This window comes from Nycticebus coucang, chromosome Y (genome assembly GCF_027406575.1).
Source record: "Nycticebus coucang isolate mNycCou1 chromosome Y, mNycCou1.pri, whole genome shotgun sequence".
NCBI classification, from domain to species: Eukaryota; Metazoa; Chordata; class Mammalia; order Primates; family Lorisidae; genus Nycticebus; species Nycticebus coucang.
Window position 1 is genome coordinate 34,084,628 of NC_069805.1, and position 72,089 is coordinate 34,156,716.

A 72,089-nucleotide genomic window follows, 5' to 3' on the forward strand; every position below is an offset into this window, starting at 1 on the left:
TTACAGATGAGGAAAAACAAGATCAGAGGCGTTAAGTGCTATAGCCTATTCTCAGGCCTTCTATCCCCAAATTTGGGTTCTCCATAGCCCATGTTCCTCATTTCTCATGATGCTTACCTACTCCTCTGACCTTTAACCACTACCACAGAAACTTTTAATTCTGGACAGGAACCCAGCTACACGATGGTACACTTGTTTTTCATGCAGTTAGAAGCTTTGGATGGTTCCACAAGTAAAGCTGGGAATTATAGACATGAAACGAAAGCAAAGTGGGCATCTGACAAAAGTTGCTTTTTCCTTTCTGCATTTTAGGAAGTCAAGTAATGTTTATCTAAAATTGTTGTTACTCCTTAGATTCATTGAACATGCCACATAAGCATGTAATCTGGAAATTAAAAACCTCTTAACCTCCATCCCAGATCCCAGCCCAAATTGAGGAAAGAACCAGAATCTACCTAGTGTTTTTTCTGTGCAGAACCTCCTATTATCCAGGCTAGGATACATGAGAGCAGGGGCCGAGAAGAGGAACTGGTGGGGAGATGACAAGGCCATGTCCAGATAAGGATGTCTTAGCAATAGGATTGGGGCCTCCACATTAGCATCTCTTCTCTTGGTCCCCTTAGGGAACTGTCTTTCATCAGAGTCATCTACAAGCATGCCCCCTCTGCATCTGAGGCAGGACAGTCTGGGCTGCAGAAGGGCTGGTTCAGCCAGGAGCAGGGAGCAAGGGTCTCCCATCTTGGGCATTTACTGAGTGCTGGGAAAGTGGATTTGAGGGACCAGTGGAATAACCCCAAGTAGAGTAACTGTATGTCACATTATGGAATGTTCTGAGTAGGTAGCCACTTTTCCCAAAGATATTTTTCTCCTTTTATTATTCCATTGTATAGGTTTAAACTGGGGTTTCTTTTTTTCCTCTCTAAGTGGCACTCTTCTGTTTGCTGACTCCTAATTTCTTTGACTGGGTTATATGGCTGTGGATTGGCAAAAAGCTATGCCATCAGCCTTCCATCGTCAAAAGCAGTCTCTTCTTTTTTGACAGTTGAAGAAGCAAGTGTAGGAAATGCGGAGGGAGCGCTCATGAAGGTATTACAGGCTCGGAAGAAGCACACGAGCACCGAGCTGACCATTGAGCCAGAGGTATCCGCAAATAAAAATGGCGTCAGCTTGTCAGGCTTCACGAGTGACCAGATGGACTTCAATGATGAAAGCGATGTCATTAGTGCACTTAATTACATATTGCCTTATTTCTCAGAGGGAAATCTAGAAGATGTAGAATCAACATTATTACCATTCATTAAACTGCTTTTCTCAAATGTGCAGGAAGGAGAGAAGCCCCTAAGTCATATGAAAAACAATACAAAGGCTCAGCCTCTTGAATCTGGACCCAGCAATTCAGCTTACAAAAATAAACTGAGGAAGCTCTATTTCCTGGAAAATTTGTTAGATGCAGAAATTCAAGAAAAAATCGATGAGGTTAAAAAGAAAGAAAAAACTGCCATGCTTATGCAGTCTGGCCTTTTAGGTCCCAAACTTAAACGCCAAATCTTTCCCAAAAAAGTGGCAACTGCTGAATCACAGGAAAATAGCCTGACAGAGAGTGAGAGTGGAGACAGGGGGCTGAAGAAAGTGACGCTATTCCTCAAAGGGCCCAAGCGCCTACGGAGAAAGCTCTTACAGGAGGCAAGAATCAAGAGGAAACAGGGTACCTGGCCGACAGCGAAGAAAGTGGCCGAAGAAAGAACGCTTGGGAAACCAATCCCGAGTGAAATGACACAGTTTGACGTGGTGCAGAGGCCTCGGAAGTTTGTGGGAAGCTCCTTCCACACCGAGCCTTCCTTCACGCAGACGCACAAGGCTGCGGTCTCTTCTTTCTTCAAACAGTATATTGGCATGCCTTCTACTTCTGCCACCTCAAAATCCCTACCTGAGGTTAAAAAACAATCAAAAGACATGAGCGACACCATTTTTGTTTTAGAAGATGCAAATGCTAGAGTTAAAAGTATGGAAGCTGGTAAACCAATTGTACATTCTAGAAGAAAATACCGCTTTCATAAACCTCATTCCCATGTGGCCCACAGAACACCTGCGGCCAAACTAAGTCAAAAGTTTAGAAAAGAAACAGTGTTCCATGGACAGATGCCTGTAAAGCGGCCTCCATTCTCTGCAGTAAGGAGCCTTATAAATTCCCCGTCACATGGGGTTTTTCCACCTTCAGAAGAGCTGAGTCCTCAGGAGAATCCTTTTCCAGAATCATTTGCTCCTTCAGAATCTGTTACAGAAATCACTACTGTATCCCCTCTAGGAAATGGTATTGAAGAAAACAGTTTTATGGAAAACACTGCTATACCTGAAGAAACTATCTCTGAAAGTACAAATGATAAGAATCCTTCCACTATAGATTCCACTGGGACTGCGTTCTTAATACCGACTGTTAAACAAATCAATGAAACTCTGTGGGAATACCACAACACGGGCACTGACTTACCCAACATGGAAAAAAGCTTCACTTACCCATTGCTCGCGTCCCCGGGTGATCAATTTGAAATGCAGCTAAACCAGCAGCTCCGATCCCTCATCCCCAACAACGACGTGAGAAGGCTCATTTCTCACGTTATCCGGACTTTGAAAATGGACTGCTCTGAGACCCATGTGCAACTGGCCTGTGCCAAGCTCATCTCTAGAACAGGTCTCCTGATGAAGCTTCTGAGTGAGCAGCAAGAAGTAAAAGTATCCAAGGCAGAATGGGATACGGATCAGTGGAAGAGTGAGAACTACATCAAGGAGAGCACAGAAGCCCAGGCTGAACAGAAAGAGCAGGAGTCAAGTGAGGTAAGGATGACTACGGGAACATGAGACCTGGACTTTTCCATCAGTTCAGGGGTGTCCAGCCTACAGCCTGTGGGCCGCATGATGATTCTGTGAGGACTTTTTTTTCACTTATATGTGGTGTCAGATATCATGAAAAGTATGCACAGACACCCCCTCCTTTTTTTTTTTTTTTTTTTTTTTTTGCTAATCAGCTTTCATTAGTATTTGTGTATTTACTCTGTGGCCTAAGACAACTCTTATTCTTCCCATGTGTGGCAGAGGAAAAAAAGGTTGGATACCCTTGGTTTAGAATATACCATGAAAGCATCCATGCAGCAAGGCCCAGGTAGACAAGTCCATATTTTATCTTGGCCATGTAATTTTGGCCATGACAGTGATCTCCCACTTTGCTCATTTAGAGAATGAAGCAGACAGAACACTCAAGATAAAGAAGATGTAGAACAAAATACTCAATAGTAAGATTATGTAACACATTAGATTTGCTTTGTTCTTTAAGAACCTATAAGCTACTTAATTGGGAGGGTGGAGTTTTGAATAGTTAGATCTCATTCTTTCCATCTCTTTGGTGGTTTTTTAATTATTCTTTCCCTTTTTTAGCTCACTAAAGGAGTTCCAGGATATGGCTATAACAACAAACTCATCTTGGCGATATCTGTGACTGTAATAGTGATGATTTTGATTATAATTTTCTGTCTTATTGAGGTAAGGACAATCATTCAGGTTTCCAGAATAACATCCTTGCTAATAGATTCAGTACTCATGAACTGAAAATCAAAGCCACTATCCCACCTACTATTACTTGACATTCCTCTTCAGTCACTACGACTAAGGTATGCATTGTTCTTTACTGTAATATATACCAAGGATTTTTTTAAAGTAACCCCTCTCCCAGGAGATCGCTATAGAACTGAAACCAAGATAACAAACCACTAGATTATTTGGAGAAATTAAGTTTAAGAAAGCCAAAGTTGAAGTGATAGGAAAGTTTTTCCAACCCAAAACTGTCAATAATTTTATGTACTCACCAATCACTCTCATTCTACCACTGATTTCTTTCCTTGTTGCTGAAATGACAAGAGATGTATTATCTCCACCCTCACGGAGCTGTCATTACCCTGGGGAGAAAGGACACAGCAAGAGATAGAGGTGTCATCTTATAGATTCATTAGATTCAGGTAGCATCCTCCTTCTCCACTGTGCAAGGCATTGTCTACACAGGTTCAGTTAAAGCACCTCAGCTAAACCTTGCACCTGGCTATTCCAAAGTGTGTCACATTTACAGTGGCCTGTTCCTGGCGCTTGCCTGTGTTTACCTTTAGTTCAATAGGCCATTTCATAATGGCCTATTACTTTACCCAACATGTAGGTGCTAGCATATTAAAAGAATGGTTTAATAAGCTGACAATCATGATTTTACCCCACCATCCAACCTAATTTACCTTATTTGATTTACTTTTTCTATTGTGGCAACCCTCTGTTCTAGCCAAAGCAGCCCACACCATATCCCAGTCACATCATGCGTATCCCTGCTTTCATCTGTGCCTTTACCCATCCAGAATTCTCTTACTAAACTCTGCCCATGGAAATCCTGTGACTCTGTTCAAATTCAAGTTCGTCTTTCTTTCTGATGCCTTCTCTGAATACTCCAGCCTGCCTGGGCCTAGTCTCTCTGTGAGGTTTGTCACCATTTCTTGGAGGATATGGTGAAGCATTTTCCCTCCCCTGAGAACTTAAAAATGTGGCAAACCATTTTCTTAAAGATGCTATCCAAGAAAGAACCCCAAGATCAGGACAGAATGAAGCAGAGGAGAGCTGTGTGGACCAAGTGGCTCCTGGTCTATCAGATGGGAGCAGAACCTGGCTGATATACGGATTAAGTGGCCCTTATCTGGATGCTCAGGATCAGAAGTGTTTCAGATATCAGATTTTTTTTCAAATTTTGGAATATTTGTATTATACTTAACCAGCTGAGCATCCCTAATCTGAACATCTAAAATCCAAAATGCTCCAGTGAGCATTTCCTTTGAGTGTCATGGTGGTGATCAGAAAGTTTCAGATCTTGGAGCATTTTGGATTTCAGGTTTTCAGATTAGGGATAATCAACCTGTTAATACAGGGACTTTGGCATCCTTGGATTTGGGTATGCTAGGCTGAGGGGAGTGGATCCTGGAATGAGTTGCCTGCAGATACCAAGGAAAGAGCCAAAGAACCATTAAACAGGATAGAATTTCTGTCTTCAGACCAGGTGCGATGGCTCATGCTTATAATCCTAAGGATTATAAGGGAGGATTATAATTGCTTGAGCTCAGGAGTTGGAGACCAGCCTGAGTGAAAGCGAGATCTCGTCTCTACTAAAAGAAAAATTAGCCAGGAGTCATGGTGTGCACCTCAAGTTCCAGGTATTCTAGAGCAATGATTTTCAACACGTGTGTCATGGCAGGATCTTAGGTATGCCGTGAAAAACTTTTTTTTTTTTTTTTTATTGTTGGGGATTCATTGAGGGTACAATAAGCCAGGTTACACTGATTGCAATTGTTAGGTAAAGTCCCTCTTGCAATCATGTCTTGCCCCCATAAAGTGTGACACATACCAAGGCCCCACCCACCTCCCTCCTTCCCTCTTTCTGTTCCCCCCCCATAACCATAATTGTCATTAATTGTCCTCATATCAAAATTGAGTACATAGGATTCATGCTTCTCCATTCTTGTGATGCTTTACTAAGAATAATATCTTCCATGTCCATCCAGGTTAATACGAAGGATGTAAAGTCTCCATTTTTTTTAATGGCTGAATAGTATTCCATGGTATACATATACCACAGCTTGTTAATCCATTCCTGGGTTGGTGGGCATTTAGGCTGTTTCCACATTTTGGCGACTGTAAATTGAGCTGCAATAAACAGTCTAGTACAAGTGTCCTTATGATAAAAGGATTTCTTTCCTTCTGGGTAGATGCCCAGTAATGGGATTGCAGGATCAAATGGGAGGTCTAGCTTGAGTGCTTTGAGGATTCTCCATACTTCCTTCCAGAAAGGTTGTACTAGTTTGCAGTCCCACCAGCAGTGTAAAAGTGTTCCCTTCTCTCCACATCCACGCCAGCATCTGCAGTTTTGAGATTTTGTGATGTGGGCCATTCTCACTGGGGTTAGATGATATCTCAGGGTTGTTTTGATTTGCATTTCTCTAATATATAGAGATGATGAACATTTTTTCATGTGTTTGTTAGCCATTCGTCTGTCGTCTTTAGAGAAAGTTCTATTCATGTCTCTTGCCCATTGATATAAGGGATTGTTGGCTTTTTTCATGTGGATTAATTTGAGTTCTCTATAGATCCTAGTTATCAAGCTTTTGTCTGATTGAAAATATTCAAATATCCTTTCCCATTGTGTAGGTTGTCTCTTTGCTTTGGTTATTGTCTCCTTAGCTGTACAGAAGCTTTTCAGTTTAATGAAGTCCCATTTGTTTATTTTTGTTGTTGTTGCAATTGCCATGGCAGTCTTCTTCATGAAGTCTTTCCCCAGGCCAATATCTTCCAGTGTTTTTCCTATGCTTTCTTGGAGGGTTTTTATTGTTTCATGCCTTAAGTTTAAGTCCTTTATCCATCTTGAATCAATTTTTGTGAGTGGGGAAAGGTGTGGGTCCAGTTTCAGTCTTTTACATGTAGACATCCAGTTCTCCCAACACCATTTATTGAATAGGGAGTCTTTCCCCCAAGGTATGTTCTTGTTTGGTTTATCAAAGATTAGGTGGTTGTAAGATGTTAGTTTCATTTCTTGGTTTTCCATTCGATTCCAAGTGTCTATGTCTCTGTTTTTGTGCCAGTACCATGCTGTCTTGAGCACTATGGCTTTGTAGTACAGACTAAAATCTGGTATGCTGATGCCCCCAGCTTTATTTTTGTTACAGAGAACTGCCTTAGCTATACGGGGTTTTTTCCAGTTCCATACAAAACGCAGAATCACTTTTTCCAAATCTTGAAAGTATGATGTTGGTATTTTGATAGGAATGGCATTGAATAGGTAGATTGCTTTGGGAAGTATGGACATTTTAACAATGTTGATTCTTCCCATCCATGAGCATGGTATGTTCTTCCATTTGTTAATATCCTCTGCTATTTCCTTTCTGAGGATTTCATAGTTTTCTTTATACAGGTCCTTCACCTCCTTCGTTAGGTATATTCCTAGGTATTTGATTTTCTTTGAGACTATGGTGAAGGGAGTTGTGTCCTTAATTAGCTTCTCATCTTGACTGTTATTGGTGTACACAAAGGCTACTGACTTGTGGACATTGATTTTATATCCTGAAACATTACTGTATTTTTTGATGACTTCTAGGAGTCTTGTGGTTGAGTCTTTGGGGTTCTCTAAGTATAAGACCATGTCGTCAGCAAAGAGGGAGAGTTTGACCTCCTCTGCTCCCATTTGGATTCCCTTTATTTCCTTGTCTTGCCTAATTGTATTGGCTAGAACTTCCAGCACTATGTTGAATAGTAAAGGTGACAGAGGACAACCTTGTCTGGTTCCAGTTCTAAGAGGAAAAGCTTTGAGTTTTACTCCATTCAGTAAAATATTGGCTGTGGGTTTGTCATAGATAGCTTCAATCAGTTTTAGAAATGTGCCACCTATGCCTATACTCTTCAGAGTTCTAATTACAAAAGGATGCTGGATTTTATCAAATGCTTTTTCTGCATCTATTGAGAGGATCATGTGATCTTTATTTTTGCCTCTGTTAATATGGTGGATAACGTTTATAGACTTGCGTATGTTAAACCAGCCTTGCATCCCTGGGATGAAGCCTACTTGATCATGATGAATGACTTTTTTGATGATAAGCTGTAATCTATTGGCTAGGATTTTGTTGAGAATTTTTGCATCTATGTTCATGAGTGAGATTGGTCTGAAATTCTCCTTTTTGTTTGGGTCTTTTCCTGGTTTTGGTATCAGGGTGATGTTTGCTTCATAGAATGTGTTGGGGAAGATTCCTTCTTCCTCAATTTTTTGGAATAATTTCTGCAGCACAGGAATAAGCTCTTCCTTGAAGGTTTGATAGAATTCTGGAGTGAAGCCATCTGGACCAGGGCATTTTTTGGTTGGAAGCTTTTTTATTGTTTCTTTGATCTCAGTGCTTGAAATTGGTCTGTTCAGGAGCTCTATTTCTTCCTGGCTGAGTCTAGGGAGAGGGTGTGATTCCAAATATTGATCCATTTCTTTCACATTGTCAAATTTCTGGGCATAGAGTTTCTGGTAGTATTCAGAGATGATCTCTTGTATCTCTGTGGGATCAGTTGTTATTTCCCCTTTATCATTTCTGATTGAGGTTACTAGAGATTTTACTTTTCTATTCCTCGTTAGTCTGGCCAATGGTTTATCTATTTTATTTATTTTTTCAAAAAACCAACTCCTTGTTTCATTAATTTTCTGAATGATTCTTTTGTTTTCAATTTCATTGATCTCTGATTTGATTTTGGATATTTCTTTTCTTCTACTGAGTTTAGGCTTAGATTGTTCTTCTTTTTCCAATTCCATAAGATCTCTTGTGAGATTGTTGATGTGCTCTCTTTCAGTTTTTCGAATGTAGGCATCTAAAGCGATGAATTTTCCTCTCAAAACTGCTTTTGCAGTATCCCACAGGTTTTGGTAGCTTGTGTCTTCATTGTTGTTATGCTCAAGGAAGTTAATGATTTCCTGTTTTATTTCTTCCTGCACCCATCTGTTATTCAACAGAAGATTGTATAGTTTCCATGCCTTTGGGTGGGGTCGAGCATTTTTGTTAGAGTTGAGTTCCACCTTTAGTGCCTTATGGTCTGAGAAGATACAAGGTAAAATTTCAATTCTTTTGATTCTGTTAATATTTGTTTTGTGTCCCAGGATATGATTAATTTTGGAGAATGTTCCATGGGGTGATGAGAAGAATGTATATTCTTTATCTTTGGGGTGGAGTGTTCTATATGCGTCTATCAAGCACAGTTGTTCTAGAGTCTCATTTAAGTCTCTTATATCCTTGTTTAATTTCTGTTTAGAGGATCTGTCCAGCTCTGTAAGAGGAGTGTTAAAGTCCCCTGTTATGATGGTATTATCAGATATCATATTGCTCAGACTGAGTAAGGTCTGCTTCAAGAATCTGGGAGCATTTAAATTGGGTGCATAAATATTTAGAATTGAAATGTCTTCTTGTTGTATTTTTCCCTTGACCAATATAAAGTGATCATCTTTGTCTTTTTTGACTTTAGTTGCTTTAAATCCACATGTATCTGAAAATAAGATTGCAACTCCTCTTTTCTTCTGAATTCCATTTGCCTGAAAAATTGTCTTCCAACCCTTGACTCGGAGCTTTAATTTGTCTTTTGAAGCCAGGTGTGTTTCTTGCAGACAGCAAATGGATGGCTTGTGTTTTTTAATCCAGTCAACCAATCTATGTCTCTTCAGTGGGGAATTCAAGCCATTAACATTTATTGAGATAATTGACAAGTGTGGTAGTATTCTATTCGTCTTATTTTGTGAGAGTCCATTGCTTAGTTTTATCTTTTGCATCAGTGTGGAGGTTAGGTTCTGTCCTTTAATTTCTGAGTTCTTACTTTGCTGCTGATCCATTGTGGTGGTCAGTGTGCAGAACAGGTTGAAGTATTTCCTGTAGAGCTGGTCTTGTTGTGGTGAATTTCCTCAATGTTTGTATATCCGTAAATGATTTGATTTCTCCGTCAACTTTGAAGCTTAGCTTAGCAGGGTACAGAATTCTGGGCTGAAAATTGTTCTGTTTAAGTAGATTAAAGGTAGATGACCATTGTCTTCTTGCTTGGAAAGTTTCATTAGAGAAGTCTGCGGTCAATCTGATGGATTTGCCCCTGTAGGTCAACTGGCGCTTACTCCTGGCAGCTTGCAGAATCTTTTCTTTGGTCTTGACTTTGGACAGGTTCATCACAATGTGTCTTGGAGAAGCTCGGTTAGAGTTGAGGCGACCTGGGGTCCGATATCCCTCTGAAAGCAGTGTGTCAGAATCTTTGGTGATATTTGGGAAATTTTCTTTTATAATATTCTCTAGTATGGCTTCCATTCCTCTGGGGCATTCTTCTTCCCCTTCTGGAATTCCTATAACTCGTATGTTGGAACGCTTCATAAAGTCCCATAATTCTGACAGTGAACGTTCTGCTTTCTCTCTCTTCTTTTCTGCCTCTTTTACTATCTGAGTTATCTCAAAAACTTTGTCTTCTACCTCTGAAATTCTTTCTTCTGCATGGTCTAACCTGTTGCTGATACTTTCCATTGCATCTTTAAGTTCCCTGATTGACTGTTTCATTTCCTTCAGCTCTGCTATATCCTTTTTATATTCTTCATATCGTTCATCTCTTATTTGATTCTGTTTTTGAATTTCCTTTTGGTTATTTTCCACTTTATTAACAGTTTCCTTCATTGTTTCCATCATTTCCTTCATTGTTTTCAACATGTGTATTCTAAATTCCCTTTCTGTCATTCCTAACATTTCTGTATAGGTGGAATCCTCTGCAGTAGCTACCTCATGGTCCCTTGGCGGGGTAGTTCTGGACTGGTTCTTCATGTTGCCTGGAGTTTTCTGCTGATTCTTCCTCATGGGTGATTTCTTTTATCTGTTTACTTGCCCTAATTTTCCTTTCAATTCCTCTTGCTCTTTAAGTTCTTGTGCCTGTGGACTAAGGGTTACAGGACCAGAAGGGTGAGAAGGTTTAAGAGCAAAAAAGCGATGAAAGAAATGAGGACCGAGTGATAAGAAAGAAAAAAAATGAAAAAAAAGAAAAATAGAGAAAGGAGAGTGGTTGGGTGAAAGGAATATTGACAAAAAGAAGAGAGGCACAGAGAGAGGGAGACAGAGCAATATAGGTGTACAGTAGGGTACTTTGATACAACCTTAAAAAAAAAAAAAACACCTTCTGGGGGTGCCAAGTGGGGTGGTTCCCTTGAGGTCAGCAGCTCTTTGCTAACCTGATCAGACACAGTACCCCACCTCCACCAAGTAGAGAGGAAAGACAAAAATGCTATAAATCAAAACAAAACAAGCAAACAGAAAACTTTACGGGATAAAATTGGCTGGAAAAACCAAATAATAGTGGTAGAAACACTAACAAAAATGAAGTTCTGATTATTGAAATAGGCAGCAATGGGAAATTATAATTAAACTAGAAAAATTGAGAAAGAAAAAGGATCCGTATGGAAAAGGTTGAACTTAAAAAACAAAACAACAATCTAGAACGTCAAAATAAACAAAAAAAACAACCAAACCAAAAAAAAAAAACCAAACAAACAAACAAAAAAAAACACACACGCAACCAAAAACAAAGCAGTATGTATATGGAATTGAATATTGTCTGGGCAACACGTGGTCTTCTGGGGTATGAGATGTTAATCACAGTTCTGATACTACTGGAGGCTGCTAGTTTCTCGAACCCCAGCAGGTAGACACCCTAAATCTCTCTTCAGCCCACTTAAAAGGCACTTTGAACTTGTTCACTTACTGAGCAGAAGCTTTCTCAGGGAAGTGCTTGTTGCTGGAATCACTGCTGAAGTGGCTATCCACTTACCCTGTGTGTCAAAACTGGTCTCCCTCTGCCCCCGAGGGTTAGGCTGCAAGGCGGCTCAGACCCCGCCCTTAGGCTACTTGGTCGCTGGGTTACCAGCTCCCACCCAATTCCAGCTCTGCGACCCTGAGGGTGGAGCTTGCCAGGGCAGATCGCTCACAATGTCTGCCTGTGACCCAGAGCCAAACTCTATTAGCTCCGTCTGGCTCAGCGGCTCAGACTGGGGCCCTAGACAAAGGCCAAAGTTCTCCGCACTCCCGCTCAGGCTCTCCCCAAGGCAGTTCAGCTGAGTGCCAAGTCCAAAGACACCAAAACAGTTCACAGGTAAGGCCTTTCTGGTTTGCAGTCTCGCTGCTACTGAACTTACAGTTGCGGGCGGGTTTAGGCGGATTGAACACACGCGACCACTTGCCGGTTTTCCACTGTTTTAGTCCTCCTCTTGGGGTCCAGAAGTCTCTCGCTGACTCCCTGTATCCTCTCAGGGGTGATGATAGGCAGATCCCACCAGCCAGAGATGCCTGGAGTCCTATATCCCCAGACTCACGGTGCCCAGATGCAAGGAAGCTGTTACTCGGCTGCCATCTTGCTCCACCCTCCCGCCGTGAAAAACTTTTTAAAGGGCGTTATTAAATTATGTTCAAAAGAAGCTCAAAGCACAGTAAGTATATTCTCTTTTTACTCTTTTATTTGATCAACATAATTTAAGTGTGCTGCCAAAGTTTAACTGTAGGTTCGAGTGTGCTGTGAAAAGGTTGAAAAACACTGCTCTAGAGGCTAAGACAAGAGGATCGGTTGAGCCCAGGAATTTGATGTTGCAATGAGCTATAGTGATGGCACTGTACTCTAGCCAGGGCAACGGAGTGAGACTGTCTCAGAAAAATGATTTATGTCTTCAGAAAATATATCTTTTAGCCAGACATGGTGGTGCATACCTGTAGCTCCAGCTACTAGGAACTAGTAGCTGAGGCAGGAGATGCTGCCTTGAGCATCTGAGATGCTGAGGCAGGAGGCTTACTTGAGCCCAAGAATTTGAGGCTACAGTGAGCTATGATCATACCAGTATACTCTACCCCAGGTGACAGAGTGAAACCCTATCTCTAATAAAAAATTATAGATAGCTGGCTCGGCACCTGTAGCTCAAGTGACTAGGGCACCAGCCACATACAGGAGAGCTGGGGGGTGGGGGTGGGGGTGGCTGGGAGGGGGTTCGAATCCAGCCCAGGCTCGCCAAGCAACAATGACAACTATAACCAAAAAATAGCCAAGCATTGTGGTGGGCACCTGTAGTCCCAGCTACTTGGGAGGCTGAGGCAAGAGTTTGAGGTTGCCACAAAACTTAAGCCGAAGAGTTTGAGGATGCTGTGAGCTGTGACACCACAGTACTCTACCCAGGTGACACCTTTTGTTTTGTCTCAAAAAAAAAAAAAGGAAAGGAAAGATAGATAAATAGAAGTTATCTCACTGGGTAGGTAAGACTTGAAAGGAATGAATAAAGATTTGGAGATACTGGTCATTATGATGGATAATCATGATTGTTTTCTTCCAAAACAGATTTATTCTCATAGAAGAGCAGCAAGGACAGATGTAGAATCAGGCTCAGTCCCAAGGAGGTAAATACTGGTCTGGCGATTTAAATTAGAATTTTAGAACTAGAGAACTTAGAACTCATCTCTTTCAATCCTTTCGTTTTATAGTGAGGAAACTGCCAGAGGCAGGAAGAATACTTACCTGCCTTAGTGCTTTGCCTGGATCCAGCAAAATTAGCTCCCCAGACAAAGCTGAGTTGGACAGGAGTGGCAAGGACGAATCTGCTGCCACCAGTCCTTCAAGGGAAGGCAGGGGCGGGGGTTGTAGTTGTGCCTGTTCCTTCCGGTGGCGGGCATCGGGCCAGGCCAGAGGCCTTTTTGGAGGCTCTGGGGAAGGGGCAAGGGAGCTAGTCTCCTTCAAGGCTCCTTCAAGAATATATGAATCCTTCCTCTAGAGTGGCAGGAAAACCTACCTTCTCATTCTACTTGCTTTGGGGTCTCCATTCTCTATTTATCCAAACGTCAGAGAATTTTAACTAGAAGAGACCTTAAATAATACTTTGTCTCTTCCTTTTATAATAAGAAAACGGAGACAGAGAAAAGGAAATTACCTTGCTCCATGGTCCCAGTGCTAGTGTCAGAAAGAGGGTGGTCTCTTTCCAGCTGGGGACTTCTCCATTGATTATTCTCTACTTGGGCTGTGAGTCACATTTTATATCACAATTCAATACGCACATGCTGTGTAGACATGAGTAGATGTGGAAACAGTCTGATTTTTTGTCTATTCTGCTCATATTCAAAAAGGATATTTTGTCCTTTAAACTGATTTTACAACTACTGCAGTATGAAATAGCCTGCAGTATGAAAATAATTTTTCTAGCTGGACCCAGGCATTTGCTTGACGGGACTCGCCTGATAGGATAAAGCTTCTAGGAGAATAGAAGCACTTTATCCTTCACCCACCAGCAAAGGCTATCTGTGGTACTAGGTTTGAAAGGGACTGATGTAAAATGCTTCTGGAGAGTGAAGTACTTCTGGCCTGTGTGTTTGTACACTTTGTTCACTGTACAAGGGAACTTGGCCAATGGGGTAAGTGGGGCTGAAAATCTTCCCTGTACCTCCCACCAAGCCTTGCGCAAAGGTCCCCCCAGTGACATTACGGGGCCCTCTTAAACAGACATGGAGAGCTTCTGGAAGTCTCTCCATGAAATGATTTTCAGGATTCCAGGTCCATAATGATGTTGCCCACTGTGATTATGGACCGAACCACAGATTTAGTCCCAATAAAACGAGAGGTGTACATCGTGGGAGACTTGGGAAATGGCAGGAATCACTAATTGTCTCGTGTGTGTGTTTTTTCCCAAGGGGCTTTTTTGACTTTCTGCATAGGAGATGCTCATCGCAGAGTGAAAGCCAGGTAAATTTGAGGAAGATTCAGTGCTGTGGCCAGAGAAAACAGGAGAAATGCAGAATTAATACCTGCCTTTCTCTTTTCTAGGAGGGCTTTTTCTGGTTAAGGTGTCCACTTTGGCTTAGGGATATGTACAGACCTCTCAATGCCACACGCAAGAAAAACATGGCCCAGAAGCTTCACGACAAGGAGTCTTCTGATGAGGAAGAGATTTACAAGAGGGATGCAGGGTAAATGACTGGGAACAATTTAAAATCTCATCTACAATGGCCGGGCATGGTGGCTCACGCCTGTAATCCTAGCCCTCTGGGAAGTTGAGGCAGCACGATTGCTTGAGCTCAGAGTTCAAAGCCATCCTGAGCTCTACTAAAAATAGAAAAATTAACCGAGTGTTGTGGCAGGTGCCTGTAGTCCAAGCTATTTGGGAGGCTGAGGCAGAAGAATCATTTGGACCCCATAGTTTGAGGTTACTATGAGCTGCTCACAACATCTAGCCAGGCCAGACTCCATCTCAACAAAAAATCTTATCTAAAATGAGGGGATAATGAGAAGTTTAATTGCTCCTATTTTTTCTATTTTTTATTTTTATTAAACCATAGCTGTGTACATTAGTATGATCGTGGGGCACCATACACTTGGTTCATAGATCGTTTGACACATTTTCATCACATTAGTTAACATAGCTTTTGTAGCATTTTCTTAGTTATTTTGCTAAGACCTTTACATTCCACATTTACTAGGATTCACATATACCCTTGTAAGATGCACCGCAGGTGTAATCCCATTAATGCCCCTCCCTCCCCTCCCTTTCCCTTTCACATGAAAGCTATAACCCAGTTAATTGCTCCTTTTAAGAGTAAAAGCCTTGCCATTGTCTTCCTATTCCAGGGAGCGCATATCAACAGCAACACCTGTGGATTCGGCTGCTGAAGGTGGTGAGGAAAGTGAGACCGCGCCAGAAGGGGAGGACGAAGAGTGATCCAGCCTGCCTAAGGCCGCCTGCAAACTGTACTTTCTAATGTTGGCATCTCGGCATTGCTTGTAAGATACTTATTATTCACACACAAAAAATGTATACAGTCTATTGTCAATTCCAGCCAGCTGGTAAGAAACTTAAATGTTAATAGTTAAATATTTATACACGCAAAACAAGGGCCAGAGTAAAGAAAAGCAGGACTGAAGCCAGAGACTGTCAAGCTGGCCAACACCTCCACAAGCGGCATTGTGGGCAGAGGACGCACGGGGGCTCCCCCACCTCATTTCCCAGTCTAGCCAGTCTCCGGGAAGCTGAAAATACATCATCCTGGAGAGAGGGAGCCAATTTCTAAATCAAATACAGTTGTTCTAGGGCTCTCTCCCCTTGTCCATTAAGAACCAGTCCTTTACAACATACTTGACCTCTTGCCCTGAGGGGACCTTCCACCTGCTGCCACCTCTCAGAGGGTGGGTGGGGTTGCCAGAAATGTTTGGATCACTAAGCCGACCTGCACTGTTGCATCAAGTCCTCTGTTTTCTCCCATGCTCCCAAATTCATGCGTGAATGTGTGTCCTTTACCCTTTAAATCTGGTGGAAAATTCAAAAATTTTTTTTTGTTGGTTTTTTCTTTTTAAAAATCTCAACCCTTGGATAGCTACTAGGCCAATTCACTGTCCCTCAGATGGTTGGAGGGCCAGACTATAGTTTAAAAAAAAAAAAAAAAACTTAACAAATTCCTATGCACACTGCACATACCTTATTTTGAAGTACAAAAACAAAACGGGGACAAATACAATCACACCGCTTCTTGTGGCCCGCGGGCCGCAATTTGAGGACGCCTGGTCTAGGGAGATAGAGAAGTAGAACCCATGCTTGCCAGTGAAGAGTCAACAATGACAATAATACTGGGGATGATGGCTGCTACGGTTTATTAGGCACCAGCTTGGGCCAGCATAATACGAAGCTCTTTAGTTACACTGTTAAGTCACAAGGACCAAAACGCCACATGCCAGCTCAAACTCTGCAAGGGCGTGGGGTGTTATGAGTGTTGGACATAAACAGGAAGCTAACAGTAAACCAACACTAGAGATCTTGTACTGTTGGGCCTCCCAGACTCTGGGCCAGGATTCCAGGCAAATCCAGGTTCCTATTTTGTCACAATTACATTATTTCCAATTGGGTACACAAAGTGAGACTTACGTAAAACACTATCTCAACTTTGTACAATACTTGTTAACCTCAAATGCTACCGCTACCGTACTGTACTTCTATTTTTTGTTTTAGAGATACAGTCTCACTTCGTCACCCTTGGTAGAGTACCATGGCATCACAGCTCACAGCAACCTCCAGGTCTTGGGCTTAGGCGATTCTCTGGCCTCAGCCTGCCGAGTAGCTGGGACTATAGGCAACCGCCACAATGCCCGGCTGTTTTTTGCAGTTTGGCTGGGGCCGGGTTCAAACCCTCCACCCTCGGTATATGGGGCTGGCGCACCCCCTACTGTACTTCTAAATTAAAACTCCCCAAAGTGAGATTCTACTTTGCCCAGCTCTTCAGTGAGACCTGAGAGGTAGAGAGAGGGGGACACAAGGCCAACAGCTACTAAATGAATGAAAATCCTCACTGATTCCTATGAAAACTGTCAGAGAAATGAGAAATTTTATAACAGATGAAGAAATGAGGCAATATATGATTAGAGCAAAAATAATACGGAAAAGAAATGTAGCGGTTCGGAAGAAAGAAGGTTACATGGCCTAGGGAAAATCCTTGAAGAAAATGGAATTTTGCTGGAGGATCCGTCTTTAGGTAGTTCACTCACTCACACACTGTAGGTAGTTCACTCACTCACACACTGGTGAGTTCTCGGAGGCTTCAGTTCCTCCAACGGGCCTGTGCACACGCTATTTGATTGAAGGTTCTCATGACTTGATGGTGGGCCTCCTCCAGAGTGAGTGGTCTAAGAGACAGAGACAGAGCCAGGCAGAAGTTAACCTTTTCATGACCTAGCCTCAGAAGACCTCTGCCACATAACATGAATAGAGGTCAGTCCCTAAATGCGGCCCACATTCAAGGGGAGGGAATTTAGACTTCACCTTTCGGAGAAAGAAGAATCAAAGAGCTTGTGGACTATATTAAAACTACTTGCATATACAAAAAAGCAAAAAAAAAAAAAAAAAGAATGGAAGAGAAAGTATCCAATGTACTCAGCCCTACTATGAAACTAATTTATGGCTTTCACATGAAAGCTATAACCCAGTTATAACCTAAGAATGGGTGAAAGGGAGGGGAGGGAGGGGGAGGTGGGTGGAGGGAGGATGACTGGTGGGATTACACCTGCGGTGCATCTTACAAGGGTATATGTGAAATTTAGTAAATGTAGAATGAAATTGTCTTAACACAATAACTAAGAAAATGCCAGGAAGGCTATGGTAATCAGTGTGATGAAAATGTGTCAAATGGTGTATAAAACCAGTGTATGGTGCCCCATGATCGCAATAATGTACACAACTATGATTTAATAAAAAAAAAAATAGAGTAGATGGATGTGGCTGTTTGACAAGCATGGAGGCAGCTTCTTCTGCCCCACTCTCCTTCATGGACCAAGGAAGGAAGAGAAGAGCAGCGAGAACAAGTCTTTGGCTCTCCAGGTAAAGGTATATGAAAGCAATAAGAAATAATCAATCTCCAAAGATGAAATAGTAAAATACATGCTACATAGGATTAAAGAATGGAGTCCATCTGTCACTGGGCTTTAGCCCATTTTGCAGCTTACCAAGTCCCACCACCCTCCTGACACCCGCCCAGCCTCTGTCACCCTCCACACACCCACATGTGCTACTGCTGCATTTATCACGATGGAAGTAGGAGTCATGAGTGTTCTTGAGTTAGGATCAGGGTTGATAGTGTAAATGTTCCACTTATTAGGAGGATGGATAGTAGGATGACGGCCAGGGTTACTTCATATGAGATAGTTTGTGCTACTGCTCGTCATGCTCCAATTAGTGCGTATTTTAAGTTTGATGCTCATCCCGATCACAGGATTGAGTATACAGCTAGGCTGGATGTGGCTAGGATAAATAGTACGCCCAGGTTGATGTTGATCAGGAGGTATGGGATTGGTAGTGGGGTTCATATGATAAGGGCAATGGATAAAGCTAGGGTTGGGGCAATTACATATAGTAGGGATGAGGATGTTAGGGGTTGTAGGGGTTCTTTGATAAATAGTTTTATTGCGTCGGCAGATGGTTGGAGGAGGCTGTTTGGGGCAACAACGTTGGGTCCTTTACGAAGTTGTATGTAGCCCAAGATATTTCATGCAGGGTGTTGTCTTTTCTTTTTCTTTTTCTTTTTTTTTTTTTTTGTAGAGACAAAGTCTCACTTTATGGCCCTTGGTAGAGTGCCGTGGCTTCACACAGCTCACAGCAACCTCCAACTCCTGGGCTTAAGGGATTCTCTTGCCTCAACCTAACAAGTAGCTGGGACTACAGGCGCCCGCCACAACGCCCGGCTATGGGTGTTGTCTTTTCAATTGTGGATATTATACTGGGATTGATCCATGTCTGTACTGTTTATGCATTCATACCTTCTTGCTATAAATAAAAGTTACTGTTTCCCTGTAACTTAGAAAATTACATAATCTGATATCCTAATGTTAGTTTAATTCATAACTTCCCAAACAAACTAAGTTTATCTTACAGAAATAGAAAACTATTTAAAAATTGATCTGGGGTCAGGCACACTGGCTCACACCTATAATCCTAGCACTTTGGGAGGCTGAGGTGGGTGGACTGTTTGAGCTTGTGAGTTTGAGAACTGACTGAGCAAGAGCAAGAACCCTCTCTACTAAAAATAGAAAAACTAACTAGCTAGCCATGGTGGTAGAAGCCTATAGTCCAAGCTACTCTGGAAGCTGAGGCAAGAGGATCACTTGAGCCCGAGAGTTGAAGTTGCTATAAGCTATGACACCACAGCACTCTACCCAAGGTGAAAACAATGAGACTCTGTCTCCAAAAAATTATTGTTATTATTATTATAAAATAAAAATTAATCTGGGAGCTTAAACATATTAACAGTAAAAGAAATATAAGCCTGAGACCAAAAGGGTATGAATATGATTTTAGTTAATATTTATAATATAATTTAATTTCTTATTTATTTATGCTTGTGATTTATAAAGTGCCCCATAATTGTCTGTGGTTACTTTGAAGAAAATGTTTACTAAGTGGAAAAGCTCATAAACATGAATAAAAAGTAATTTCCAATAATAGTTTCTGGTGTTCTTGGTTTAACTGGCCCATTGTGGGCTATGCTAGAGAAATAAGATGCTTGGAGAGATGTTGCTCAATGTGAAGACGTGGGTCCATTACTAAGGTGACAAAAAGTCATATTTGTGATGCCCATATCCAGCAAAATCCCTATCCGTGTAACCAGAGATTCACCCACAGTGCAGGTGGAGGCACAGTGCTGGCTGAATTCCCTTTATCGAACTCAGTGTCCAGAATCCAAGTTCTAAAGCCAGTTGGATCTGTCCTCACTGGAAAGCAGATTCTTTGCAAACTCCCAGATCCGCATCCTCATAATGGCTGACAGAGTGAACCTAGGGGAGCCCAGGACACAAATTCGGAAGCTGAATTTCTCAGCGTAGCCTTTCAGATCCTGTTTGATACACCCATAGTGGTCACTCCAAAGGTCATCAGAAATGATGAGGACCTCATTAGCTTTGTCAACATCCAAGGTCCTATCTGCTGTGGAAGAAAAATGAGTGGCTCAGCAAACGGGCAGACTGAAGATGAACTCTTCATTTTGCAAAGGCTCCAGCATCTCATTCACTTAAACTTCATTAATTCTTTCCTCCTAAATCAGAAATCTTCCTAGTGAATCTTTCCTGAACTCCTGACTAGGGCCATTATCCTACCAGAAAGATTTTGTACATTTGTCTCCTTTATAGCAAGGCTTTCTGTTTATAGCAAATGACATCTAAAGTTTTTTTTTTTTTTCTTTAACATGTAAGATCCATAGGGCAGGGACTATGGACATTGTTTGCTTTCCAATTTAATATATATGATGGCTCAGATATACATCCTATCAAAATATAAACATTCCATATGTACTTTGAAGAAAACAAAATTTTATTTATTGCAGAATAATATAGAAATTTAACACTTGTTTCCTTGCATTTCCATCTCATCCTGCTGGCTAGACAATTGCACGCAAAGCTTCCTTTTACTAGGGTGATAACAAAATGAAGAGTTCTAAGATGAGCTGGGCTACCATTGCACAAGTCCTGATAGACAAAGAGAGTCCCTTGGGCATGAGTTGAGATATCTTTGGATTTTGGCAGCACTGAGATCCAGAACTTACACGTAGTACTGTTTAGAGTTGAGGGGAACTTGGGAACCAGTGACTTTTTGGGTTGCCAACATTTCCAGTAATTCTTAGTTATTGGGATAACAGCACAGAGCTGCTTGTTCTGATGAGGCCAAGTGGATGGATGCAATGGTAACCACAGAAATAAACCCTTTGGACCAAGTACCAATTACTTCCCCAGGATTCCTTTTCAATTAGCACCTTGGAATGTTCTGAGTCTGTCCTGGCCCATACAAGGGTTGCAAAGGACCAAAAATGTTTGGGACATGTTTTATCACCCCAAATGAAAGTGTGCTCACTTAGAAAGTATAGTATTTTGTTTTCCTCGTGACTGATTCTGTGTACTATCATATAAGCTAAAGTATATCTCATCATAAGCAAACCCAGCACAGCCACCATTGATTCTATGAGGCATCCTATTGTAGACACTGGGAAAAGACGGAGCAGGAGGACTTGGCACATTCAGCGGAGTCTGGATCCAGGACTCTGGCAGGTGGGGCCTGTCTCCCTACATTTAGCACAATGGCGATACAGTTGCATTCTAGCAATTCACTGTGTACCTTTTGAAAATCAGGTCATAAGTATGGGGTAGAGTTCAGTTGTGACATTGAATCAGGCACTTATATACTTTAGAGCTTGGCACACGATAGGGTGTTCAGTTTCAGAATCTACAACCAACCTCAGTCTACAGGATCAACAGTCACATGCACTTTTACCAGCCTTTGCTTGGTTCTCAGGATGGACTCTGGGTTAAAATCCACCCAGGCGCCTTTACACGTTCAGGGCCTTGCAGCCAGAGAGAACCCCAGATGCAGCTGGTGTAGGTCTTGCTACCCAGCAGGTATTCAGGAAGCAGCTACAGCAGCACCACCTGGGTACCTGGGTCAGAAACCCAGATGCTCAGGCCAGCCCAGTGCTGTGGAATCAGAATCTTCATTTTCAAAAGAGCCAGGGTCATCTAACAAACACCAGGCCTGGAAAGCCATAGGGCAGTGCTCCCATTACAGAGACATGATGCCACCACAAGTGTAATTTTAGTTCCTAGTAGCCATATTATCAAACATAAAGAGAAACCAACGAACTAATTTTAATGTTTCATTTGACCCAATGCATTAAAAATATTACCATTTTCCTACCTGGCTATAGCCACATTTCAAGTGCTAACTAGCCACAGTGGCTATCATTTTGGACAGCACAGATATAGGGCAGGACCTAAATATTATAGTTCCTTCCAAATATCCAGGTGGTTCTAATCTATACTCAGGGCAGAGAACTAGTGTTGCTTGGAGAGTGTTAGGTGCCAGGAATCAGCTAACTCCTATATTTAATGGAGAGCCTTTTGTACTTTGCGTTTTCTGGGGACTTCATGGGGAGGGCTGGGTAGGACAGAGCCTCACTTTGAACTTCAGCATCCTTGGCTTCAAGTGGTTTTCTATATCAAGGAAGTGAAGTCCCCCTGAGACTATTCTGCACCTGGTCATTGACATGAAGGATCTAGTCCTGCCTACGGCTCTGGAGTAGAGGGCCTAGTGGCCCTACGTGCACACACTGTGCCTGGCACTGACTTGGCCTCAGTCAGCACTTGCCATATCAATTACTCCAGTCTTGAAACCTCACTCTTTTACATTTACCTCTCATACAAAGTTGAGATGTAAAAAAAGAAATGATTGGCCTCATTTCCATGAGAGTCTTCTCTGTCCTCCAGCTGCTTCTGAAGGTAGCTCAGATGTGGAGATCCACCTGCCAGGGGCTTTTACACAGACGGTCCCTCCTACCGTATTATCACCTTGCCTCTCTAATTCAATCACAGCCTCATTGAAATCTGCCATAAATGAGTTTTTGCTGAAGAGGCATAGAAGTACTATGTGCAAAATAGAGCAAATTATCCCGAAGCTGTTGTATTTTTATTAACATACAAAGACACCCCTTCTTCTAGATTAGCTCTTGAATATCATGTCTGTATATGACAGTGGTTCTCAACCTTCCTGATGCCTCCTTATGCCACAACCCTTTAATACAGTTCCTCATGTTGTGCTGACCCCCCAACCGTAAAATTATTTTCATTGCTACTTCATAACTGTAATTTTGCTACTGCCATGAATCATAATGTAAAGATCTGATATGCAGGATGTATTTTCACTGTTACAAGGGGTTGTTGCGACCCACAGGTTGAATTGCTGGTATATGAGAAGATTTGAAATTTGGAAAGTAACTTTTAAAACAAAATGTTTGGTCTCCTTATTACTGTTTATGCAATGAGTGGAGTTGGTTTCAAATACTTTTTGCTCACAAAGTAAAACCACCTCATATTTTGATTTCAGCAACTGAGGAAACCTGATTTGTCCTTTTTAAAAATCACCTTCACTAGACCACAGTGACACCTTCAAATGGGCTTTTTCTCCATGATGGTGAAGATCCATGTTTTAGAAGTTTGGCAATAAACAAAAACAAAAAATGAAAAAAATTTTAAACCCACACTGTTCGAAGATAATCATTTGGTCCTTCAAGGTCCTGGGTTTTGTTTCTGTTTCTCTCTTTGTTATTTGCTGTAACCCTATCAAAAATAAAAAGTATTGTCATAATCTATTTCCTTATACCACAATTTATATAAAACGATTTTTTTAACCTTCAAAAAAGTCTCCTCATGTTTTCATTTTTATTTCATTTTTTTAGAGGCAGAGCATAACTCCACTACCAGGCTGGCGTGCACTGACTAAATCATAGCCCACTGCGGTCCCAAACTCCTAGGCCCAAGTGATCCTCCTGCCTCAGCTTCCTGAGTACCTGGGACTACAGGCACTCACCACTGTGACCAACTAATTTCTTTACACTTTTTATAGAGCTGGGACCTTGCTATGATGTCCAGCCTACTCTCAAATCTTGGCTTCAACCATTCCTGGCCAATTTTTCTTATTTTGTAGAGACAGAGTCTTGATTTTGCGCCAGCTGTTCTAGAACTCCTGACCTTAAGCAATCCTCCCACCTAGTCTCCCAGAGTGCTAGAACCATCAAGAACAAAAAAGAAGACTTTCCCAAACCACAGCTTAGTGCAGCTCGTCTGCACTAACAGGGACACCTCTTAATCCACGGAGTGCACTGTTTTCACATGTGACCCTGCTCAGCTGTTTCTTCCTCTCTTCTTTTTTCTCTTGTGGCATCCTCACTGCTGTGCTCTGACAGACCGGGTGGCTGTTGAGACAGCATGCCAGTTGCTAGTTAAAAGAAAACAGAACTTGAGGAGGGAAAAAAGATGGCAGTCAAGTAACAGCTTCTGTGCAGCCAGGCACAGTGAGAGTGGCGAGAGAAGACTCCAGCCATCTCTGGCTGGTGAGTTTTGCCCAGAGGCTTCCCTTTGGTGACACAGGAAGCCACTGAGAGACTTCTGGACCCAATGAGGAGGACAGAAGCAGTGGAAAATCTGGCAAGTGGTAGGTGCGTTTGTTCAATCATAGGCTGCCTGCAGCTGCACCCATAGCAACAGCGAGAGTGCACGCAGGAAAAGCCTTACCTGTGGGCTGTTTGGGTTTTCTTGGACTTGGGCATTCAATTAAACTGCCTTGGGAGATCTTGGGCTGTGTGTGAAGATGACTTTGGGCCTTGTCTGGGGCCCAGGTCAGAGACACTGAGCCGGAAGGAAGCTAATATCGTTCAGCTTTGGACTGCCTGCACAGCTGCTGTGGGAGAGCTGCCCCTGTGTGTTGCAGCGCGGAGATCAGCCGGGAGACCTTGGGCGAGCTATCTAGTGACTGAGCTGCCCAAAGGAGGGCACTGAGACACTGGGGAAGTGTGGAGTTCCAAGTGTGGCAGATTAACAGCCTTGGCCCTCAGGGGCATAGTGGGAGTCTGGACGTGGTGCACTGGATAAGCAGGCAGCCACACTGGGAGAGATCCCAGGGATAAGTGCTTTCCCTGAAAAGCTTCTGCTTGGCCAAGGTTCATAGTTTTGAGTGTCTTTTAAGTGGGCTGAGGACATTTTTGGGCTCCCAAGCCTGCAGGGTCTGAGAGGTCAGCAGAGACCTCCAGTCTCCATCTTGTACAGCTGTATCAACATTGTGATTAACATCTTATAACTCAGAAGATCACCTATTGCCCGGACAATATTCAGTAAAATATATATAGTATTTGGTTCTTTAGGGGGGTTTTTTTTGGGGGGGGTGTTGTTGGGGTTTTTCTTTTTTTATTTGTTTGTTTTCTTAATTCCAACATTTTTCCCTGGTGTTTTTCTTTCTTTTTCATTTATTTTTTTTTATTATTTTTTTTTATTGCTGGGGATTCATCGAGGGTACAATAAGCCAGTTACACTGATTGCAATTATTTTTTAATATATTCTTTCTTTTTTTCACTATCCTAGTTCAAATACAATCTTCCATTTTTGCCTTCTTTAACAATTAGAATTTCATTTTTGCCAGTGTGTCTGCCCCTATTATTTGTTGTTGGTTTTTTTTCCTCCAATGTTACCCCATTAGGGTTCTTGCTTGTTTGTTTTGGTTTTATTTACAGTATTTTTGGCTTTTCTCTTTACCAGGTGGAGGTGGGGTACTGTTTTTGATCCGGCTGGCAAAGAGCTGTTGACCTCAAGGGAATCACCCAACCCAGCACCCCCAGAGGTTGGGGGTCTTCAAGGTTGTGTCATAGTACACTACTATACAACTATATTACTCCTGTTTCTTTCTTTCAGTGCTTTCCTTTATTTTTTTTGTCAATATTTCCTTTTACTCACCACCTCTTCTTTCTCTGTTTTCTTTCTTAAATCTTTTTTCCCTTCTTACTCTTCAATTTTCTCATGCTTCTAGTCCCCTACCAAAAGAACTTATTAAAACTTTAACGAGTGGAGTTTATCTAACAAAGGACAAGAAAGATCTCTATAAAGAGAACTATGAAACTCTAAGAAAAGAAATAGCTGAAAATGTTAACAAATGGGAAAACATACCAGGCTCACGGCTGGGAAGAATTGGCATTGTAAAAATGTTCATACTACCCAAAGCAATATACAATTTTAATGCAATCCCTTTTAAAGCTCCACTGTCATACTTGAAAGATCTTGGAAAAATAATACTTCGTTTTATATGGAATCAGGGAAAACCTTGAATAGCCAAGATATTACTCAGAAATAAAAACAAAGCAGGCAGAATCACGCTACCAGACTACAGACTATACTATAAATCAATACTGATCAAAACAGTATGGTACTGGCACAAAAACAGATAGATGTATGGAACAGAATAGAGAACCAAGAGATGAGCCCAGCTACTTACCATTATTTGATCTTTGGCAAGCCAATTAAAACATTCAGTGGGGAAAGACTCCCTATTTAACAAACGGTGCTGGGTGTACTGGCTAGTGACCTGTAGAAGACTGAAATTGGACCCACACCTTTCACAATTAACTGAAATAGACTCTCACTGGATTAAAGATTTAAACTTAAGACATGAAGCTATAAAAATACTAGAAGAAATTGTAGGGAAAACTCTTGAAGAAAACGGTCTGGGCAAGTATTTTATGAGGAGGACACCCCGGGCAATTGAAGCAGCTTCAAAAATACACTACTGGGACCTGATCAAACTAAAAAGCTTCTGCACAGTCAAGAACACAGTAAGTAGAGCAAGCAGACAGCCCTGAGAATGAGAGAAGATATTTTCAGGTTATGTCTCTGACAAAGGTTTAATAACCAGAATCCACAGAGAACTCAAATGTATTAACAAGAAAAGAACAAGTGATTCCATTTCAGGCTGGGCAAGGGACTTTAAGAGAAAATTCTCTAAAGAAGACAGGCGCACAGCCTACAAACATATGAAAAAATGCTCATCATCCTTAATCATCAGATAAATGCAAATCAAAACTACTTTGAGTTATCATCGAACTCCAGTAAGATTAGCCCATATCACAAAATCCCAAGACCAGAGATGTTGGTGTGGATGTGGAGAAAAGGGAACACTTCTACACTGCTGATGGGAATGCAAATTAATACATTCCTTTTGGAAAGATCTTTGGAAAACACTTAGGGATCTAAATATAGACCTGCCATTCAATCCCACAATTCCTCTACTAGGGATATACCCAGAAGAACAAAAATCACATTATAACAAAGATATTTGTACCAGAATGTTTATTGCAGCCCAATTCATAATTGCTAAGTTATGGAAAAAGCCCAAGTGTCCATGGATCCATGAATAGATTAATAAATTGTGGTATATGTACACCATGGAATATTATGCAGCCTTAAAGAAAGATGGAGACTTTACCTCTTTCATGTTTACATGGATGGAGTTGGAACATATTCTTCTTAGTAAAGTATCTCAAGAATGGAAGAAAAAGTATCCAATGTACTCAGCCCTACCATGAAACTAATTTATGGCTTTCATATGAAAGCTATAACCCAGTTATAACCTAAGAATATGGGGAATGGGGAGAGGGAGGGAAGGGGAGGGGGGAGGATGGGCAGAGGGCGGGTGATTGTTGGGACCACACATACGGTGCATCTTACAAGGATACATGTGAAACTTACTAAATGTAGAATATAAATGTCTTAACACAATAACTAAGAAAATGCCAGGAAGGCTTTTCCAGTGTGGAAAGGTTAACCAGTGTGATGAAAATATGTCAAATGTTATATAAAGTCAGTGTATGTTGCCCCATGATCACGTTAATGTACACAGCTATGATTTAATAATAATAAAAAAAAAACTTTAAAGAGCAAGAAGTGAAAGAATAATTAGGGGAAGGAAACAGATACAAAAAAGCACTCATGAAGAAGAATCAGTAGAAAAATCCTGGTAACATGAAATGTCAGTTCAGAGTAACCCCCTTCTAGGGATCGTGAGGTAGCTACAGCAGAGGACTCCTCCTACAAAGAAATGTTAGAAATGACAGAAGGGAAATTTAAAATACAGATGATGAAAACAATGAAGGAAATTGCTGAGAAAGTTGAAAATAACCAAAAGGAGATCCAAAAACAATCAAATAAGAGATGAAAGATATGAAGAATATAAAAAGGATATAGCAGAGCTGAAGGAACTGAAGCAGTCAATTAGGGAACTTAAGGATGCAATAGAAAGTATCGACAACAGTATCGATCGTGCAGAAGAAAGAATCTCAGAGGTAGAGGGTAAAGCTCTTGAGATAACTCAGATAGTTAAAGAGGCAGAAAAGAAGAGAGAGAAAGCAGAACATTCACTGACAGTATTATGGGACTCTATGAAGCATTCAAACATACGAGTTATAGGTATCCCAGAAGGGGAAGAAGAATGCCCCAGTGGAATGGAAGCCATTCTAGAGAATATTATAAATGAAAATTTCCCTAATATCATCAAATGTTCTGACATACTCCTTTCAGAGGGATATCAATCCCCTGGTCACCTCAATTCAAATAGAGCTTATCCAAGGCACATTGTGATGAATCTATCTAAAGTCAAGAGAAGGGCGGCGCCTGTGGCTCAGTGAGTAGGGCGCCGGCCCCATATGCCGAGGGTGGCGGGTTCAAACCCAGCCCTGGCCAAACTGCAACAAAAAAATAGCCGGGCGTTGTGGCGGGCGCCTGTAGTCCCAGCTGCTCGGGAGGCTGAGGCAAGAGAATCGTGTAAGCCCAAGAGTTAGAGGTTGCTGTGAGCCGTGTGACGCCACGGCACTCTACCCGAGGGTGGTACAGTGAGACTCTGTCTCTACAAAAAAAAAAAAAAAACAAATATGAAGTGTCCATCCTTATCCTTCCTTATTTCGGTTGGTTTAAAACCTATTGCATCTGCGAATAGGATAGCAACGCCTGCTTTTTTCTGCTTTCCATTTGCCTGGGCTACAGATGACCATCCCTTCACCTTCAGTCTATATTTGTCTTTAATGTAAGATGAGATTCTTTTATGCAGCAGATATATGCCTTGAGTTTTTGTATCCAGTCAGCGAACCCATGCCTCTTTAGAGGACAATTTTAACGATTCACATTAATTGAGAATATTGATAAGCCTTTTGAGAGTCTGGTGGACATTTCTAATCCTTTTGTGACTGTGGAAGTTGGAATTTGTTCAAAATTTTCTGGGTGGGTTTACTTTTGTGATGGAGGATTATGCTGGTCTTTATGGAGGATAGGTCTGAGAATATCCTGGAGAACTGGTTTAGTTATGGCAAATTTCTTCAACATGTGAATGTCATTGAAGTATTTAATTTCTCCATCATAAATGAAACTCAGTTTAGCTCGGTATGGGATCCTGGGTTGAAAGTTATTTTGTTTTAGGAGATTAAAAGTCGATGACCATCCTCTTCAAGCTTGAAAGGTTTCAGCAGAGAGATCTGCAGTTATTCTAATATTCTTGCCCTTGTAGGTGATGGTTTTCTTTTATCTGGCAGCTTTCAGAATGTTCTCCTTCATATTAACTTTAGTGAAATTGATTATGATGCGTCTGGGGGATGTCTTATTTGGGTTGAGTCATGCTGGAGTTCAGAAACTGCTATCTGAACTTTAGAATCTCATGGCATGTCTGGAAAGTTCTCCTTCATAATCTCATGGAGAAGAGATTCTGTACCTTGTGAAGTCACTTTGTCGCTTTCGGGGATCCCTATAAGACAAATATTGATTTTCTTTGACTTGTCCCAGAGCTCTCTGAGAAAGTGATCTGTTTTTGCTCTCCATTTCTCTTCCTCTTTGAGAGTTTGGGAGCATTTGAAACCTTTGTCTTCAATGCCAGAAGTCGTTTCTTCTGCTTGCTCCATTCTGTTGCTGAGGGATTCTACTGTGTTTCTCAGATCTTTGAGGGCTGCAAGTTCTTGTCTCAATGTGTCAATATCTTTGGTCATTTGGTCTTTGAATTCACTGAATTCTTGAGATATCTTTTGGGTTACTGCTTGGAATTCTAATTTGATCTTATTTGCTATCCAGATTCTGAATTCGATTTCTGACATCTCAGATACTTGTTTGTGCATGGGATCTTGTGCTGTGTCTGCCACATTGATCCTTGGGGGAGTTGATCTACTCGGATTATTCATATTGCCAGAGTTTTTCTGTTGATTTCACCTCATGATTGTTTTTCACAGTTGCCTGTGGCCTTCCTCAGAGTTGGGGAGGTGTCTCTCCCAGATTAGACCCCAGCGGGATCACCCTATTGTTGCTGGATCTTTGTAGGGAGTTACCCTGTGTAGTTCCTCTGCAGTTGCCCCAGTCAGGGAGTTTTGGTTGTGGAAGCAGCTCCAGAGTGTGACACACCCATATCCAGCAACAGGGCGGGAGGTGGTGTGCACAGTTCTGGGAGTACCTGGCACCCAGTGATTTTGGCACAGAGATCCCAAGGCTCCAGCAGTCTCTGGCCAGGAGAAGGGCTCTGCACAGAGACAGGGAGGGCTCCGGAGGGCCCGTGGCTACCAGTGTCCCTGGCCAGATGAGCGAGCCGGTGTGGAGACAGGGAGGGAGGAGGCGGGGTTGTGCAGTTCCCACGGTTCCTGATCAGGGTATGCAGAGGCCCAGCTGGTGCAGCTGTAATGGAGGTCTGGGCGGTGCCGAGCCAGGAAGTTTGAGGTTGCTATGAGCTGTGATGCCACAGTCCTCTACCCAGGGCAACTGCCTGAGGCTCCAGTGTGCCAAAACCGGTCTCACTCTGCCCCTGAGGATTAAGGCTGTAAGGCAGCTCAGTCCCCACCTAAAGGCTGTAAGGCAGCTCAGTCCCCACCTACTCAGTCACTAGGTTGCTAGCTCCCGCTCAATACTTGCTCTGCAACCCTGAGGGCTGCACTTGCCAGGGCAGTTCTCTCACAATGGCTCCCTGCAGCCCACAGCCAAATATTATTAGCTCTGTCCGGCTTAGCAGCTCAGTCTGGGGCCATAGACAATGCCCAAAGTTCTCTGCACTCCTGCTCAAGCTCTCCCTAAGGCAGTTCAACTGAAACAGTTCACAGGTAAGGCCTTTCCAGTTTGCAGTCTCACTGCTGCTTGTACTTACGGTTGCTGGCAGGAATAGGTCAATCGAACACACGCAACCGCTTGCCAGTTTTCCACTGTTTTGGTCCTCCTCTTGGGTTCCAGAAGTCACTTGCTGACTCCCTGTATCCTCAAAGGGATGATTATACGCAGATCCCACCAGCCAGAGATGCCTGGAGTCTTATCTCCCCAGACTCACCATGCCCAGTTGCAGGGAAGCTGTCACTCAGCCGCCATCTTCAATGTTAGAGATTTAAATGAGACCCTAGAACAATTGTGCTTGAGAGATGTATATAGAACACTCCATCCCAAAGATAAAGAATATACATTCTTCTCATCATCCCATGGAACATTCTCCAAAATTGATCATATCCTAGGTCACAAAACAAACCTCAACAGAATCGAAAGAATTGAAATTCTACCTTGCATCTTCTCAGACCACAAGGCACTAAAAGTGGAACTCAACTCCAAAAAAAATGCGCAACCTCACACAAAGTCATGGAAGTTAAACAAACTTATGCTGAATTAAAGTTGGGTGTGGGAAGAAATAAAAAAGGAAATCATTAACTTTCTCGAGTATAACAACAATGAAGACACAAGTTACCAAAACCTATGGGATTCAGCAAAAGCAGTCCTGAGAGGAAAATTTATCTCTTTAGAAGCCTACATTTGAAAAACAGAAAGAGAACGCATCAACAAATTCACAAGCCATCTGATGGAATTGGAAAAAGAAGAACAATCTAAGCCTAAACCCAGAATTAGAAAAGAATATCCAAAATTAAATCAGAGATTAATGAAATTGAAAACAAAAGAACCATTCAGAAAATTAATGAAACAAAGAGATGGTTTTTTGAACAAATAAATTAAACAGATAAACCTTTAGTTACACTAACTAGAAATAAAAAAGTAAAATCTCTAGTAACCTCAATCAGAAATGATTAAAGGGGAAATAACAGAGTTAAGGGAGGCGGAGCAAGATGGCAGCCGAGTAACAGCTTCCTTGCATCTGGGCACCGTGAGTCTGGGGATATAGGACTCCAGGTATCTCTGGCTGGTGGGATCTGCCTATCATCACCCCTGAGAGGATACAGGGAGTCAGCGAGAGACTTCTGGACCCCAAGAGGAGGACTAAAACAGTGGAAAACCGGCAAGTGGTCGCGTGTGTTCAATCCGTCTAAACCCGCCTGCAACTGTAAGTTCAGTAGCTGCGAGACTGCAAACCAGAAAGGCCTTACCTGTGAACTGTTTTGGTTTCTTTGGAATTGGCACTCAGTTGAACTGCCTTGGGGAAGGCCTGAGCGGGAGTGCGGAGAACTTTGGCCTTTGTCTAGGGCCCCAGTCTGAGCCGCTGAGCCAGACGGAGCTAATAGTGCTTGGCTCTGGGTCACAGGCAGACATTGTGAGCGATCTGCCCCGGCAAGCTCCGCCCTCAGGGTCGCAGAGCTGGAATTTGGTGGGAGCTGTTAACCCAGCAACCAAGTAGCCTAAGGGTGGGGTCTGGGCCGCCTTGCAGCCCTAACCCTCGGGGGCAGAGGGAGACCAGTTTTGACACACAGGGTAAGTGGATAGCCACTTCAGCAGTGATTCCAGCGACAAGCACTTCCCTGAGAAAGCTTCTGCTCAGTAAGTGAACAAGTTCAAAGTGACTTTTAAGTGGGCTGAAGAGAGATTTAGGGTGTCTACCTGCTGGGGTTTGAGAAACTAGCAGCCTCCAGTCGTATCAGAACTGTGATTAACATCACATACCCCAGAAGACCACGTGTTGCCCAGACAATATTCAATAACATATACATACTGCTTTGTTTTTGGTTGTGGTTTTTTTTTTTTTTTTTGGTTTGGTTGTTTTTTTTGTTTATTTTGATGTTGTGGATTGTTGTTTTGTTTTTTAAGTTCAACCTTTTCCATACAGATCCTTTTCCTTTCTCAATTTTTATAGTTTAATTATAATTTCCCATTGCTGCCTATTTCAATAATTAGAACTTCATTTTTGTTAGTGTTTCTACCACTATTATTTGGTTTTTCCAGCAATTTTATCCGGTAAAGTATTCTGTTTGCTTGTTTTGGTTTGATTTATAGCATTTTTGTCCTTCCTCTCTACTTGGTGGAGGTGGGGTACTGTGTCTGATCAGGTTAGCAAAGAGCTGCTGACCTCATGGGAACCACCCAACTGGGCACCCCCAGAAGGTGGGTTTTTTTTAAGGTTGTATCAAAGTACCCTACTGTACACCTATATTGCTCTCTCTCCCTCTTTCTGTGCCTCTCTTCTTTTTGTCAATATCCCTTTTACCCACCCCCTCTCCTGTCTCTATTTTTCTTTTTTTTTCCTTATCACTCGGTCCTCCTTTCTTTCACCCTTTTTTGCTCTTAAACCTTCTCACCCTTCTGGTCCTGTAACCCTTAGTCCACAGGCACGAGAACTTAAAGAGCAAGAGGAAGTGAAAGGAAAATTAGAGCAAGGAAACAGATAAAAGAAATCACCCATGAGCAAGAATCAGCAGAAAACTCCAGGCAACATGAAGAACCAGTCCAGAATAACCCCGCCAAGGGACCATCAGGTAGCTACTGCAGAGGATTCCACCTATACAGAAATGTTAGGAATGACAGAAAGGGAATTTAGAGTACACATGTTGAAAACAATGAAAGAAATGATGGAAACAATGGAGGAAACTGCTAATGAAGTGGAAAATAACCAAAAGGAAATCCAAAAACAGAATTAAATCAGAGATGAACGATATGAAGAATATAAAAAGGATATTGCAGAGCTGAAGGAAATGAAACAGTCAATCAGGGAACTTAAAGATGCAATGGAAAGTATCAGCAACAGGTTAGACCATGCAGAAGAAAGAATTTCAGAGGTAGAAGACAAAGTTTTTGAGATAACTCAGATAGTAAAAGAGGCAGAAAAGAAGAGCGAGAAAGCAGAACGTTCACTGTCAGAATTATGGGACTTTATGAAGCGTTCCAACATACGAGTTATAGGAATTCCAGAAGGGGAAGAAGAATGCCCCAGAGGAATGGAAGCCATACTAGAGAATATTATAAAAGAAAATTTCCCAAATATCACCAAAGATTCTGACACACTGCTTTCAGAGGGCTATCGGACCCCAGGTCACCTCAATTCTAACAGGTGATGGACCAAGTTAGATGGCTGAACCACAACTCTAAACTACTGATAGCAATGGATCAAGTTAAATTTATTGCTTAAAAGACTGAAAACCACAAAACCACATCAAGCAGTATTAATTTTCCTTAAGTGGTGAAGAAGCTTTTAAGGATATCTTACAAAGTGTGTTGTACTATGTACAGGACTGCATTCCATCAATTTTGCTGAATTCAGAAAGTTGGACACAGTTTGGGAGAATTAAACAAATGGAGAAACCTTTAGATTAATAAAAGTAAACTCAAGTTACCAAAGAATTGGTTGGTGGAAAATTGGAAAGGCATCATGACCACTCAGCCCTTCTTCAGGGGAATGGTTGAACCTAGACAAGCTGTGTGATGCTGTCATTAAAGATAACAGAAAAAGGCTAAGATAGCACGTGGATTGTCACACTTCACTACTCTGTAAACACAAGGGACTTGGCCAGCTCATGAGTCATGTTCACGCCCTCCTCAACTGCATCAGACGTATGCATGGCAAAAAGCATCACACATAAGATGCTGCTTTTACAAATACTGTCACCAGGCTAAATGATCTGCGTCAGCTTGTTGTTATACACGCTCCCACGGGAGTAAATTCTTCCAAGGCCAATCATCATGCCTAACATCAACCAGGCCATCTAAATGTAAATGCAAGATGTTTAAATTGTTATCTGATGATAACTTGAATTAAAAAAAAATCATTTCAAAAATATAAAATCAAAGTAAAGAATCTTACTGTTGCTGGTGAGTCCTTTGGCTCACATTACTTTCATATCTGTGCTAGGTGCTTTGTAACATGACAGGTAAGAATTTGAATTATTGTTCATTAATCCTTAAAGGGATGCGGAGGGAGAATCGGGAAGGAGAATAAAGCAGGTTTTTAGCTTCTCACATTATTCATCTGCTACACATCAATATTCCCTATAACATATTGCCAGTACTTACAATATAGTCTTTGTTAATTTATTTTCCTAGGGGTACCATAACAAATTATTGCAGACTGGTGTCTTAAAACAACAGAAATTTATTGTTTCACAGTTTTGGAGGCTAGAAGTCTTCAATAGAGGCATCAATAGCACCATGCTCCCTTTGAAATCTCCAATGTTTTCCCTTTCTAGCTTCTGGGTTTTGCAAGGTACGGTAGGCATCGCCTGACTGTAACTAACTGCAGCATTTCAGTCTCTGTCCTTGTTATGACATGGTGCCCGGAACCTGCATGCTTACCTCGATCTCACCTCTTGTAAGCACATCACTTTAGTCTAACCCACTCTTAAGGAGTTATCTATGTGTAATGACTCTATTTCCAAATAAGTTCACATCATGAAGTACCAAAAATTGGAACTTCAATATTTCTATTAAGGGAATAGAATTCAACTCATAAGCAACACTACATATAAAGCTATTTATTTTAATAAAAATGGAATGTGACAATTTATTTGAAGAAATGTAATGGAAATTGCCTATGGTAGGAACAGTCTCATCTCTACCTACATTTCAGATATTATGCTTGATAAGAACAATGAGATAGGCAAGATAAATGGATAAATAGAAAAAATATAATAAATCAAATGTCCTCAAAGCTGTATCAATACATAGGATCATGATTAATAGGTAATAATAACTGACAGCCTCTTCTTCAATGTTGCAATTATATCTTCCCATATAGCAACACCCATCAAATTTTACCTCAAAGAATCATTTCCAAGTAAATAGTTCAAAATATGGTGGGGATGGGGAGTGAGGTTATAAGAAGAAACATGCTTGTTGCTGAGTAATCATAGTGAAAAAAGTAAAATAATCTACGACAGGAGTATAATTAAATAAATGTAACACACTTACATGATCTTTTTTTGCACATCAAAATGTATACCAGCATATGTAAAATTTGATAAATGACTAAAAAACTATAATTTTAGATTTTGCTGGCAAGCTTACAAATACGGGTTTCTTTTTAATCTTTCAAAATTCTGTAATATTGGATTGTCCCTTATAATCATAGAAAAATTGACTTCATTAGAATTTAACATGCATATAAAATTTTATAACTACAAAATTTCAGAAGTATAATTTCTAATAAAAATTTACTGTACAAAATTGAAAATTTCTTACCACAAAAAATAAGTGAGTGAGGTAATTGTGATTTTTTTTGGGGGGGGTCAAAGGGGTTTTCTTTCTTTCTTTTTTTTTATTAAATCATAGCTGTGTACATTAATGCAATCATGGGGCACCATATACTGGTTTTATATACTATTTGACATATTTTCATCACACTGGTTAACATAGCTTTTCTGGCATTAGTTATTGTGTTCAGACATTTATATTCTACATTTAAGTAAGTTTCACATGTACCCTTGTAAGATGCACAGCAGGTGTAATCCCACCAATCACCCTCCCTCCGCCCATCCTACTCCCTGCCCTCCCCTCCCTTCATCCTTGGTTAATCAGTCTGATTTAAGCCTTCTACATTGCATATCAAATCATCACACATTGTTCCCCATAAATGTATACAGTTATGATTTTAATTAAAAATTTAAAAAACATTATTGTACAAAACATTTCTATAATGAAAAGAATGTACTAAGCAGGTTAGATAAACTAAAGCAATAAAACTATATTCACAATGTTTTAATCATGCTCTGGAGCTCTAGTTATTTCAAAATAATCTAGTAGTATATGATGAATGCATTGGATCCTGAATGAAGATTATCTTTCACCAGCAATAAGAGTAAAATAAATGGCATTATCAATGCAAAATAATCCAATAATCAAAAGACACCCATTTTGAAGGTAAATATCTTTAACCTATTTCTCCCTTATCCTTTTGTTAATTAAAAAAAAAAAAAAACCTCGGGCGCTTGATGAAGGTTGAGGGGTTTTCACTCAGGTCCAGTCTCGCCCCTGATTAATGTTACTGACAGAACAGGACAGAACAACTCTGCGGTTCCCTTGCAGAAGAGAAGCTGAATTGAGCTCCAAATCAGCTTGTCTTTGCTCTTGTATTGTGTATAGGCTGACGATCCCCTGAGGGCCAGGTGCGTCTTAGGTTTAGTAAAGCGGACCTCTGGGTCAGCCCCGCCCTGGGAGTTTCCCTGGTTTGCAAGTTGGAGTTGCCTCAGGCAAACTCAGAGTCTCTGGTTGCCCAGGGAGACAGGGGGTGTGGCTTCAGAATATTCGGTAGTAAGCCGTATTGCTAGCAAAAGAGGGCTGCTGCTTTATGGCTCAGGCAACGGCCGCTCCGGTATAGCTCTCCGCCGAACAACCGTCCTCTCTCCGCTCCCGTACCCCAGAGTCTGCACGGACAGGCTGCAGCCCAGCACTGTCTACAACCCTCGAGCAATCGCCCAAGAGTCTGGACCCCTGGGGGACAGGCCTCCAGACCTTGGAGTGAGAGCAGAGGGGAGTGCGGGGGAGTGCTGGGAGCCTGGGGTTGTGGGCACAGAACACACAGAGCTTTATACAGTTTTATGCGTGGCTGTATTGTCACCAAAAGACGGCTGTGGCACTGTGCCTCAGGGAACTGCCACTCCGGTGCAGTCCCCTCTCCGCCTACCGACTGGGACTGGCCTCCAGACCCCAGTGTGAGCGAAGGGAAGCGCTGGGAGCTCAGAATTCCAGGTAGAGACTATATAAAGTTTATACAGTTTTATGCCTGGCAGGAGGATGCCGTGGCACCCTAGTAGGGGAGGTAGGTCCAGTTTTTAGAGGGTCTCTCCAGTAGAGTGTAGTGGGAGGACTTTTGATCTCTGCCCGGTTGTTTGTGGGGCACTCTGAGCCATTCTTGAGGGGGAGGGGACTCCCGTACACTTGGTGATGGATTCTGTACCTTTGGTTTGTATCCTTGTGGTCGCAGCTCACCTCAGCGGGGTTGACGTGTGTTCTACAACCTTCTCTCTTAGTGCAGCTCAAATCCACCAGGTTACTTGCTGAATTTTTGTCCTTTAAATCTCCTTCTGGACAGGAGCCTCTGTGGAAAGCTGGCTTCAATCAGCCATGTTGTCTCCTTCCTGGAATGTCGGTTTTATCCCAGGATCTCAAGGCTGGTTCAACATAAATAAATCTATAAATGTAATCCAGCACATAAACAAATTAAAAAACAAAGACCATATGATTCTCTCAATCGATGCAGAAAAAGCTTTTGATAATATCCAGCATCCCTTCATGATCAGAACACTTAAGAAAATCTGTATAGAAGGGACATTTCTTAAACTGATAGAGACCATCTATAGCAAACCCACAGAAAATATCATATTGAATGGAGTTAAATTGGAATCATTTCCACTCAGATCAGGAACCAGACAAGGCTGCCCATTGTCTCCATTGCTTTTTAACATTGTAATGGAAGTTTTAGCCACTGCAATTAGGGAAGAAAAGGCGATCAAGGGTATCCATATAGGGTCAGAAGAGATCAAACTTTCGCTCTTCGCAGATGATATGATAGTATATCTGGAAAACACTAGGGATTCTACTACAAAAGGAATACAGCAGCATCTCAAGTTACAAAATCAACATTCATAAATTGGTAGCCTTTATATATACCAACAACAGTCAAGTTGAAAAAACAGTTAAAGACTTTATCCCATTCACAGTAGTGCCAAAGAAGATGAAATATTTGGGAATTTATCTAACAAAGGACGTGAAAGATCTCTATAAAGAGAACTGTGAAACTCTAAGAAAAGAAATAGCTGAAAATATTAACAAATGGAAAAACATACCATGCTCACGGCTGGGAAGAATCAATATTGTTAAAATGTCTATACTACCGGGCGGCGCCTGTGGCTCAGCGGGTAGGGCGCCGGTCCCATATGCCGGAGGTGGCGGGTTCAAACCCAGCCCCGGCCAAATAAAAAAAAAAAAAAAAAAAAAAAAAAGATCGTAAATTTCAAAAAAAAAAAAAAAAAAAAAAATGTCTATACTACCCAAAGCAATATATAATTTCTTTTTTCTTTTTCTTTTTTTTTTTTTTTTGTAGAGACAGGGTCTCACTTTATGGCCCTTGGTAGAGTGCCATGGCCTCACACAGCTCACAGCAACCTCCAACTCCTGGGCTTAAGTGATTCTCTTGCCTCAGCCTCCCAAGTAACTGGGACTACAGGCGCCTGCCACAATGCCCGGCTAAGCAATATATAATTTCAATGCAATCCCTATTAAAGCTCCACTGTCATACTTTAAAGATCTTGAAAAAACAATACTTCATTTTATATGGAATCAGAAAAAACCTCGAATAGCCAAGACATTACTCAGGAATAAAAACAAAGCAGGAGGAATTACGCTACCAGATCTCAGACTATAGTACAAATCAATAGTGATCAAAACAGCATGGTATTGGCACAAAATCCGAGAAGTAGATGTCTGGAACAGAATAGAGAACCAAGAGATGAATCCAGCTACTTACCATTATTTAACCTTTGACAAGCCAATTAAAAATATTCAGTGGGGAAAAAAATCCCTATTTAACAAATGGTGCTGGGTGAACTGGCTGGCAACCTGTAGAAGACTGAAACTGGACCCACACCTCTCACCATTAACCAAGATAGACTCCCAGTGGATTAAAGATTTAAACCTAAGACATGAAACTATAAAAATACTAGAAGAGAGTGTAGGGAAAACCCTTGAAGAAATTGGGTTGGGCGAGTTTTTTATGAGAAAGACCCCCCGGGCAATTGAAGCTGCTTCAAAAATACACTACTGGGACTTGATCAAACTAAAAAGCTTCTGCACAGCCAAGAACACAGTAAGTAAAGCAAGCAAACAGCCTTCAGAATGGGAGAAGATATTTCCAGCTTATGTCTCTGACAAAGGTTTAATAACTAGAATCCACAGATAACTCAAACGCGTTAGCAAGAAAAGAACAAGGGATCCCATTGCAGGCTGGGCAAGGGACTTGAAGAGAAATTTCTCTGAAGAAGACAGGTGCATGGCCTTCAGACATATGAAAAAATGCTCATCATCTTTAATCATCAGAGAAATGCAAATCAAAACTACTTTGAGATATCATCTAACTCCAGTGAGACTAGCCTATATCACAAAATCCCAAGACCAGAGATGTTGGCATGGATGTGGAGAAAAGGGAACACTTTTGCACTGCTGGTGGGAATGCAAATTAATACATTCCTTTTGGAAAGAGATATGGAGAACACTTAAAGATCTGAAAATAGATCTGCCATTCAATCCTGTAATCCCCCTATTGGGCATATACCCAGAAGACCAAAAATCACACCATAACAAAGATATTTGTATCAGAATATTTATTGCAGCCCTATTCATAATTGCTAAGTCATGGAAAAAGCCCAAGTGCCCATCGATCCACGAATGGATCAATAAATTGTGGTATATGTATACCATGGAATATTATGCAGCCTTAAAGAAAGATGGAGACTTTACCTCTTTCATGTTTACATGGATGGAGCTGGAACATATTCTTCTTAGTAAAGTGTCTTAAGAATGGAAGAAAAAGTATCCAATGTACTCACCCTTATTATGAAACTAATGTAGGACCTTCACATGAAAGCTATATCCCAGTTATAACCTAAGAATAGGGAGAAAGGGGAAAGGGAGGGGAGGGAGGTGGGAGGGAGGCGGAAGAAGGGGGACTAATGGGATTACACCTGCGGTGCATCTTACAAGGGTATATGTGAATCCTAGTAAATGTGGAATGTAAAGGTCTTAGCAAAATAACTAAGAAAATGCTACAAAAGCTATGTTAACTAATGTGATGAAAATGTGTCAAACGATATATGAACCAAGTGTATGGTGCCCCATGATCATACTAATGTACACAACTATGGTTTAATAAAAAAATTAAGAAAAAAGAAAGGTTATGATCTATGAAAATCCACAGCTTTAGAGTTATTTTAACTGAATTCATTGTTGCTCAGAAGAATCTCAGGAACAAAGAACACGATGACTGAACATTTTCATGGAAAAATGTTTGACCTTTTCTATATTAATGCACTGACTGGCAGATTATTCTATTTCTTTTACAACAAAAGAATTTTTTAAGGGAAAATTAGAGATAATATTTGAAAAGATGAAAAAATCTCTGAAAAATTGAAAATTACAACAAAGACCATATGATTTTCTCAATGGATGCAGAAAAAGCTTTTGATAACATCCAACATCCATTCATGATCAGAACACTTAAGAAAATTGGTATAGAAGGGACATTTCTTAAACTGATAGAGGCCATCTACAGCAAACCAACAGCCAATATCATATTGAATGGAGTTAAATTGGAATCATTTCCACTTAGATCTGGAACCAGACAAGGCTGCCCATTGTCTCCATTGCTCTTTAACATTGTAATGGAAGTTTTAGCCACCACAATTATGGAAGAAAAGGCGATCAAGGGTATCCACATAGGGTCAGAAGAGATCAAACTTTCGCTCTTCGCAGATGATATGATTGTATATCTGGAAAATACTAGGGACTCTACTACAAAACTCTTAGAAGTGATTAAGGAATACAGCAGTGTCTCAGGTTACAAAACCAACATTCATAAATCGGTAGCCTTTATATATACCAACAATAGTCAAGTTGAAAAAACAATTAAGGACTCTACCCCATTCACAGTAGTGCCAAAGAAGATGAAATACTTGGGAGTTTATCTAACAAAGGACGTGAAAGATCTATATAAAGAGAACTATGAAACTCTAAGAAAAAAGAATGCTGAGAATGTTAACAAATGGAAAAATATACCATGCTCATGTTTGGGAAGAATCAACATTGTTAAAATGTCCATACTACCCAAAGCAATATATAATTTCAACACAATCTTCATTAAAGCTCCACTGTCATACTTTAAAGATCTTGAAAAAATAATACTTCGTTTTATTTTTTTATTTTTTTTATTTTTTATTTTTTATTTTTTTTTATTGTTGGGGATTCATTGAGGGTACAATAAGCCAGTTACACTGATTGCAATTGTTAGGCAAAGCCCCTCTTGCAATCATGTCTTGCCCCCATAAAATGTGACACACACTAAGGCCCCACCCTCCTCCCTCCATCCCTCTTTCTGCTTCCCCCCCCATAACCTTAATTGTCATTAATTGTCCTCATATCAAGATTGAGTACATAGGATTCATGCTTCTCCATTTTTGTGATGCTTTACTAAGAATAATGTCTTCCACTTCCATCCAGGTTAATACGAAGGATGTAAAGTCTCCATTTTTTTTAATGGCTGAATAGTATTCCATGGTATACATATACCACAGCTTGTTAATCCATTCCTGGGTTGGTGGGCATTTAGGCTGTTTCCACATTTTGGCAACGGTAAATTGAGCTGCAATAAACAGTCTAGTACAAGTGTCCTTATGATAAAAGGATTTTTTTCCTTCTGGGTAGATGCCCAGTAATGGGATTGCAGGATCGAATGGGAGGTCTAGGTTGAGTGCTTTGAGGTTTCTCCATACTCCCTTCCAGAAAGGTTGTACTAGTTTGCAGTCCCACCAGCAGTGTAAAAGTGTTCCCTTCTCTCCACATCCACGCCAGCATCTGCAGTTTTGAGATTTTGTGATGTGGGCCATTCTCACTGGGGTTAAATGATATCTCAGGGTTGTTTTGATTTGCATTTCTCTAATATATAGAGACGATGAACATTTTTTCATGTGTTTGTTAGCCATTCGTCTGTCGTCTTTAGAGAAAGTTCTATTCATGTCTCTTGCCCATTGATATAAGGGATTGTTGGCTTTTTTCATGTGGATTAATTTGAGTTCTCTATAGATCCTGGTTATCAAGCTTTTGTCTGATTGAAAATATGCAAATATCCTTTCCCATTGTGTAGGTTGTCTCTTTGCTTTGGTTATTGTGTCCTTAGCTGTACAGAAGCTTTTCAGTTTAATGAAGTCCCATTTGTTTATTTTTGTTGTTGTTGCCATTGTCATGGCAGTCTTCTTCATGAAGTCTTCCCCCAGGCCAATATCTTCCAGTGTTTTTCCTATGCTTTCTTTGAGGATTTTTATTGTTTCATGCCTTAAATTTAAGTCCTTTATCCATCTTGAATCAATTTTTGTGAGTGGGGAAAGGTGTGGGTCCAGTTTCAGTCTTTTACATGTAGACATCCAGTTCTCCCAACACCATTTATTGAATAGGGAGTCTTTCCCCCAAGGTAAGTTCTTGTTTGGTTTATCAAAGATTAGGTGGTTGTAAGATGTTAGTTTCATTTCTTGGTGTTCAATTTGATTCCAAGTGTCTATGTCTCTGTTTTTGTGCCAGTACCATGCTGTCTTGAGCACTATGGCTTTGTAGTACAGACTAAAATCTGGTATGCTGATGCCCCCAGCTTTATTTTTGTTACAGAGAACTGCCTTAGCTATACGGGTTTTTTTCCGGTTCCATACAAAACGCAGAATCATTTTTTCCAAATCTTGAAATTACGATGTAGGTACTTTGATAGGAATGGCATTGAATAGGTAGATTGCTTTGGGAAGTATAGACATTTTAACAATGTTAATTCTTCCCATCCATGAGCATGGTATGTTCTTCCATTTGTTAATATCCTCTGCTATTTCCTTTCTGAGGATTTCATAGTTTTCTTTATAGAGGTCCTTCACCTCCTTCGTTAGGTATATTCCTAGGTATTTCATTTTCTTTGAAACTATGGTGAAGGGAGTTGTGTCTTTAATTAGCTTCTCATCTTGACTGTTATTGGTGTATACAAAGGCTACTGACTTGTGGACATTGATTTTATATCCTGAAACATTACTGTATTTTTTGATGACTTCTAGGAGTCTTGTGGTTGAGTCTTTGGGGTTCTCTAAGTATAAGATCATGTCGTCAGCAAAGAGGGAGAGTTTGACCTCCTCTGCTCCCATTTGGATTCCCTTTATTTCCTTGTCTTGCCTAATTGTATTGGCTAGAACTTCCAGCACTATGTTGAATAGTAAAGGTGACAGAGGACAACCTTGTCTGGTTCCAGGTCTAAGAGGAAAAGCTTTCAGTTTTACTCCATTCAGTAAAATATTGGCTGTGGGTTTGTCATAGATAGCTTCAATCAGTTTTAGAAATGTGCCACCTATGCCTATACTCTTCAGTGTTCTAATTAGAAAAGGATGCTGGATTTTATCAAATGCTTTTTCTGCATCTATTGAGAGGATCATGTGATCTTTATTTTTGCCTCTGTTAATATGGTGGATAACGTTTATGGACTTGCGTATGTTAAACCAGCCTTGCATCCCTAATACTTCGTTTTATATGGAATAAGAAAAAACCTCGAATAGCCAAGACATTACTCAAATAAAAACAAAGCAGGAGGAATCACGCTACCAGACCTCAGACTATACTACAAATCGATAGTGATCAAAACAGCATGGTATTGGCACAAAAACAGAGAAGTAGATGTCTGGAACAGAATAGAGAACCAAGAGATGAATCCAGCTACTTACCGGTATTTAATCTTTGACAAGCCAATTAAAAATATTCAGTGGGGAAAAGATTCCCTATTTAACAAATGGTGCTGGGTGAACTGGCTGGCAACCTGTAGAAGACTGAAACTGGACCCACACCTCTCACCATTAACCAAGATAGACTCTCAGTGGAATGAAGATTTAAACCTAAGACATGAAACTATAAAAATACTAGAAGAGAGTGTAGGGAAAACCCTTGAAGAAATTGGGTTGGGCAAGTTTTTTATGAGAAGGACCCCCCGGGCAATTGAAGCTGCTTCAAAAATACACTATTGGGACTTGGTCAAACTAAAAAGCTTCTGCACAGCCAAGAACACAGTAAGTAAAGCAAGCAAACAGCCCTCAGAATGGGAGAAGATATTTGGAGGTTATGTCTCCGACAAAGGTTTCATAACCAGAATCCACAGAGAACTCAAACGCATTAGCAAGAAAAGAACAAGGGATCCCATCGCAGGCTGGACAAGGGACTTGAAGAGAAACTTCTCTGAAGAAGACAGGGGCACGGCCTTCAGACATATGAAAAAATGCTCATCATCTTTAATCATCAGAGAAATGCAAATCAAAACTACTTTGAGATATCATCTAACTCCAGTGAGACTAGCCTATATCACAAAATCCCAAGACCAGAGATGTTGGCGCGGATGTGGAGAAAAGGGAACACTTTTGCACTGCTGGTGGGAATGCAAATTAATACATTCCTTTTGGAAAGAGATATGGAGAAGACTTAGAGATCTAAAAATAGATCTGCCATTCAATCCTGTAATCCCCCTATTGGGCATATACCCAGAAGACCAAAAATCACACCATAACAAAGATATTTGTATCAGAATATTTATTGCAGCCCTATTCATAATTGCTAAGTCATGGAAAAAGCCCAAGCGCCCATCGATCCACGAATGGATTAATAAATTGTGGTATATGTACACCATGGACTATTTATGCAGCCTTAAAGAAAGATGGAGACTTTACCTCTTTCATGTTTATATGGATGGAGCTGGAACATATTCTTCTTAGTAAAGTGTCTCAAGAATGGAAGAAAAAGTACCAATGTACTCACCCTTATTATGAAACTTAATGTAGGACCTTCACATGAAAGCTATAACCCAGTTACAACCTAAGAATAGGGAGAAAGGGGAAAGGGAGGGGAGGGAGGGGGGAGGGAAGGGGAAAGAGGGGGATCAATGGGATTACACCTGTGGTGTATCTTACAAGGGTATATATGAATCCCAGTAAATGTGGAATGTAAAGGTCTTAGCAAAATAACTAAGAAAATGCTACAAAAGCTATGTTAACTAATGTGATGAAAATGTGTCAAACGATCTATGAACCAAGTGTATGGTGCCCCACGTTCATACTAATGTACACAGCAATGGTTTAATAAAAATAAATTAATTAATTAAAAAAAAAGAAAATTACAACATATGAGAAGATTTAGAAAAAAACAATATGTAAAACATTTTATGTGACTTTTCACAATAATAAAAATTGTAGTTTATTCATTGTGTACATTAAGAATATCACATGGTATTATATTCTTAATTTGCATTAAGAATATGAGTGATCGGGCGTCGCCTGTGGCTCAAGGAGTAGGGCGCCGGTCCCATATGCCCCCAGAGGTGGTGGGTTCAAACCCAGCCCCGGCCAAAAAAGAAAAAAAAAAAAAAAGAATATGAGTGATCGCTTCCTTTTATACAGTCACCAGCCTTAAAACAGATTTTTTTTCCATTGTTTTTTGCAAATCAAAATAAATGACTGCTTTCTAAATTTACAAGTTCTAACTCAGTTACCTTAATCTATATCTTCAAAAGACAAATTTCCTAGACAATCATGAGGCAGAAATCTAACTGTAGGACATGAAACATTTGACAATGGGTCCTCAGAGGAAACATGTATTCTGGCTGAGATGAGCAGGAAAGGCTACACAAAAGAGATGATAATCAAATTGAGTGGAGTCGCTTATACTTATAAACAAACTAGGCATTTTTATACCACCTAATCTTGGAAATGACAATGAAATTCTACTTGGCATTTCTAACCTCCAATATATTGTATTCCAGTCAAACTCATACTCCTAGGTCAGAGGCCCAGGTGTCACCCTTTCTGGGAAGTTTTCTCTAACATGTTCAGATCAAATTAGTAATTTCTTCCTTGAATTCCCCATTACCAATTACACACTCGATCTCTAAAATAAAATTTACTTTACTCTGTGATAATTTTTTATGTCTACATCCATGACAGAATTAACTTTTTCTGGTTAGGATTACTGTTTTTGACACTATATTATCACCACTGTAGAGAAGGCATTCTGATAAAATTTTAAAAAAGTTTTTATTTATATTAAATAGTTAATATTAAAATTAATTGCCTATTTAATATTTATCTGAGCATTTTATCTTTGTTCTTGCTCCCTTTAAAATTACAGTGCTGTTCACTGTATAGGAAAGTGAGAATTTTTATTCTCAAAAATATATCTCAAACATCTAAGGTACAGGAAGTAATTCGATTCAATGACAGTGAAAGAGAAATTCATAACATTTTTATTGAACCTATGGTGCCTCCAAATCAGTAAACACCTTAGCTGTAAAGACATAAGATAGTATGAAGAGAGAGAACAGTCAGTGCTTCCAGAAGGTCCCAAATGCCAACCTGAATTCTAATGCATATTAAATGCAAACTAACAGATAGATCTTGATTTAGAAATGACAGAAGAGACAATAACCAGAGAGGAGCAGTCAAAACCCATTTTACATTTGGCATTTTCAAATACTGTTGATTCCCAGAGGCAATAAATTATATTGTCGTCAGCAATAGTAATGTAAAGGGTATTAAGAAATATGTTCTATACTTAAAGTAGTTTATATTTAATAGGTATTAACAAGATGTCAACAAAAGTAGGTAAAATTGAAAAGGCTCAAAATATTCAAATAGTCAATATTCAAAACATTTAATACTCAAATTTCAAATACTCAAATACTCAAAATATTTAATATTTCTATTTTTAACACAGGAATTACTTTGTTTCTTGGTGCAGAGGAAACGGTTATATCTTTTGATAGAATTATATTTTTTAACCAATATTTTGATCCTGGACTTTCTAATTATCATTACTATAAATGCTATTGTTTATCTTTTGCTAGCAATATGTAGGATGGAAAAATATTAGGAATAAGGTAAAATAAAATACTCCTAAAGAAGAAGCACACAAATATATATAAAAAGAACCAAATAACAAAGAAAAATACGCTCAAAGATTTCAGACCAAGTATGACATATTGGAGACCATACTTCTCGACAGTTCAAGGTTCTGGATAGAATACATTAAATGTTTTTCTATAAATTCTTCCAGAACAAAGAAACGGTTACTAAAGACCATTATGTATTAATGTTATTAATGTTAACATTTCAAAGATGGTTCTGGAAACTGTAAAGAGAAATTCTTTTTATGGTCAACTTTCAATTACAAGTCAACTTTTATTTTATTGTTTATTAGAATTTTGTACTCAATCATTTTTTTCATATTTTTGTTTTATTGTTTGTGATTCATCAAGGGTACAAAAAAGATTACACTGATTATAAAGTTCCACTTATAATTGTGTCTCGCCCTCAAGAGCTGTGCCATACACTGTGACCCTTACCCCCATACAGGAGGTTTACATAACATTTGCAAGAGTTTAAATAGATTAAGTAATAAAACCTAATCTTAAGAGTTTGCTTTGAAGAATTTGGGGGGAACATACTCAAATTCAGTTATTCAGCTCCTTAAAAAAAGGCATTGTCTATAAGCTTTATCAGACCTATTTTATCCATTTTTAAGTACATGATTTCTGATCAATTTCTGAATTATACTCATAATGTAGTAACTCTAAATCAGAGTGGCTTTTTCTTTCCTTGTCAGTTTTGAATACATTGTTTTTCTTTTATCAACACAAAGAATTGAAATTAAAAAATTTCATTTAGCTGAAAGTTGATGAGTTTATTTCCTAATAATATTAACTAAAAACTTTAAGACCTTGGGCGGCGCCTGTGGCTCAGCGAGTAGGGCGCCGGCCCCACATGCCGAGGGTGGCGGGTTCAAACCCAGCCCCGGTCAAACTGCAACAACAAAAAAAAATAGCCGGGCGTTGTGGCGGGCGCCTGTAGTCCCAGCTACTAGGGAGGCTGAGGCAAGAGAATCGCGGAAGCCCAGGAGTTAGAGGTTGCTGTGAGCCGTGTGACGCCACGGCACTCTACCCGAGGGCAGTACAGTGAGACTCTGTCTCTACAAAAAAAAAAAAAAAATTAAGACCTTTTTTCAATTTTCATATATACTGTAATCCATTTTTTTCTTAAATTACAAAGATTTTTTTTTTTTTTTTTTTTTGGCCGGGGCTGGGTTTGAACCCACCACCTCCGGCATATGGGACCAGCGCCCTACTCCTTGAGCCACAGGCGCCACCCAAATTACAAAGATTTTAAATGGATCTGGAATGATAAATAAGACTTCACCTCCTATGAGGTATCTTTATTTGTTCCCTTTTAAAACTAACATAAGTTTTAGGTTGACTATGAATAGATAAATAAAGTCTTATTACTGATTTTATTTTGTTTTGTTTTGTTATGTTTTGGGGATGAAGTCTCACTCTGTTGCCCTGGGTAGAGTGTAGAGTGCATGACATCATAGCTCACGGCAACCTCCAACTCTTGGGCTCAAGTGATACTCTTGCCTCAACTGCCTGAGTAGCTGGGACTACAGGTGCCCAGAACAATGCGTGGCTATTTTTAGGGATCTTGCTCTTGCTCAGGCTGGTCTTGCACTCCCGAGCTCAAGCAATCCACTGCCTCTGACTCCGAGAGCTCTAGGATAACAGACATGAGGCACTATGTTTGGCCAACTCATCCTCCACTAAAATAGAAAAGAAAAAGAAAGCTTTAAAAAATTTTGGTTAAATAAAATAAAAGCAGAAACCTGATAACTGATTTATTTACTTATTTCCTTGCTTCCTTCAGACACAGCCTGAATGCAGTATGTTGTATGGTCATGCCTAGGGCTCTATTGCTAAATAACAACACTGTAACATATGGTATATTCTATTTTATGAAGCAAAAGTTTCACAGGGTCTATGGGTCAAAACACTTCCTCAGTATTCTCACCAGGCAAAGGAAGCCCAAAACTTTAAGAGATCTTTACAGCATCTAGAGTACCCTCTAGACTCAAGTACTGGCATGCTAACAGGAAGGATGTTAAGGTCTCTTCCTGTGAACATGCTAGTGCTTGATGAGGAAAGACTGGTTAATTCTGTCCGTGCTGCTCCCCGACTCATGGATAGTCAGCTCTGCAACTCATTTAACCCCTAGGCTTCTTCCTCATTTAGAAGTGATCATATTACCGGTGACCCCCTTTAATTTTCTTGCATAACAATGTGGTTCATTTGTAAGTAAACTTTTGAATCCTAATAAACATCTCATTGTCGCTTGGAATTTATGTTGCATTTAATTCTTATTATTTTTTCTTCTGTTCGCAGTTTTTTTTGTCTTATGCCTACCCAAATATTCACGAATACAATGTTTTGCTTTTTATTTCATTTTTCCTGGAATTCATTCCTATAATCCATATAATACGAATATTATTACATTTTTATTATTAATTATAGCATCTATGAGAGATGCACACAGGGTCATGCTATGGTTTGTTTTAATGATTTTTCTATATGGACTGGGAATAATTCAGAACTTTTTGTGAAACATCTCTAATTCTAGCGGGACTTCGGGTGGCGGAGGCAGCACAGAAGAAGCATTTATGACCTTCTACAGTGAGGTGAAACAAATAGAGAAGAGAGATTCTGTTCTAACATCCAAAAATCAAATTGAAAGATTGACCCGTCCTGGTTCCTCTTACTTCAATTTGAACCCATTTGAGGTTCTTCAGATAGATCCTGAAGTCACAGATGAAGAAATAAAAAAGAGGTTTCGGCAGTTATCCATACTGGTGCATCCTGACAAGAATCAAGATGATGCTGACAGAGCACAAAAGGCTTTTGAAGCTGTGGACAAAGCTTACAAGTTGCTACTGGATCAGGAACAAAAGAAGAGGGCCCTGGATGTAATTCAGGCAGGAAAAGAATACGTGGAACACACTGTGAAAGAGCGAAAAAAACAATTAAAGAAGGAAGGAAAACCTACAATTGTAGAGGAGGATGATCCTGAGTTGTTCAAACAAGCAGTATATAAACAGACCATGAAACTCTTTGCTGAGCTGGAAATTAAAAGGAAAGAGAGAGAAGCCAAAGAGATGCATGAAAGGAAACGACAAAGGGAAGAAGAGATTGAAGCTCAAGAAAAAGCCAAACGAGAAAGAGAGTGGCAGAAAAACTTTGAGGAAAGTCGAGATGGTCGTGTGGACAGCTGGAGAAACTTTCAAGCAAATACAAAGGGAAAGAAAGAGAAGAAAAATCGGACCTTCCTGAGACCACCGAAAGTAAAAATGGAGCAGCGTGAGTGACCATCTAGGGTCACAGCCACAGAATCTTCCCCAGCTGTCTCCCTGCTTTGAAGGACTCATTCTTTCCTCCCACTTCTACCCCAACATAGAGTAGTATTTGCTTTTTAGTCCATTTTGTTTTCAATCCAATTTAATATTGATCAGAGTAATTCTTTTGTACATTGAAATGAGGGGCTTGGTTAAAAAAAGACCTTCCCCTCCGCCCTGCCCTTAGAACAACCAGATTGGAAGGTACCACCATGGGTGCTGCCTTCTCTTCCCACAGCCAGTAACTTAATGTTTTGTACTTCACTGAATTGTGATGGTTAGAAACTTCGCATATAATTTGTAGAAATCATCCAGTTAAACAAATTGCTTAAAATGGTGTTGTGTGACTTCAGAGTCAAGCCTGAGCCAGCTAAGCGATTCCCTTCAGCTCAGTTGCTTGCTTCTGGGTGCCATTCTTGAAAGCTCCAAATCAGGCAGGGAAGGAGCGTGGGCACACAGCAGTCACGTGATGCCCCGGTGTCCTGATGTTTGGTGTGTACCCTCCTGTCTGGCTGACCAATCAGCGTGGCCCTGAGCCACCTAAACCTATTCACTTTCCAAAGAACTAGCCATCCTCCATTCAATACCATGGTGTCCTATTCTGTCTGCATTCATTAGTGGTAATATTCTTTATGTATAATAAATTTTTATACCCCCCCAAAAAAAAATCTCTAATTCTGTGATACATTGAATATTTATCTTTACACAAAGAAAGGCAATTTAATATCGTATCTCAGAGAATTTTGGCTACAACTTAACATCATTCTGGTCAACAAATGAGTATCTCCACTTACGTTTTGTCTTTGTCATAAGGGAAAACTTTAAAGGAATAATATTTAAACTCATAAAAATTAATCCAGTTGTTGTAGAAATTATGTGAGCATGCTACCCTCAAATGCCTATTTTCACCATTCAGTATGCGTTTATCAGTTAGACACTGATTTTAGTAGCTACTAAACATCTTTCTTCTAAGAAAATCAGCTTTCATTTGTAATACAATCATGTGAATTTTATATGTAGTAGTTTCTGATATGTTTTGAATGAAAGCAAATTACTCGCTCTAGAACACAAGAAAGTTTTCCTTTTATTCTTTTTTTCCTTAGCCTTTTCAATATTTTATTTATCATATTAGCTTGTGTACTAAGGCTTAGTACATACAATGAACTTCATGAATACCCAGAGTACACCTCAGCAATATATAAAAAGAAGCTTATAGACACATAATATTATTGTATTAAATAAATCTTGAATATGTTAACAAAATTTTTCAATATCAGGACAAAATTTTATGAAAAATAAGTCTTTGTGGAAGTTAAAATAAAAAATAATGTGCAACAATTTTCAGTGACTCACTGCTATAACCCATTTTTTTCTTAAGAAAAACCATCAGTTTCAATAAAATATCAAAGCCCTTAAAGACATTCTTTTTGACTTATTTCTTCGTATTTAATAAGGTTATCACAAGTCATTCCTGAAGTGATAAGATTTTTCAGTAGCCCCTAACTTCAATTCCCCACAACCAAACACTCATTTGTTTCTTTTGGTCTAATAGCATTAGGCTAAATCAAAGAGGGAACTCAGTTAATAGAAAAAAAATGTCTTTAGCTTTTGAATTGTTTCTTTTATAATATCATTTATGGAAGGTTTTTTGAATCCATTTTCCCAAGTTTATTTTCTACTTCATTAGAATAGCTGAATTCTCATCATTACATAATGTTTCAATAAATAAATAGGCCATAACTAATTTTTTTAATTAAGAAAACATTCATCACATATTCAAATTATGTTGACAAGTTCTTCAAAAATTTGTTTTTTAAATGTTGAGTTGATTTTCCAAATTTAAATGCCGTTATTAGTTTTTACTTGTGAACTTCCTGAGAAGTCATTTCATACATAATTTTAAGCCCATTATGAGCTGTTTGGTTAAAAACATGAAGTCTTGGGGCAGTGCCTGTGGCTCAAAGGAGTAGGGTGCAGGCCCCATAAGCAGGAGGTGACGGGTTCAAATCCAGCCTCAGCCAAAAACTGCAAACAAACAAACAAAAAAACATGAAGTCCTTTGGAAGAATACAATCATTTTATTAAACAGTTACTCTAAGTATTATTAATTTAAAATTCCCTAAGAATATTTGTTCTTGGTATTCATGAGTATTATTACTTCTTAAAATAGGGCTAAAGGCAGAAAATTCAATTTTATAACTTTGAATATGCATGTATTTGAGTAGGACAAATGTATATTTTTAAAAATGAAGCAGATTTTAAAAATTAGACTGCCTCAGGCTTTTGAAGATATCAACATACTTTTGTTTGATGTCTGATTTAGTAGAAATCCAGAGGACTTTTTTGCATTATATGTGAGAGCAAATCAATTAAAATACTTTTGACGTGCCTAATGAAAATAAAAAATCTTAGACATTTCTGATAAAATTTTAATACATTAAGCCATTAAAATTTATGCTACTTTTCATATTATTTTTCATAGGAAAAATTTATGGTTTGTTCTGTATCCTCACACTTGACAAAATGAAAACTTGCCAGTTTATACTATGGAAGTGTTCTTACAAGTCCATCTGTTTTGATGCGACTATCCTTATACACTGGAATAAGTGTTTAAATACATCAAACTTTGGTAATGTTTACAATTTTCAAATTGTAAAATAATGTAAAAAATTAAAATATAATTTGAATAAATTTGTTGAATTTTTACTTTAAAAGATTTAAATTAAATGAATATTACTTTGTAGCATTATTTACATAATGTTCATGGTGGTCTAATTCTGACATCCTGCAATACTATAAAATTTTATTTAGGAAAATTTTATGTGTTAAGCAAAAGGCCTCAAGAGCTCTGCGTCTTGAACAAATACATTTGGGACAAAATTAAAACAATCCTTAATGTCAAAGTTACAAAATGAAAGAGAATCCATTCAAAGAAACTTATTGAACTAACTTAACAACACCATATAATATGCTTAGTAGTAAAATAATATCAGACTAGTTGAATGTCAGTATATAATAAACTATGCTTTGGCAATTGTTCTCAAATAACATGAATATTTAAAAATGTAAACATGTGAGTGATAGGTTAATAAGGCAATGTTTACATGTGTTATTTTACTCCAAATCCAAATTCTGCATTAATATATTGGTTTCAATATTATGTTTGTTCTTAATTCTTATTTAGAGGTTAAGTTGATAAAGGTCACGGAGATTAAATAACTAATCCCCAAACACAAAACTATCAGGAGTAGCATTATTCAGGGAAGGCAGAAAATTATAGTAAGTCAAAACTAGCTTTAGATTTTTAATTCTTATCTGTAAAATAAAACTTCAGAAGGATAGAGACCTTCGTGATATTTGTTCATTGGCAATTTTTATGTGCTTTTGACAGCCCAAGCACAAGGGAGATACTCAAAAGATATTTGTTGAATGCCTACACCTGTGCCTCTTGGACACGATAATTGCTTTCTCTGAGTATTAAAGTACAGTAATGACATACAGCTCATGGAGTTGTAAGAACTGAGTAAAACAATGCATGAAATACACTTAGCACCACTCCCTTAACTGAGTTTCCAAACACCACTATGTTAGTTCTGGATATACATTTTGATAGAAGATTCTTGCTCTTATTTAAAGGCTTTATAAAAAATAAATCCAGACCCCAGGTTAGGTCAGAATAAGGTAACGAATTTGAGCAGTTTTTTCATGGGTAACCTTCAAATTATAAAAGAAAAGGCCTTTGCCTCTAATATAAGATGGATACTTATGAAATTCATGAATATTAATGATTTAACTATATGATTGGCATTGTTAGTACTTTACCAACATTAACTCCTAATACCTTACTTTTACAATTTTTCATATCTATATTAAAATGCAAAAGGAAAACAAGAAAACTAATTTTAAGCATGCTAAACTTTAAATCTAAATTATGATTTAATACATAGTATGTAATCATTATAAAGTTATTATTGAAATGTTTTCATTATTTTTTGGACTTAATCTTTGAGATACAGTGTGCATTTTACACTTAACAGCACATCTCAATAAAGATGTTAAATTTTCATAAAGGAACAATTGACCTTCATTTAAACTTCGCAAAATTTAATTCAAAAATTAGATTTATACACTCATGGTATCACAAACATACTTATAAGCTTTCCAATAAAATATTATAATCATTTAAATAATTATTTGAAATTAAATATAACTGTGTTTGGGGTGTATTTTAAATGCTTCCTCATGTGGCTAGCAGCTGTCATATACTGTAAAGTGCAGACATATGAGCTAACAAGTTAAGAGCAACCAGATTTTAAAAATATATGTTCTGGCTCGATCCATGTAAACATGAAAGGATCGAGCTGGAACATATTCTTCTTAGTAAAGTGTCTCAAGAATGGAAGAAAAAGTACCCAATGTACTCACCCTTATTTTGAAACTAATGTAGGACCTTCACATGAAAGCTATATCCCAGTTATAACCTAAGAATAGGGAGAAAGGGGAAAGCTAGGGGAGGGAGGAGGGAGGGAGGGGGAAAGAGGGGGACTAATGGGATTACACCTGCGGTTCATCTTACAAGGGTATATGTGAATCCTAGTAAATGTGGAATGTAAAGGTCTTAGCAAAATAACTAAGAAAATGCTACAAAAGCTATGTTAACTAATGTGATGAAAATGTGTCGAACGATCTATGAACCAAGTGTATGGTGCCCCACGATCATACTAATGTACACAGCTATGGTTTAATTAAAAAAAATAAATAAATAAAAGAAAAATGAAGCCCCCCCCAAAAAATAAAATAAAAATATATGTTCTGAATGAATAAATGAATATACGACTTTTTAAAACATGTCTGTCATTTAATAAAATTAGAATGTATATTTGTGTACTTTTACATAAGCTATTGATACCAATATTTTATGAGGAATAACAATTTTACCTCATCTGATTTCCGATGCTCCATCTGTCAATCCTTCACCAAAGTGTACATATAAAAATAGCTTCTTATCGATTATAGATCTGACTCTGTCCATAAGTTAACTCATCATTTTTAATAGATGGAAACAACATTCTCCACTAACATTTTCTTTTTTTTTTTTTTTTTTTTTTGTAGAGACAGAGTCTCACTTTATGGCCCTTGGTAGAGTGCCGTGGCCTCACACAGCTCACAGTAACCTCCAACTCCTGGGCTTAGGCGATTCTCTTGCCTCAGCCTCCCAAGTAGCTGGGACTACAGGTGCCCGCCACAACGCCCAGCTATTTTTTGGTTGCAGTTCAGCCGGGCCGGGTTTGAACCCACCACCCTCGGTATATGGGGCCGGCGCCTTACCGACTGAGCCACAGGCGCCGCCCCTAACATTTTCTATGTTTTTGTGTGTGTGCATGTGTGTGTGTGTTGGGAAGTGCATGATAACGTCTTCAGAAAAAAAGCTAAATAGGTGGAATGTACCATGGGGAGTAAGTTGTAGAATTAACCTGTTACACAAGAAAATATAGCTTCATGTTTGAATAAAAAGTATGTTTTTTTTCAAATTGAAGGTTATTTATACCTGCAACAGTTTAGTACCACATGCTACAATAATTTATAGATATGGAAAAGTGAACACATTTTTTTTAAGCTATAAAAAGAAAAATAATGAGAGTTAATCTAGAAGGCACAACTGATTCCCATTAATTATTTTAGACTGGGCCATTATTGATTATTGTGCCCATGGTATTTTTGCATCTAGCTCTCATTTGCAATGGTGTCTAATTTGACATCTAGCCAAACTTGACCTCATTCTTCCTGTCCTTGACTTAAAATCCTAAACTGCAATTCATTTGTTTTCTTTTAACATTATAAAATAATGATAAAATTTGAAATTTGAATGAGTATATAATTGCCATTGATTGACAAGTGGAGAATGAAATTATACGATGTTCTCTTTATAATTTGGTGAATTTGTTCAAACATTGCCATCTGTATTTGCTGGAAATCCAAGAACAATATCTCAGCTACAAATTGAGTGTGCCTGGTAACTCAGGGTGGAACATGGTGGTAATTTAGGGAGAGATGATCGTTCAATTACTTACAAATTTTCTCATTCGTAGGCAAGTGAGCATTCCAAAGGCAATGCAACTACTCACAATTCTGGGTACACTCTGACATTTCCAAAATAATTCAAAATGGTCTCTGAAGCTACTGACTGCTAGGATTCCATTATATATTTTCATGGTTTATAAAAGTCTTAGTGCAATTTTAAAGATAAATGTGAAAATTCTTAGGCAAGACAATAGGATGATTACAACTGTTACTTTAACAAAAGGTACAATAATAAAAATGCTTGTTTAAAAATTATAAAATGATTGACAACTACTGTGATTAATTTCAGTGCTTGAAATTTGAAATGTATGATAAACTTCATGTTTTTTTCTAACATCCCTCAAATATAACACTATAGAAATTTCATGTATAAAAAAAAGAACAAAAATAGAACATATCCTATAATTATAATCACTGTTCTTTTGTAAGTGTCTAAGTAATCACATTTGAAATTCATATTCTAAAATGAATGTAATGATGTATTCATTCAGTATTAACAAGTATTTCATAAATAATTTACTGAAAGTATGAATAAATAAATTGAATTATGTAAAACGTAAAATATCTTTATATTAATAAGACTTAAAATAATTAAACAGTAAAAAATAATTTAGAAAATATTTATAATATACTTTACAGATATATATGTGTATGTGTAGTATATATATTTTTTAATCCGAGGATGTCTTTACAAATCAATAAGGAAAAGAAAACACTCTACTGGAAAAAATGAAAAAACAAGTGGTAAAAGATAACTTATGGATAATGCGCAAAAAACAGACAATATTTTCTGTCTCATCAATAGCCATTAGAAACAAAAATTAAAATAATGAAAATTACCCAGAAGGTGTCCATTACTGTACTGGGAAACAACAATTGTAGAGTTTCCTTGTATAACTTAGAAATTCGTCTATTCTTTTGCTTCCAGCTGAAGGCAACTTAAAATTTATTTTGTATCTCCATAAATTAAATTATATTGTGTATAATTTTACAAGAATGGTACCATACTGAACATTTTCTTTTGCTTTCTGGCTTTCTTCACTTGGCATAATAATCTTGAGATTCATCCACATTATTGATTCATTGTAACTTAGAGAACATATTTATACATTTGTATATGTAATATAGATGTCATGTGCAAAGCAGTAATCAACATAAGTATATATGCATATATGTGTGTATGTTTACATTTTTTTGTTGTTATTGATGGTCATTCTCACTAGAGGGTAGTCTTGGTAGAGTTAGAAATTTTGTCAGTGTCATTAACTGTTGTAATTTAGTGGCTAACAGCCCTTGGCACACAGTAGACAATAGAAACCTGTTAAAAGTCTTTTCGATGCCTGTACTTACAAAACTTTATCTCCATATCTAATATTTTTCTTAAGATACATTTCAAAATTGAAATTATAGATTTCAAAAGTCAGGACCAATTTTCCATTAACATGTATGTGATAAACAAAATGTGGTATAACCATACAGGAGGTTAATACAACATTTGGAAGAGTTTAATAGATTAAGTACTATAACCTAATTTTAAAAGTTTGCTTTGAAGAATTTGTGTGTGGAATGTATAAGAGATTATTTGTATTTCTTTAATCTGTTGGTGTATTTTTTTCTCAGAGAAACAGAAATGTGCATTTATATGTGTATATGTAAAACACAAAAGAGGTGTTTATGACAACATTTTAACCATTATACATCTTTTACTTTATCAAAACCATACAATGATAGATGATATGTGTCTCTTTTTTTTACTGTCTTTTACTCTGTTTTAAATCTTTTAATTTCTACAGAGAAAATCAGTTATTTTTATAATAAGAAAATACAACCCATTTTAAATTAAGTTTGTTCAAACATATAGTTGTATTTATTTCCTTGGAAATTGAGAGTCTAACAGGTAATTATTTGAGTTTCATTGGAACTAAAACATCTGAACAGGCTATCCACAAGGTAAGGGACATCAATGGCTAATAAATAAGAAAAATGTCCAGTCTTGCTAATAATCTAAGAAGCACAAAATTAGATTAAATAACAATGAGCTACCATTTAACCCATGGAATCATTGACATTAAGTATAATTCCATTAACCCATAGAATCATTAACATTAAGTATAATTCCTTTGCTATATGATTGTTATTGTTGTGAGTTTTAAAATATTTATAATAATACTAAGCTTCTTGGAATGTGGTCCGAGAAATAAGAAAATCATTGTCCAGCAATGTTTGTAATACATTATTTAGCAAAAAAAGGAAAAAATAAAGCAAACACAGGATTGGTATGTATAAGAAGATATTAGTAGTTTTAATCTTTGATGAAAGAAGTGATTATTTAATTTTCTCATTCATATTTGTATTGTGTTTTTTCAAGTTTTTAAACATAATCTAGTTCACATTGTAGAACAAAATCCAATTATTTATTTTTATGTAGTTAAATGTTGTGTCCCTTTCATGTTGACCTTACAAAACTGTGTTAAGGTTATTGCCATTTGTTTCTTGGCTTAAGTATCACCCAAAAATGATTGTAAGTCAGATTGTTTTATATTTTGTAGTTATATGTTTCTGGCTTATAAGATGTTTGACATTCTATTGTTCTCTTTTAAAACATTTCTCCCATTCCTGATCAGATTCCTAAAAGCTCTCCTACGTCATGATTTCCTACAAATTACTTATCCTCTCCTTGTTCACATCTATAAAATGGGACAAATGTTAGCACTACAAATGCAAAGAATGGACGTTTAAAGATTTCACGAGTTTTAATTACAGCTAGCGTTTACTGAATATGTATTAAGTTTCCAGAATGGAACTAAAATTTGATAACAGAATTATTTCATTACCCTCTAATTATAATAGTGTAGTTAGCAAATTCATTTTGCTGGTGAAAATATTACTATTTCAAAAATTTTGTAATTTCCCAATGTCAAATATCCAATAAATGGTAAAACTATAATTTAAAGAAATAGAGTCTCATTTGAGTTGCCCCGTCTTTTGTCTCTTACAAAAGTCTCAACAAAGGTGTGGTTCTCAATGTGTACTATGCACCCGTTCAGTGTGGCTGTCCTTCTTAATGTTTCTTGAGCCTCTTGGTTTGAAACTTCACTTGTTAGATCCATCACTGTCATCATATAATTATTTATTTGATGAAAAATATTAATGATACTTTACATAGTAAATAATAGACTAAAATTCTACTTCATCTATTGGTGGAAAATAACTCAAACAGGTTACTTTAAAATATGACAATCCCTAATAAGTATGCAGAAGATAATTTTTAGTGAATTCAATCTCCCTGAGTATTCACTTGGACTTGACATTATAAATATTTCACTGCCATTCCTTAATAGCTGATATTTTTCATGTTTTGTACTATTGACTTCAGAATAATTTATATTAAATAAAATAATCATAAATGCTATATAATTTATGATAATTTATAAAAGGAGACTTCAATATTCAGTATATTTGAAGATCTAGTGCAGCACATAGTTACTTTCTGAAAAATAGAATCTGGGCAGTGCCTGTGGCTCAAGGAGTAGGGCGCCGGTCCCATATGCTGGAGGTGGTGGGTTCAAACCCAGCCCTGGCCCAAAAAAAAAAAAAAAAAGTAAAAAAAAATAAATAAATAAAAAATAGAATCTATGAAAATAAATATATACCTTCCTTAACAGAGACTTTTATTTCAAAGTACAAGACTTTAGAATATTTTTCAAGTTTTTTTCCTTTTTTTTTAAATAACACTTCTATCAAAACAACAGTCTTTATTACGCCTTTTACAGTTAGAGTTTTGAATGTTTCTTTTTTTTTTTTTGACTGACAATATAATTGCATAGTTTCAATGATTCTGTAACTTCTCAAGACAGAGAAGCACAGTCTTGTGTTTGTGACCTGTCTACAGGACAAAGTCTGTACAGAGAGGACCTTTCTGGAACCGGGCACAGTTTATTCTCAATGGCATTTTATAACAAGTTCACCGAATTTAACAAACAGCAGGAAAGTCATGCTTTTAAGAACATTTTGTTTTTATTTTTAAATCTCTAGAAAATCACTAACTCATAATAGTGAATATTTTTTTTTTCGTTTTTTTTTTTTTTTTTGGTCTTCAACTAATGTTCCTGAAGGGGAAGAAAAGATTTTGCATGCATCTGGTGATAGCTTTTTACCGGTTTAATCAGCTTCAAAGGAGATGGTTAAAATCAATCATATGCATCTCACTTATTGGGTTTATAATGAAAATATGATAGACCATTAGTATAATGGCCATTAAAAGCAGATTCAAAATATAATGCTTCTTTTAACACGCAGTACTGTTTTCTCCAATTAGTAATTTGTAATAAAACTATGTGAATCTTTGATAACGTAAATGGATTATCATTTTAATTTTTATCTTATTAATATTTTAGGATCTTTTATTCTAAACATATATAGCACTTAGAGATGAAAGGTTTAGTAATGTTGTTTAAAATAAAACAAAAAAAGAAAAAATGTTACATTTAAAGAACATAGCATTGATATTTGATTCTCAATTAGAAACAAAATTAAAAATTAATTCTGGCTACTTTTAATGAATTTATCTTTCTTGATACAGAATAAGTATGAATGAAGATTTCTTAAATAACTTCCCATGGTTTCCATTCAAGTAATGAAACTCATTTCATTCAAGTAATGAAAATGGAACAAAGGGAAACATATTACTCGAGATTTATTAATTGATATTCATATATTAGTTTTTAAAATATTTCTACCTTGACTTCAAAGGAAAATTTAATTGCTTACTCTATGAAAGTTATTTCTCTGGGGAATTAAATACATTTTTTCAGGTATACATGAAGTAAGAATTCATATATATTCAACTTCAGTGGCAGAGCTCAATATGAATACGTGAAAAATTAACAGAAAGTAGGACTCATCCAGTATACACTCTCTCATTTTAAAGATGAAAAGAACATAGTGCTTAAATGATGAATTATATTTAAAAGCCATAGAGCTACTGTTATTTCCATTGGGTGTCCCTGTAACTTTACAGAAAAGAATGAAGAAAAGAAATGAGCTCATTGCTTATATCAATTTATTATATTAAACCATGTAAATGAGAAAATACATTAAAAAGGGTATGATCATTTTATGTCAGATATAAAAAGTTTAATAATCCATATTTATATTTTTAAATCTTTTTGTATTTATTTATTAGTATTATTTTTCCTATCAAGGAAAGTTACATAATATTATTTTGCATACAGATTTTATATAGAAAGTATCTTCATATGATTATATCAGCATTCTCCACAGAGCTACAACAAACTGTGTGTGTATGTGTGTGGAGGGTGGGCGGGAGAGAGAGAGAAGGAGAGATTGCTTAATTTTAAAGTACTGGCTCACAGGATTGTGGAAACTATAGGCAAGTCCAGTAATGGCAGGCAGACAGCAGGCTGTCTGAGACAGGAGCAGAATTCCTTCTGCTCTAGTAAACTTTAATTTTTGCTCTTTAAGGCCTTCAACTGATTGGATGAAGCTCGACCACACTGTGAAGGGTAATCTATTTTATTTAAAGCAAGATGATTATAAATGCTAATCATGTCAACAACATATATTCACAGCAACATTTAGACACCTACATTTTTCAATAAACTGTCAAAGAGACTGACCAAAGCAACTGAAAAAGTTTCAACAAAAATTTTTCTCCAAGTTTCACATATACCCTAACGGTCTGTAAAGCAAGTGAATGATGCCCCATGATCATATCAATGTACACAGCTATGATTTAATAAAAAAAAAAAATTCTCCCAGCTATTACCATATCCCAGATGCATGAAATCCTCTCAAATGACATCTATTGAATTGTACATGATGACATAGTTGTACATCAGAGCAGGCCCAGGATTTTAAGGTGACATAGATTTATAGGCCCTGTTCCATTCATTTAATCTATAGAATGGATAATGCTATGCTGTGCTCAGTACTATGTCATTAATAAAATTCCTGGGTCAATGTATTTTTTTCTGTAACTTTATCAACTACACCAAGAACAAGGACCTAATCGAAGCCATTAGGAATCAGGGCACTCTTCCATTTTATTCATATGCTATTGCAACCTGTCCTTTTGTAGTTATTTTGACTTATTTTCCTAATACTTGGGAAATAACTGCAGTTACTTTGAGATGCATTGTATTGATCATTGTATTTAAGTGGAGACATCTTTATTTGTAAAATTTATATTCCAGATTGTAACTCTTCTTTCCTTTATTTAATAAATTTTCACATCTTCTCTATCTTATCTCTGAAATATTTCCAATTTTTTGGTCTTTCTCAATCTTCACAGTACCACCAAATTCAGTCTCTTAAGGCTCTGGTTTAAACTACTAGGATGTATTTGTCATCAAATTCCCTGACTTTAAATATTTTCTTCTATACTTTGTTCTCCACAATGAAAATTCTTTTCATAACATATACATGCATCCAATTACTCTTTCATGTAATAAAAATCTCTCAACACCTAATAATCATTGCATGAGAAAGTATAGATTTTTAGCAAGACTTAAACTTTCTTCCCAATTACCTCCTTTCCCATCTGATTTTGAAGATATACTCCCTAACTTAGCCTACTATTGAGTGGAGGCATAATTTACAAATAATTTTATCCTTTATATTGTATAATTGCTATGGTTTGGATATTTGACACTCCAAATCTCAAGTCGAAATTTGATTCTCAGTGTAGAAGGTGGGGCTGCAAGGGTGGTATTTGGGTCATAGGGACAGATTTCTCATGAATGGCCGGGTGCCATTCTCTCCAGTAGCGAGTTCTCACAGTAGTGGCTCCCATGACATCTGCTTATGAACAGACTCTGGCACCATCACTCTCTTGCCTCCTGTCTTGCAGTGTGATATCTGCATACTCCAGCTCCCCATCATTTTCTGCCATGAGTGGAGGAAATCTGAAGCCCTTACCCAAAGCAGGTGCTGGCTCCATGCCTCTTAAATAGCTTGGAGAACAAGGAATGAAACAAACCTCTTTTCTTTTTTTTTTTTTTTTTTTTTTAACAACTGAACCTAGTCTCTATATTATTAAAGTCACTCGGGGAAGGAGAGGGTTACAAAAATATCCCGAAACCTGTACACGGTAAGAGTGGAAGGAGGACTACAAGGGATTTGGGCCGTGCTGTTAACCCGCGCCTCCCTGAGTACGGGCATTTCCCCGAAGAAGGACATTTTCTAGTCAGGAGAGAAAAAGCGAACTTTGGGGTTAATTCTCTCAAAACTCCGAGGTAAGGGAGAGGCAGCAGTCCTTAATTTTCCAGGATCCAGCCAGAACTCTCACTTTAGCCCAAGGGGAAAAGAACGGGTCCCGCCCACGCCCGGCCCGATCCGGAGGCGGGGCCTGCAGCGACCCGGGAAGATAGAGGCGGGGCCGGGTGGCAAAACCGCCCCTCCCCCCTCGCATGTAACACCGCAATCGGCCCGAGAAAGACGGCTGAGTTCTCCCACCGCCACGCAAGTCGCGGGGGAACGGGCAGTACGAATGCTGCCGCCCCTCCCCAAGGAAGGTGGGGAGCAGCAGTCGGCGTCTCTCCTGTGGCCGGCCCGAGGAGGTGGGGCCTGCTTGGGGGAGCTGACTTCACACTCCTCCCCCTCCGGCCGACACCCCGCCAGCTCCAAGTGAGGCGGGTGGGGGAGGCAGCAGAACAGATCGGAGCCTGCAGCAGCGCGGGGCGGGGAGGGAAGCGCGCACGGGCGTCAGCAAGGCCCCCCACGCTCAAGGGCGCGCACGGGCCCCAAAAGGGAGGAGGCCGCATGTGGCACTCAGGAGGGCCTACTCTAGGCTTCTGTCCCCCACCACTCACCCCCCAACCCCCTCCAACCCGCTCCAGGCCTCGGACTCCGCACTGACCTGACAGGCCACGACATGTTCGCTGTTGAAACAGGACGGAGTAGAGAACCAAAGACCAGGACCACCCCCACCCCGCGCTTTGCGCCCCACCCCCCCCAACTTCGGCCGATGGGGCGGGTGCCACCGAACCCCGAGCTGCTGGCTTTTCAAACTCTGCCGCTCCTTGGTTCAGGGCCCCTGGATGAGACGAGCCCCCTGCTCCCCCGTCTCTTCAAAAATCGAAACAAAACTCTTTTCTTTCCAGATGCCCAGCTTCAGGTATTCATTAATAGCAACCCACAAAGAGACTAAAACCTTATGATTGCTGTACATATGTTTAGCAAACATCATCCATCAACAAACATGCTTATTTTTTTTTTCTGCTGAGAGCATTTAAAGTGTATTCTCTTAGCAATTCTCAAGTATATTGGGTTATTAACTATAGTCACCATGCTGTACAATACATCTCTCAAATTTATTAATTCTATTTATTTGAAATAGTACTTTTTGAGCCACATTTCCTTAATCCCTCATTCCTCAGTCCAGGCAAACACCACTCTGTTCTCTGCTTCCCTGAATTCCACTTTTTTTTAGATACCGAGCATAAGGGAGATCATTCAATATTTGTCAGTCTGTGCCTGGAGTAGATATCCAGTAGTGGGATTGATGGATCAAATGGTAGGTTTACTTGTAGTTCTTTGAGGAGTCTCCGTATGGTTTGTACTATTTTGCAGTCCCACCAACAGTGTATAAGCAGTCCTTTCTCTCTGCAGCCAGGTAAGAATCTATTGTTTTGGACTTTAAAGGTCATTCTAACAGGAGAAAAGTGATATCTCATTGTGATTTTACTTTGCACTTTCTTTCTTTTTATATATATATATATTTTTTATTTATTTTTATTTATTATTTTTTTGTTTGTTTGTTTTTGGCCGGGGCTAGGTTTGAACCTGCCACCTCTGGCATATGGGACCGGCACCCTACTCCTTGAGCCACAGGTGCCGCCCTGCACTTTCTTGATGATTAGTGACTTTGAGCATTTTTTCATGTGATTTTTGGCCATTTGTCTAACTTATTTTGAAAAGTTGTTTATGTCTTTTATCCACTTTTTATTGACGGTTATTTTTCTTGTTTGAGTTCTTTATAGATTCTGGATATTAGCCATAGAAGAATAATTAGGACTACAGGCAAAGGCACTTCTCCTAAAAATACATAGACATAAATATGGATATAGACATAGAAGTAGATGCAGATATAAACTGAATGAAAAAAATTCTCTTTATATCTTGGACCCCAGTAATTTTTACTTTAACCTTTGTGTGCCACAAATTCATCTAATTTAAAATGATTACTTCAATACATATGGATTTTGTGAGAATTATTAGTATATGATGTAAAGTATATGAACAATGGTCAATGTTATTATAATTAGTTTTAAAAAGTAATTGATTAATTAATTTAATTTCAATTGATTTAGAGAGTAAAAGTGTTTTTGTTACATGGATGAATTATATAATGCTGAAGTCGGGGCTTCAAGTAACTATCACCAGAATAATATGCACTAAAACAATAGGTAATTATTATTATTTTTTTCCCTTCAAATAATTAAGGGGTATGAATGCTTCTATACATGGATAGCGTTTGTTAATGGAATCTGAAGTTGGGACTATTACTGTTCCTATCACTCAAATAGTGTTGATTGTACCTGATACATAAGATTTTACCCCTCCTTTCCTCTCCTACCCCCTTTTTGAGTTCCAAGGACTTTTACTTCTCTCCATGCCCTGTGTGTGTCCGGCGATTATTTCCAAATTATTGGAGAGCAAACCTGATGTTTGTCTTTCCCTTCCTGGGACACTTCACTTAGGAAAATGGTTTCCATTTCCATACAAAGAGCTGCAAAGGACATTAATTTATTTCTTCTTCTGGATGAACAGCATGCATGGTGGATATATATACACACACACATGGGTCGTTACAAGGCTTTGAGATATACAAAAATCAAGAAATGTAAAATCCACACAAAAACAAATGAAGCCCTGTCAGCAGCACAAATAAGTCGAGGAGGTTGAAACTTGCACGGTTTGAAAGGGCACTGCCAACTGTGTTTCTTGGAAGTGAAATGATGGATCATAACAGTCTCTCTCAAAATTTTTGTAGTAGCTTATCTATCTATTATCTGTCTATCCATCCATCTGTCTATCTATCTATCCCCATAATATATATACCATATTTGTTAATCCACTCATGAAATGATGCACACTTAGGTTCATTCCACATCTTAGATAGTATGACATGCACTGCAATAAATACGCAAGTGGAGGGTACTTACTGATAAAATAACTTTGTGTGTGTGTGTGTGTGTGTGTGTACGTGTGTAGGTACACAGGAGTGGGATTGCTGAGTCAAATGGTAAGTCTACATTTATTTCTTTGAGAAATCGCTATACTGTTTTTCATAGAGGCTGTACAAATTTATAGTCCCACTTACAATGTATAAGAACTCCCTTCTCTCTGCTATCACACCAGCATCCACCATTTTTTGCCTTATTACTAATGGTCATCCTGTCAGGGACAAGGTGGTAGTTGATTAGGAGTTTACTTGCATTTCCTTGATTATCGGAGATGTTGAGTATTTTTTCGCATATTTTTTGCCATTTGTCTATATTTAAAAAAAGCATGTTTATGAATCATGTGCACTTTTTAATGTAGTTATATGATTTTATACAATTTTAATTATTTATGACAACTACCTTAGTTTTAACCATTTAACCTAGTTGACAATTGCCCAGTTAGTACATGAAAACATGAGACTGCTTTGATATAACAATGAACACTTTATTTTTATTAGATTAATAAAATAGTAAAAAATTAGTAACATAATAGATGCATTATTGATCCCACCTGGCTTAAAAAAAAAAACACACTGAATTTATCACACTTCATTTTGGGTTAAAATGATAAAACACTGTGATTATTAATTAAAAAAAAACCTTCATTTCAAAATACAGCTTCACTCTCTATAAGCTATTTTAGTTTGGACATTTAATTATTCCTAACTATAGATAGGTTAGACCTCATCTAACAATATTTATATCAACTCTCATATTCAGGATTAGCTTTCAGATTACATAAAAATTTTTAGGAGCTCATAAAGCTGTGTTCTGCACATACTAAGCACTCAGGGAATATGGGGGTTCCCTCATCACTCAATTCACTGGAGCTCTTGACTCAGCTTCCTTGACAATGTGTATTTCTTCTCATTTTTACTCTCATTTTTATCCACTATTAAAATTCACATTATTCAAATACCATGTTTTCATTTAGCTTCATAGAAGAAAATATTCTAGCAAATATCTACTCTGATAAGATGGGTTTATTCAATTAATGTATTGTCTATTATCCTTTTATGTTCATGCATGGGAGTTCTCTCTAGCATGAATTATCTGTAATACCATGCTATGTCTAAATTCTAAATTGTGAGAAAACAATATTTAATTTTTTATGTCCAAGATATTGTTCTTAATATATTTACCTGTTTAATTATGCTTCCCCAATTTTTTAAAAAGTAAGGTTATTTATTTTATTTTTTTTTTTAGCCACTTGTGTTTCTTTGGTTTTTCGTTTTGTTTGGATGTTACTTAAATTGTTAATTATTATGGGTACATATTAAAACTCTGGTTCACCATTATAACTGTATATAGTACAGTGTAGAGCGGATTTTAAACTTTTTTAAATACATCAAAGAATTAGCATAAAAGCAATAAACATACCTTGCCCCCAAATGAAATGAAAATGGCAATCCTAGAAGGCAAACACAGATTCCAAAGCTGATTATCAGCCTGAGGCTCTTCACTGAACTTCGGTTGTATTAGGCTTCTGTTAAATGATTATATTGGAAAGGGGATAAAATCTCCAGATGCTCACACCCTAGAAACTAATAAGACAATACTGCAAAACCCTAGAAATCCTGAGAATACACATTCAATGTAAGGGTAAATTAATCTAGTTGCATGGAAGAAGATAAGAAATAAACCTATCTCTCTCTCCTTGGGACTGAGTAGAGAAAAATATGCATACATTTTCTGTAAAATTGTGTTAAAATTAAAACCCTCATCTATTAAAGAAGTAAATTCATAAAATATGTGAAGTTCAAAACAATACAAAGTTCTGCTTCATTTCAAGTCACTGCTGAAATAAAACATACAAAAAAAGGAATACAGATTGAAACTGGAAAAAGTAAACCTACCCACTTTGCAGAAAACATAATTATTAACTAGGAAATTCCTAAGGAATCTACAAATAAGAATTAGAATTGATAACTAAATGTAGCAAGATGGTGGTCTTCCTGAAATCTCATCAGTATAAATTCTATTTCTGTAAACTAACAGCAAATAATATGGAAAATTCTTCAGTGGTAGTACTAAAGTTTGCTGACCTGCATTTTTTTTTAATTATTATTATTTTTATTCTATGGGGGAGTATTCATTTAGTGAAATAGAAAAAAATGTACATTTCTTCTTGTTATTTGTCATAACCTTAATGAGTCCCAGGAAACTACATTATTTGAAAATTATCACATAAATTTAAGCCTATTTTATGTCTGATTTGAAACAACACTTGGTGCATGATCATTGGGATGTATTTGGATCTGACTTTCTCATAAATCACTGATATAATTGAAACTTTTCTTTGGATATGCATTAGCTTATTGTTTTTGCCATCAGATTTTGCCTCATTTGTTTGCTTTGTATTAATGATTTAAAAAGTATAGATTGACTTAACACTTTTATCATCGATATCAATGAGAAACAGGAAAGACTATTTAATGTAAATTCAGATCATGTCTGACATAATGATTTTCTTTGTTTATAAAAAAAGTAAACAAAAACTTTGATTACTCTATGTAACCTAAAATTCATAATAAAATCCTCAAGTAAGTTCATATTTATGTTTTTCTCTTTTAAAACTGTACAATATTTATAAATAATTCATCAACCTCTTTCCCACCCCAAATAAATGAGATGGGAGTATGTGGGTGGCAGAAAAATTGAACTGGAAAGTAAACAACTCAATCTACATATGTATATAAATATAGGTACTTTCCATTATTTTATTAATGTGCATATATTTAATAAGAGTAGTGTATGTTCATTGCCAGAAATGAAACTTTTATTAATCCCTAAGCTGTAAATACTCAGTGTTAAATACAAGTACCTCATTTTGCAAGATATTACAGGAATGTAAAATTGCCATGCAGGCTGAAAGCATGCAAAGTGATCTTGATAATGAGAAAGAAAAATTATGATTATTTTATTATCTGCAAACATTTTCATCACAACATTAAATTTTCTTATTTTTACTTTTATATGCAGAGAGAAAGTAAAACACGATAATCTAATATTCATTCTATACACTGTTATTTAAATCATTAGCAAATTGAGAACTAATTGTTGTATTTCTTTGTAAAAACCTGCTCAAGAATCATTTCAACAATGTTAGCCTTCCTATTTCATAAGGTATGGAATGAGCACCTTGCCTATGCCTTCATACTCTTCCTAAGTTTGAATCATTTTATTTTTGTGTTTCAGGGTTGTGTAATATTTCCAAGAGTGGTTTTAATGTGAAGGTTTTTTGTTTATTTTTTCCTGTAGTCACTTCTGAGACATCATCATCTCTTTTTACCATAAATTCTTTGGTAATTATGGCAATGATGCCTTCATAATATTTTCTACCTTCATATGTATAACCCCTTGGACAGCAGCAATGTTAACATTCTAGGAACAAATGGTCATATATTTCTTCTATAACTCCATTTATATTTGATTTAAATTTGACTACTAGGGTTATTATTTTTTGCTTTGTGCACTTTCCCTTTTATTAACCATTTTCTTCTCTCAACTATTTACTCAACATCACCTGTGTTTATTACTGAGAGCAAGGAAATAACACAACTATGTGCATTACTCTTTGTGCGTAAACTGAATTACAGACGTGCAAACTTTGAGAAAAGTGACATATTTGCTCATTATGATGTACACCTGGTTTTACATAATGAATTTTGGACTGAAAAGATGGCTGCAATGTTTGTACTTCATGAAACTGCTCAAATAATATACTGTGGAAGCTGAAATTTGAATCGTATTAGGATATTGATGCTATGTAACTTAACCACTAAATCTTAGAAATTGATGTGTACTGGGACCAAAGTGAGGCCTTCCGCATTGAATTGCTGGCTCCTTGTTCTGTATTAGTGCTTTGCCTAAGTACACTTTTGATATTTCTTATTTTCTCTTGATAGATTCTCAAAAGCATACATTGTTCCAAATTTCGCCCTAGAAAGGCATGCTTATTTGCATTTTTTCCAATTATGTCTGTGGAAGTTTGCCAATTTCCCTTAGAACATCCATTTGTTGCGCAAGTGATGTCTAATTCAATTCACATATAAAAAAATCAGTCAGACTTTGTGATAAAACCCATTCCATGAAATATTTGTTTAGTCAAAAAAAAAGTTATGTGTAATTTTTTGTTACAACCAACATATTTCTATATTTCGGTAGTACAAAATTATTGACTCCAGCTGATATAAACATTTTTATTTCTTTACTTTTAGATATATTTAACATTAATATTTATTTTACATTTTAAAATATTGTATTAGAATTAATTTCATTGCTATATAACACTGTGGAACTTAACTCATGCTCTGAGTCTCCCCTTCTGAAGGTGCCAGTAATATCTTTTCTGAGATTAAAATTATTTATTTCTTTGTATAGTGGAAGCTTTTCCAACATTTATTCTTCCCCAATAAAAGAGTAATGGAAAAAAATTTCCTCCTCCAGGAATATATACAACTTTAAAAGGATGATTTGAAAATCACAAAACGCTGTAAAACAACAAGTAGCTTCCATTTGAAGGGTACAAATATATAAGGTGCTGCTTTGAGTTCTTCGTGATGACCTACTGAATCCCCACAAGAGCTTTCTGAAGTAGAATTACCAGTATTTTCCTTGTTCTATAGCATGTGAGATAATTGTGGCACAGAATCATTAAGTGACCTGACCAAGGTCCATATATAACTGTGAGTGTTGATTGCAATATAGGCTACCTGACCCAGTCTGTATGATATGCCTTATTATTAATTATGCATTCTGACAATTTCATGTTACAACTTATTCATCAAAAAACCACTAACATAGAAACACAGCAGAAATTATAGTTAGCCTGGATATATATTCATAGAGATTACAGTAAAATTATAAAAAATAGAATGATGTCACCTTGCTAATTTAAAAGGAAGTTTTAAACATTGCCCTCTTTTTGGATCCTTCTAGATATTCTTCTTTTCTCCTAATATTGATGTCTAAATTGCATAAGGTGCTTAGTATCCATAAACTAAAATGAATCAATATTGCCACTTGAAATTAGGAAATTATAAGATCTATTTGATTTTAAGTAAGTGTTAATCACATGTATACACAAGTGTGTAGATCTGCCAAATATTTTCACTATATCATAGTATTGTTCAATTAAATTTTATGTTAAATTATTCTCTT

At 38.1% G+C, this 72,089-nt stretch overlaps 1 protein-coding gene across 1 annotated transcript; it reads left to right on the forward strand.

The window, feature by feature from the left end:
• The first annotated feature begins 18,228 nt into the window (after nucleotides 1-18,228).
• On the forward strand, nucleotides 18,229-50,932 carry LOC128579070 (dnaJ homolog subfamily C member 8-like). The gene is made up of 2 exons (XM_053581351.1): nucleotides 18,229-18,395; nucleotides 49,830-50,932. Exons 1-2 carry the CDS (start codon nucleotides 18,229-18,231, stop codon nucleotides 50,569-50,571), a joined length of 909 nt encoding a protein of 302 aa, XP_053437326.1. The 3' UTR covers nucleotides 50,572-50,932.
• Nucleotides 50,933-72,089: the final 21,157 nt, after the last annotated feature.

Excerpts from the sequence above, each read along its gene's own strand:
- LOC128579070 (XM_053581351.1), top strand. The coding sequence starts at position 18,229 with ATGACGGCCAGGGTTACTTCATATGAGATAGTTTGTGCTACTGCTCGT. Across the intron at positions 18,396-49,829 it reads AGGTTGATGTTGATCAGGAG|CGGGACTTCGGGTGGCGGAG; the intron begins GTATGGGATTGG and ends CTCTAATTCTAG.